The 68,334-nt window shown below is 37.6% G+C and overlaps 1 protein-coding gene across 2 annotated transcripts; it reads left to right on the forward strand.

Moving 5' to 3' along the window:
• The first annotated feature begins 19,481 nt into the window (after positions 1-19,481).
• Positions 19,482-60,510, forward strand: LOC126820415 (uncharacterized). 2 transcript variants are annotated; one of them, XM_050548339.2, is made up of 2 exons: positions 19,482-19,636; positions 50,424-60,510. In XM_050548339.2, the coding sequence occupies exon 2, from the start codon at positions 50,436-50,438 to the stop codon at positions 54,957-54,959; it is 4,524 nt and encodes a 1,507-aa protein (XP_050404296.1). In that variant the 5' UTR covers positions 19,482-19,636; positions 50,424-50,435; the 3' UTR covers positions 54,960-60,510. The 2 variants fall into 2 exon arrangements, with proteins under 2 accessions (XP_050404296.1, XP_050404295.1); XM_050548338.2 differs by lacking the exon at positions 19,482-19,636 and adding an exon at positions 19,989-20,196.
• Positions 60,511-68,334: the final 7,824 nt, after the last annotated feature.

Raw genomic sequence — 68,334 nt, forward strand, 5'->3', positions numbered from 1 at the left:
AAAGACTTGAAGACAGAAAAATAGGGCTGAACATCACAAACTAGGTCATTTCAGGACTAACATGTGGCTCAATTTTATTTCAATAATTCGCTTGCGCGGGAGGGGGGGGGGGTATTTAGAAGTGGGAGGAAACCGGAGACCAAGAAAAAACACACGAGATTGAACAGGCGACCCTATTCCTTGTCACGTACAAGCTGAGATTTTAACGGTTTTTCACTCAGTGAAAGGTCTTGCGATCTAACGCGTACGTTTGACCCCATTCAGCCACCCAACTCACCACCAAAGACTAGAAGGAATTCAAGTATCAGATATCAAATGTTGATCAAGCAGAATATTCATGGTAGCGCCCTTGATTATTATTTACTAAAGCAACACCCTTTACACGACTGTATAGAAAATTCAAAGTTTTTTTTTATTTAGGGCTTGATTTGGACAGTAGCCCATTGTCAACTGGTGAATCACTAGATCTTTAAAACTAGTCACTAGACTTGATACAATTTACCAACAGGTCAATCACTTGAACTTTAGAGATACTCTCTAGACTGGATACAATTTACCAACAGGTCAATCACTTAAACTTTAAAACTACTTTCTAGACTGGATACAATTTATCAGCTGGTGAAACAATAGAACTTTAGAGATATTCACCAGAATGGATACTAGAGCTTTAGAAATAATCACTAGACTGGATACCAACTAGTAAATTACTAGAGCTTTAGGGATATCCACCAGATTGTATACCAGCTTGTAAATTACTAGAACCTTAGGGATATCCACCAATTTGTATACCAGTTTGTGAATTACTAGAGCCTTTAGAGATATACACCAGATTGTATACCAGCTAGTGAATTACTAGCGCTTTAGAGATATCCACCAGATTGGATACCAGCTGGTGAATTACAAGAGCTTTAGAAATAATCACTAGACTGGATACTAACTGGTGAATTACTAGAACTTTAAAGATATCGACCAGACTGGATACCAGCTGGTTAATTACTAGAACTTTAGAAATACCCACCAGATCGGGTAAAATTTAGCAGCTGGTGAATTACTGGGGTTTTAGTGATACTCACCAGACTGGATACAATTTACCAACTAGTGAAACATTAGAACTTAAAAAAAAACACTAGACCGGTATACCAGCTAGTGAATCACTAGAGCTTTATAAATGGGCATGTCATGTAGTGTGCTATGAAGGAAATTGTGCTGTTTGGACAGCTAGGTTTCCACCTACTTTTCGTCGAATTCCAGCGGTCTAGGATTCTTTTACGTGCACGTCAACGTGTACACGTGATACTGTTCCTTGCTAGGCTCTCCATCCTTGACCACTGACAAAGGAAAAACACACTGAAAATTACTAAGGAACTGTCTCGGCTAACTCCGTTATCGGACCCAATGCTAACCCATTTGAACAGAGACCACCATTCATTCCCCTCGTTAAGTTATCATAAATGTAGCGCCTTCTATATTCCCACATTTGTATGGCTATTTTTGTTGACCTTTTGGTGTAGATTAAAAGGACGGATTTGAATTTATTTTTTTGTGGCCGGTTTAGGTTAATATTTACGATTTTAAGGTTGGTTAAGTATAAGATATTAACCTACTCGAGGTTGATATGATAGAGAACACGCGGGCGAAGCCGATCTAAATATGCCGATAAGTACGCCGTCTGTCGGACTCACATAAAACGAAAATATCACAAATATATCACACAAATTTTCAACAGTCTTTTAATTATTCACCCGAGTCAGAAACGTTGCCAGACCGAGTCCGAAAAGTCGTCAAGTAAGTCCGAACCGTTGTTAAACTGAGTCCGAAAGGTCGTCTGTGTTGGGTCCGAAATGACGCGAGACCGAAATGACGTGCTATACCTCTATTTCGGTGCTGAATGCTACAAACGGTCGATAAAAAAATTAATTGTCAAAAGAATAAAGATTTATTTCTTTGTGTTATTTCGATCATCAACGTCATCAGCGGTTGATATGAAGCGAATATATCAACCTGTGATGACGTCATGACAGGTTGATATGAGATATAACTGCTATGCACATCAAAGAAAAAAAGTTGTATATGTTGAAATGCACGGCGGGTATATAATTACTAGCATTTTAATTCCAGTTTGAATTTCATAATATAGGGCCTACGTTTTCGGCAAGTCAAAGAAAATTTGGGGGAAAGTTTGTGTATATCAAGATTTCAATGATGAACTTCATACATGTTTTTCGGCAAAACATTGATACATGTTGCTCCGAATGTGGTGAGAAAGGTTAAAGCCGACCAAAGATGTCAAAGAAAATAAAATAAAATGAAATTGGCTTTAACATCCTACTTTTCTGCTCCGAAATGGGCTAATGAAGGCGGGCATACGACATACAGTGTGCTATGAGAGAAGTTTTACCCGGTCAGCGGGACTGCGGCCTACTCTTATATCGAATTCCAACTGTCAAGGGATCTTTTACGTGCATGCCAATATATACACGGGACCTCGGTTTTTCTTACCATCTGACCGACTAGACAGCTGTCCTTGTCAGGCCCTCTGCTCTGTATCACTGACAACGGGGAACCACGCTGGAAATAGATGTCAAAGGATTAACTTTAAAAGTCAATGGGGGAATATATAGTGCTCCGTGGCTGTTTCGCATGTTTGGTGGACTTTCGTAATCTATTCTAAATAAATTTTATGGCTGATTAAAGCGTGACATTATGATAGTCACTAAAATCTTTACCAAGTTTCCTCGGCGAGTTATTGTCGGCTTTATCGCTTCTATGAAAGCGGACGTTCAATAAATCTATTGAACACATACTCATCAGCGTGTCCTATCTGTACCAGTCAAACAGGTAACTGGGTTGTTTCTCGTTTATCTTGTAGGTAGGTACGTTAAAATATTGACTGAACGATAAAATCCTAATATGGAAATCAAAAGACGGGATTGGTCGTCTGAACTGTCCAGAAGTAGACCACAGCTGGAGGGGTTATTTTTCTCCAATATAAATTGTCTATTTATATACGAACGTATATTGAAAGTAACCTATAAATATATACGTTATCGGTATTTACGGTGGTCTTGCAAATTGGGTTATTGGAAGTATTCATAAATATGCGTTATCGTTTTTTTTTTTTGCGGTAGTCTGCAGTTTGGGTTATTAGGTGTTACTTATAAATATAATGTCTAGGTGTTTGCTGTAGTCATACAGTTTGAAAACCTCGACTCGTTACTAGAATTAATTTACTAGATTCGTGTCCTCGTACCAACAATGACACTCAGATTTTTTAAGCAAGGGAACTAACGTGGTGCTAGGCTGACATGTCTAACTGTTCTGAAAGGATAATTGGTTATCCATGGCAGGTACAATTTAAGGATCGGAATACGGAAATCAAATCTTGCCCCGACACACACGCCCACTCTGCCCCGCGCATTACACACACAGATATGTTATTATATTTCATTCTCCGAAATGACCGATGAGTCGCTTTGGTTTAGTGGGCAAGGCACTGGTTAGCTAACCAGGAGGTCTCAGGTCCGTTCTTCGGAATTTTCTTGCGTGTATTCCCTTTGTCAGACGCGCAGGACCGAGGGCCCGGTAAGAAAAGTGTCTAGTGGTTCAGTTTGGACGAACACCCGAGAGCCCGTGTACACATTGGCGTGCAATTAAAAGAGCCCCTGACATTGGAACTCCAAATTAGAGTACGTCGTGGCGCAGCTGTCAGGGCAAATTCCCCCTCATAGCATACTGCATGACGTATGTCGGTCTTTACTAGCCCAGTCAGTACATAAAGGTAGGACGTTACACCCCATTTTATTCCATTCATTCATCCCAAAAAAGACCGAAGTATTACTGTGTTGACGCTAAATTTAAAACGATATGATTTTTATGACTTCCCTGTAGCTCGTGATTTATAACTTTTACGAAAAGAAGAAAGAAGAACATTCTGAGATTTCAAACTTGGTTTTCGCCTGTCAGGTGACATATGCCCAAGGCAAGTATAAACCGCTGCCGTCTGGAAACCATTGAAGGTTATAAGTCGAATATAAAACCATTATGTCGGCTTCAGACCTATCTCTTTGCTTAAATTGATTTATGTTCGAGTTTACATCGACTGGTTGTTTCTTCTCCACGTCAACCTTTCTTGTGAACAGAGACACAAAGGGTTATTCTCTCCTTCTGGAACATTAGGTAAGACGTCATTGTTCACGTGAAATATGAGTGGCGATTGAATCGTGTTCGATCGCTGCGTTTGCTGCAAGACTATCGGAATTTCCGGCGTTATTCCACCTTGTCAGTGGTGCAGGAACCGAAAAGGTTATTCACTCATTTTGGAACATTGGGTAAGACGTCATTGGTCACGTGAAATATTAGTGGCGATTTAATCGTCTTCGATCGTTGTGTTTGTTGCACGACTTATTGGTTTTTCCGGCATAATATAGTCGTTCGGATGGGACAAAAACCGAGGTCCTGTGCAAACATTGCCGTGTACGTAAAACATATGGTTCAATTTTATTTCAAAAATTCGCTTGCACGTAGGGATTTATAGTTGTAGGGGAAGGCAACCGTATATAGAATGTACCTCATTCATATGTTGTAATGTACAAGAGAGAGAGAGAGAGAGAGAGAGAGAGAGAGAGAGAGATGTGGTGCTTAATGTCCACTCGACACATTTCGGAACTAACACATAGATCGGTTTTATTTCAAAAATTCTCTTGCACGTAGGGGTCTTTCGCAATGGGAGGAAGCCGGAATACCTGGGAAAAAACCACGAGGTTGGACAGGCGGCCCTACTCTTTGTCACGCACAATGGCAGAACTTGTAATTTCATTCGCACGCGTTAAATCACTAGACCATCAAACTCTGGAAATAAGATGCCTGTTTCAGACGATCACAAATTCATGCTATGTCAGGTAAGGGTCTTTAGCCGTGGGAAGAAACCGGAAGACCTAGAGAAAAATCACGAGGTTGGACAGGCGACCCTACTCCTTGTGACGCACAAGCGGGGAATCGAAATCATGCCACTTGACTCAATGGCAGACCTTGTGATTTTGTTCGCACGCGTTAAACCACTAGACCATCCAATCCTGGAAATAAGATGCCTGTTACAGACGATCACAAATTCAGACTATGTCAGACACAATATAAACATGTATGTCAGGTGTCAGTCAATTTGTCTGTCATAACATTTGTCTCTCATACATTATTTGTCATTTAGGGAATCACGTGGCTAGCCTGGAGGTCGGGTGTTCGATCCCTGCATTGGCCGAGAAAGTTCATCCAGATTTTCCGGCGTGGTTTCACCTTGTCAGTGCTGCAGGACGGGGGGCCTGAAAAGGAAAGCTGTCTAGTCGTTCGGATGGGACGAAAAACCGAGGTCCCTTGTACACGTTGGCGTGCACGTAAAAGATCCCTTGGCAGTTGGAATTCGATATAAGAGTAGGCCGTAGCGCCGCTGTCCGGGCAAAATTTCCCTCATAACACACTGTATGGCGTATGCCCGTCTTCATTAGCCCAGTTTAGGAGCAGAACAGTAGGACGTTAAACCCCATTTCATTTCACATTTGTCATTTCTTAGTGTCTTTGATGATATTATTTATTGATACATGCCCTGCACGCAATGTCAGTTACTAGTTCATTGTAGTGCCTGATATAATGTCAGGGACCGTAACGTTTCCTTGAAGGGATAACCAAGTTTGGGGTATGGCGAACTTGGCATCTCTGCCACTAGTAATGAATTCCTGGCTGATCACGAGCCACCGGTAAACAGAACTTCGGAAGGATGTGTAAGGACCAGCCGAGAAGTGGCCATTAACGGTGTTTTGCTAACAATTAACAAGTAATGAAATATAGTCGGTAACATCCTGGGTGTTGACTATTCAGTGACAACTAAAGATCGTACTTCCAGTCCAGCAGGCAGTACCATGGGCTCACACATTTTCTCTTACGTCAAATATTGAAACTGAATTTAAAAATTTATTGGAAAAGAACATCTCCATTTGTTATGTTAATTGAGCGATAATATGACGTGATATATTTATCAACCATTTTCAGACATTTATAGAACCAATTATCATTTGTTTAACATTTTTACGATAATAAAGATATCACGAAGACGCATAATAGGCAAACATACAAACGAGACACCACAAAAAAAAGGAACCTACACGTACATAAAGTGTTATGACCCAGCTTCTGGCTCCATCTATACATGTACATGTAATTTATGTAAATACAACGTGCAGCAAAAATATATAAATTTAATAAAATATATACATAAACCATTATGAAGACACATAAAAGTCAAAATATATACTCATATTCCATGTAAACTTTATCATTTACTATTAAAAGTAAGCTCACATCACAGGCAATGTCAATCAAAATATATCTTATTTTACAGAAAATCGAAAATTTCATTCATAAATCTCTCAAACTATAAAAAAATAACCCATAAAAATATCACATGAAGGTTTATAAGACAGCTTTGGAAATAAATGAAACAAATTAAATGAATTTAACTGCACGAAGAATTGCGGCGAATCAATGAGTAAGGCAATGGAACGCTGCCCTGTACGTCCCGGGATTGGTTCAATGGTTTTGGTATTGGTCGAGAAAGCTTCTCCGGATTTTCTGACACGAGGGCAGATTGACCGGTTTGGCAGCTGGCAACGAACAGCGTCATTCAGAATCACCGGACAAACAAATCGTTGGTATATGTATGTAATGAAATGAAACGAAATGGGGTTTAACGTCTTACTGTTCTGCTCCGACCTGGGCTAATAAAGATGGGCATACGCCATACAGTGTGCGATGAGAGAAATTTTACGTGCACGCCAATGTGTACACGGGACCTCGGTTTTTCGTCCCACCCGAAGACTAGACAGCTGTTCTTGTCAGGCCCTCTGTCCTGCATCACTGAAAAGGGAGAACCACGCCGGAAAATCTGGATGAATTTTCTCGACCAGTGCAGGGATCGAACACCCGACCTCCAGGCTCGCGAGCCAGCGTCTTACCCACTTAGCCACCGTGATCCCCTGTATGTATTTATAACCCTTAAGAGTTGGAATCCAAAATAAGAGTAGTGCCGGTGTCCGGATACAATTTACCTTATATAGCAAATTGCATGGCATATACCCGCCTTATTAGATTGGTTGGTGCAAAAGAGTATGGAGTTAATAAACCCCATTTATTTATGAACGCGTAACAGTTTAAAAAAAAGAAAAAAAACCCCAACACATTAGTAGTTACAGTATCATGTGCTGATTGGTCTGAAAACTGACCGTGATTTATCGCTACGTCATCTTACATAGAAGTAATTTTATATCAACAATAAAACAAATAAGGGTGGATGGCCGAATGGTTAGAGCGTGCGCGTTGTATTATTAGGTTTGTCATTGAGTCAATTGGTGTGGTTTGGATTCCCCGGTTGTACGTGACAAGGAGTAGGATCACCTGTCCAATCTCGTGTACACGTAAAATCGCAAGGTCTGTCATTAGAGACTTTTGGCAAACTTAAATCCCTGGTCCGTATCGCGTATCCGTATTGATTTTGTGTGTGACGTCATCAATGCGTGTGTATTTCTCATACGTGATACGACCCACGGATACGGCAGCACGTATCGAACATCTTTCATACGGAAAAGGTCCGTATAACATCGTCGTCTTTTTTGCTACTTTTAGACGCTGAAATGTTGTGCCGTAGCGTTTTTATGAATCTATGTGTATCCTAGAACACGAATGTGTATATTTGGTGTGATTTTAACCATGGCAAAGACTGGAATTTAATCATTACTTTTGATGAGCTTTTCGCGGAATTTTCATATTTTTCCTGTCTGTCTGCATCCTTGTTGATCTACGTGCTAAATTTAGGGCGGTGGGACCTTGCAAATCTGTAAAAGGGGTATAAACTTTTTGAAATCATACATTAGAGAAAACAAAAATTGCTGTCGAGTTGAAGTCGAAGATTTTTTTTAATAAGATTCGACACCAAATGTTTTTTAAATTTTAAATAACTCAGCGACTGTCGAACGACTTTACTCCTTTCAGGAATTTGTAGGCTAGTCACTAACTGCCATCATGTTGTAATTGACCTCAGATCAGCTAGCCATACGTACGCGACGCGAAAATTCTGCCAAAACTCTAAAAACTACATTGACGCAACGTATCACGTGATGATACGGATACATGATACGGACGGGAAAAATTCCACTTGCCAAAAGTCTCTATTGATTCAAGTGGATCTGTTTCGATTCATTACTTGTACGTGACAAGGATTAGGGTCATCTGTCCAACCTTGTGGGTTTTCTCCGGGTCCTCCAGTTTCTTCCCACTGCTAAAGACCCCGACGCGCAAGAGAATTATTGAACCGTATGTTAGTCTCGAAATTACCTAGTTTGTGTCGAATGGACGTTACCCCCCTCTCTCTCTCTCTCTCTCTCTCTCTCTCTCTCTCTATCTCCCTCCCTCTCTCTCTCTCAAACAAATGGCACGGTTTATTGCTATGATCTCAGTTATTTCATGTTAACCTTAAAAGATCACATGTCGCATGCTTTGTTTATCATCAGATGGTGGGACAGGATGGGCATTCAAAGCGCGAGATAATGATATAGACATATTTGATATTACAATTAATGCCTTTATTTGCATCAAAGAAATTTAATCCCAATGTGATCCTATTAATCCTATTAATAACACAAATTGACGTCATACGGGATGTTGGATTTCACTCTTTAAAAAGCTTCCTGTGTATGTATGCCTACGTAATTGTGAGACGATGATAGCATTATGCATTGTCAACTGTCAAATTTCCTTAACAGGAACCTGACAAACTCCTCATGCAAAAATTCCTGGATCCGCCCCTGATGATTTATGGTGCAAGTTGTTAGATCATGCTACTAAATAAAAATCTAACTTATGGGAGCATGGACCAAGAAGCATTAATAAAACTTCTTGGCATGGACTCTTAGATTCCGGACAAAGGGATCGTCGCAAGAGGTTAAGCGAATGAAATAAACAGAAAATATGAGTTAACGTCCTACTTGCCTGTACCAAACCAGGAAAATGAAAAGTGACATCAGCTATCGGGGAAATTTTACCCGGACATCGGTGTTTCCGCATAGTCTTCACCGAATTCCAACCGCAAGGGTTATTTTACGTTCACCACAACCAGTGCATAGGCGAACCTCGGTTTCCGCCTACTCTTCGTCAAATTTAGACTGTCGCGTTATTTATGACGTGTGCACGCCAATGAGTAAACGGGTGAACATCGGTGTTGCGTTCCATCCGAACGACTAGACCCCTTTTCTTACCATGCATTCAGTTAAGGGCCACTGGCAAGAGGAAACCAGACTGGAAAATACCAGCCAAAACCGGGATCGAACCTGTAATCTCTTGGTTAATGAGTCAGCGCCATGATGGATGAAGCACCGATTGTAATTGGAATCCCTGCTATCTCTTCAATAAGATGTATCATGAGATTAAATCATGTATAGGAAATAATATATTATTGTATTGATTGATTAAAAGTCGTTGTTCTACGTCAACAATCTCAAGGTCGTATCGTTTTGTTCAGCAGATGTCATGTTAAAGATACATTATGTAAGAGCTAAATCTGCCTATTGCAGATCTTTTTTTTTCTTTTTTTTTTTTGGCCTCAGATGTTATATAAATTATTAAACAGGCATTACGTAAAGTCTAAATCTGCGAATTGCAGGTCTATCTTTGGACCTTAAATTTTAATGTTATATAAATTATTAATTAGACAATTAGACCATAATCAACTATCGATGTTCACTAGATTAAAACGGTTCGGTCATTTAATGATTTAATTTAAAAATGGAGAAGCGAAGCTAAGACTCGAATGACCAATAAGTTTAATGCACAAATCTTGTCAAAACTACAACCATCGATAATTTCGCTCAAAGTAAAGTAATTTGAATAAAAAAATTTATATATTCATTTTGCATTATCAATTTTTGAAATATTATAGCGAGAACGGCCAGCTCTTTATCTAAATCTTACACCTTTCCCCTTTAAGTAGATATTTATTCACATCTCAGACCCACAGCCAACTCTCTATACCGTTGGGTGCTCTTGGTTGTAATGCCCTGAAACGCCATGGCCATTTAATAATATAATTTAAAAAGGGATAATCGAGACTTGTTTATTATGTTTATTATCGTAACAATGGTAGCAATAAAAATCGAAACTACGCTCATTCCTTCGCTCAGAATAGGGTAATGTGGAAGATATTTTCTATATATTCATTGGGTTTTAACGTCCAACTGGTCTGCAACGACTGTGCTAATAGAGACGGGCATACGCCATAGCGTGTGCTATGAGAAAATAAATTGCCCGGCCTACTCTTATTCCTTGGGTTTTAACGTCTAACTGTTCTGCACCGACTGTGCTAATGGAAATGGGCATACGCCAAACAGTGTTTGCTATGAGAGAAAATTTGCCCGGCCTACTCTAATTTCTAATGTATTTTTAAACTAGTGTAGCAAGATCGGTATTATTATTTTTTTATCTAAATCTTACATAATGCATCTTTAATGACATTGCTTACAAGAAAGAACGGAAGATGGATCGTGTTTTCTATTATACTCAGCTAGAGACTGATTATTCTTAGTTTACTTCCTGATTCCATTCCGTAAATGTCACCCCACCAATACGTCGTGGTGTCATTAAAACAATTTTGGTATACTTACATGGAATGTAGGTCATTAAGAATTATAGACATACAAAACATGGGATGAACTCGAAAATTAAAATAAATTTTGAGTAATTAAAATCTCTGATCTGATACATATATTCGTGTTAAGATTCGGTCATTACAAGATTGCAACTTTGGGTATACTTTTCATTACAAGATTGCAACTTGGGGTATACTTTTCATTACAAGATTGCAACTTGGGGTATACTTTTCATTACAAGATGACATCTTGGGGTATACTTTTCATAACAAGATTACAACTTGGGATATACTTTTCATTACAAGATGACATCTTGGCGTATACTTTTCATTATAAGATTACAATTTGGGGTGCACTTTTCATTAAAAGCTGAAGGATTAAATATGCCTCCTTTAAAACGAATAATAAAATTTTATGATTAAAACGAATAATAAAATTTTATGATTAAATAAAATCCCTGATAAAAAGATTGTTATGCGAGATCGCACAAGTGACAGCCAGAATCATATAAATAAATTACATACGAAACTTACGCTGTCTACAATTAGTTCCGCTTGAGAACATACCCGAAGCTAATTGACTGACATGTTAATTCCTAAATCGACGATTTTAGTCGAAAACATTAAAGGGACAATAACACTCTTGCTGACTTGACAGCTCCAGTAAATAAATATTAGCCTTATTCTAAGTATTAGATGTTTAAGTGTCCTACATGTTGTGTAAATTATCCATTACATCCTATTTTACTTGTCCAGAGGGTTCGAAAATATTTTTAAATCCAAGTCACATTTGAAAAGGTTTACGTTAGGCTTTTCAAATCATTTAGTTGAATTTTTCCAGTTTTTTTAAATAAGGTGTGTTAAGATGAAATTTGTATCATCAATTAATTGGAATATTGTAAAATAGTACAATTTGTTGAACAGAATAAATATTGGGACATATTATTCAGTTACAACAAGAGTGGTATTGAGCCTTTAAGTATATATTCTGCTTCAATTTAATAAACAGAAATATACTATTCAAAAAAAGTAGGGGATATTTGATTTTTAAGTGTTATTAAAGTCACCTAATGAAACTGACGAAGAAACAAATGACAAAATGAAATGAAGTTCACATTCATCGATTTATTCCAAATGATCGTTAGACTAAGTAAGGCACAGACTGACCATTATAAGGGTAAAATGATACCCGGGGTCAAACAGCAAAGTTACCACAGCATCACAACCAAGTCAGTAACGGGTAAATCCTCCTCTGTTTGCCAAACAAGCATTGATCCGACGTGGCATACTCCTAATGAGACGTCTAAGGTCATTTTGGTCCAGATTGTCCCAGTCCTGTTGCAACGCAGCAGCAAGTTCTTGGACATTGGCATGACGTTGTTGACGTTGACGTAACCTCTGTCCAAGCATGTCCCAGACATGCTCGATGGGGGAGAGGTCGGGACTCAGTGCTGGCCAAGGTAATGTGGTGATGTTCTGTTGTTGGAGGTAACCTGTAACGATCCTGGCCCTGTGACATCTTGCGTTGTCATCCTGGAAGATGAAACGGCGGCCATGACGTCGTGCGAACGGCACAACATGGACTGCCAAGATGTTGTCCCGGTAGTACTGGCCTGTAACACGCCCTGCAACAACATGTAAAGCCGTTCTTCCAGCAACAGTGATGACTCCCCACACCATAACAGAACCACCCCCAAATCGATCATGTCTGATGACGTTAACGTCTTGGAAGCGCTCGTTTCGACGACGCCACACCCTCCTACGTCTGTCCAAAAAATCAACAGTGAACCTTGACTCATCTGAAAACATCACATTGCTCCAGCGTCGATTATCCCAGTGTTGACGATCCCTACACCAACGACGTCTTGCCTGAATGTGATGATCTCTCAAACAAGGGATCACGCGAGGACGTCGGGCGCGAAGGTGACCCCTATGCAGTCGATTCCGAATCGTCTGGCCACTCACTCTCACACCAGTGTCTGTTTGAAGACGAGCGCTGATCTGATTTGCTGTGATGACACGATTTCTCAAGGCCAAGGTACGGATAAATCGATCCTGGGCTTGAGTTGTCGCCCTTGGTCGACCTGAGCGTGGTCTGTCCTGTACAGATTGTGTATCACGGTATCTGGACCATAGCCTGCTTATGACAGACTGAGAAACATTCATCGTCCGCGCCACAACCGCCTGTGTTGTGCCGATCTGTAGCATGCCAAGGGCACGTAACCTTTCATTTTGGGTAAGCCGACGCATATCAAAATTTGTTTTCTGGTCACTAAAACAATTAACCTGATGTTTCCACCCTGGAATTCAATGCCACAATGACTGTAACATTCAAAGTCAGAGTCGTGCAAATCTTGGGTTGGACCCCCATGATGATCCCAAGCATCACCTGCATTCCATGCGGTAGCTATTGGTGCGTTTGGGCGTCACATGTAACTGGAAATGTTTCTTCTGTTAGGTTCTATAGTGACTTTTTTCGTAGTCATTTGCATATTTTAGTATTATCCCCCCAAAATCAAATATCCCCTACTTTTTATGAATAGTATATTTATTCTGCTTCCATTCAATAAAATCGAAAATATTTATTTAGTCTTTCTGTGTATGAAAGGTGTAAAACGAATTAGAACCACATTAAGAAATAGTATACTGACTTTTGAACATGACGGCCATTCAGGGCAGAGTTCTGTTCTTAAAGTAGGGAGTTCTCTGTACTCGTGCAAAATGGAATAGAGAACTGCTATGATTTATATGTCATAATTCTGATCCAGTTTTCTTGTCTCTCGGCAACTTTTAACCGCCTTCAACTTGACATGCAATATATAAAGCTCATTCATGCATAATACATGTAGTGTCATTGTGGATTCAAGGATATAGACACGGTGTTTCTTTTCAGCAACAAAGGTAAAAATTAATTATATTTTCTGGGCATATAAAGTGAATATATAGGGCACAATTCTGTAATGGAATACAATTATTGTTTATTATTGGGCGGCATTTCAACTAGGCGTCTCTACACGATTAAAATAATGAATTAGGCAGTTTACAAATATTTGGGCGGCAACTCCATTTCCAGTAGTGTAACTCTTCACGTTACATTCAAATGAGTGTTAAGGCCGTTTTCCATGTAGTCATTTCCATGTTTTTCGCCGGTTACATTAAAAACGATCTCATTATATTTGCATTAAATAGACCGATTTTTTTCGCCAGCGAAAACGCGAACATGGAATATGGGCATTACCCACATTCGCATAGCGGTAACTTAGTTGTCATTTCCAGTAGTAACGTACTACTCGCCGTTATTAGTGATTACTGCACTACCGGCTGGAGGTTCTTTTACGTGCACGCCAATATATACACGGGACCTCAATTGTTCGTCCCATCCGACCGACTAGACATAAAACACTGTACAAAGAGATATTATTATTCACGATAGGAATTTCTCTATTGAGTTCACGATCTGGTACGCGCAGAAACGTTCTGATGCGTTTCGATACGATCAACACAATATATGATAAGACCTGATAGGGTTACCACGATTATTCCACGATTAAAACCACGATTTCGTAGCGCGAATCCTGATAGTGGGAACCAGCATTAATGTGCAGGCATTGTAAATTGGTATATAAAAAAGCAAAAGTGCAGTAAGTCACTTATTATTAGTACCGTATGTTAATCTGGGATATTTGTGCATGAATCGTTTATGATACCACGATAGTTCCGTATCTGTTTGGTTCCCTGTTTCAAAAGCATCCGAGAATTTGATAGGGTTTTTTCATCGTCGTCATGACACAATCTGCTACGGAACTGCTGAACAACAGAAATGTTTATTTTAGAGGCAGGATACAGGATATGCGGTTTAAAGGATGTGTGTGTGTGTGGGGGGGGGGGGGTGAGTGTGTGTGTGTGTGTAGGGGGGGGGGGGGGTCCTGCTTCGTGAAAGTTAAAGAATTCGGTGTGACAATGTTGGTTTGTAGTGCATATCTGGATCTAAATTCCATCTTTCATCAGCTACACACCCCCAGCCCACTCCACACCACCCCACCCTTGGATTAGCCACTGATTGTTTGGCGGATTAAATTTTTGATTTGTTGTTCGTTTCTTTTTGAATATATATTTATTTGTATTAGTTACATTTTAGGTCTATTTAGATCTATCGAGTACTGTATTGTATGTATGGTTACATAACTGAATCAATACATAAAAAATATAAGACGCGCTAAACTTGGTACCGCAGCATTTAACCACGACTTGGAGAATCATGGGGGGTTACAGTTTCTAAGTGGGTAAGAAGCTGGCTCGCTAGCCTGGAGGTCGGGTGTTCGATCCCTGCATTGACCGAAAAAATTCATCCCGATTTTCCGGCGTGGTTCCCCCTAGTCAGTGATGTAGGGCGGAGGGCCTGACAAGGACATCTGTCTAGTCGTTCGGATGGGACGAATAACCGAGGTCCCGTGTACACATTGGCGTGCACGTAAAAGATCCCTTGACAGTTGGAATTCGATATAAGAGTAGGTCGTAGTACTGCTGTCCGGGCAAAAGTTCCCTCATAGCACACTGTATGGCGTATGCCCGTCTTCATTAGCCCAGTTCGGAGCAGAACTGTAGGACATTAAACCGCATTTCATTTCATTTTCATTTCTTTTTGGAAGAATCATCCAGAGACTCTTACATCCGAAGAATACTCTATGCATGTAATAATACAACTCGTTCTTGATTCATTCGTGACCTTCACCTTGAAGGTTTAAGGAGTTAAGCTGGCGCCCCTTGACATAAATATTATATAACGGTCGTTAAAAATAAAACTAGAGCACATAAACTTAAGATATATTACGCATAGATTTAAAAACTAGGCCGCATATAATAAAAGGCACAATATTAAAGTTAATCAGCTATAAAGGCTGTGGAGATACAGTTAAACCCAATCCATGGCCTAAGGCCGAAAATGGAAAGATTGCAAAATCATGTTCTAAAAACAGGAAGCAGCTTCGGCTCTCCTATTTCTTGTCTGCGATATCACTTATGTGGAAGCAGACGTTAAACACCAGGATACTACTACTACTAGTTAAACCCATATAATAGAACTGCAGCAGGTCTTGGAAGAAACATCAAACAGGTACGGTTTGCCTTGCAGAATTCTGCCCTTTGAATGGGCTAAATCTATTTGTTAAGGCCAGATCAATTTTTGTCAAGGTCGTTGAGGTGTATATAAGGTGAGGGCGCGTGATTGTAGGTTAGGGTTAGGATAAGCATTGGGGCTAGGACCAGGGTTAGGGTTGGTATTAGCGCTAGCCCTGTTTACATCTCATGACATATGACGAAAAATTGAGCTGGCCTTATCATTTAGCACTAACCCGTCAGAATGCGAAGACGATCCACTGGCTTCCGGTCACCCACAATTACTTGCAACTGGTTGTACTCAGTCGCAGAGACTACGCTACCCTTAAAATCGAATTTCTATTAGTCTTACTAATTCAATTTCTTAAGTACCAAAATGTTCCACGTCCTCTCTGAAGAAAATCAACACCGGATGTTGACACGGGTTATCTATTTTTGAGAATGTACTTAAAATTGATGAGTGTGATGTGATTGATGGATTGAACCTACGGCGTTCACGTCAGTGCACCTGACCCACTTGCAGTGTAATTTGTTATTTTTATTAAAACGAGATATGTGTAGTCGTGATTAACACAGTTGGATATTCGCCCATTTTTCTTTTACTTAGACGAGACTATTTGTAAGATAACTGTGAAAATTGATTAAACATACACCTCTTTCTGATGACTTTGAACTTTTATTATCTGTGCGACCTCGGAACATATTCTAGCTGGATATCGTCGTGTGGTATATTGTGTACACACATAAGAAAAGGTGATATTTTATTTTAATATACTCGCAAAATATAAAATACCCAGATTTAAAAGTGCCCATTAAAGTACATCATGTACCCGGAATGTAATGAAATGCCCATTTATTTATAAAACACATTTCCTGTAGTGTGTGTGTGTGGGGGGGGGGGGGCTTTACGTGGCTTAGAAGTCGCTGACTCGCTAATCAGAATTACTCAGGTTCGCTCCCGGTGCATGGCCGAGAAAGTTCCTCGGGGTTTCAGGAGTGGTTTCCCCTTGTCAATGGTGTAGAACGGACGGCCTGACAAAGAACAGTGTGTATTAACTAGTTGTTCGGATGGGACAAAAAACCGAGGTACCATGTACACGATGGCGTGTACGGAAACGAACTCTTGCAAGTTGGAATTCCCTCATTCGCCTCGTTAGGGCAGACAGAAAAGTATAACGTTAAACTCTTTATTTCATTGACTTCCCTTCGGGTACAAATATCTGAAGTGAAGCATAACTCCCCATTCAACAATGAGACTACGTGTGTGGTTCTATCCAAGCTCAAATTATATACAAGCTGAAATTATAAAGCTTTAAGGCTGAAATAAACTTCCCGTAGTTATCTTCAGCCACGAAGTTATTTTTCAAAATGTCAAAATTTTGACATCTAGATATTTTCTCAATTACGGCAACTCCCGGTGGTTTTACGAATCAGTCTGTTATTACCCCCCCCCCCCCTTCCTTTCGAAATTACCGAGAATAGTATCCAATCTTCGTTCAAATTACATGGTTATCAGATCAGAGCCGGATTTACCCACTTATGGGACTTAGAACAATCTGTTTAGTGCCCCCCCCCCCACGTAATTTTAGGGTTTTGAACATGCATTATAATGAAATACCGTTATACGCTGGTGATACGTCGCAGCGACATATTTCCACACATCCCCACCACCATCACAAATGTCTAACTGGGAACGTACATGCAGACATTTTCCCACCTTGTATTAAAAGTAGATTCCCACGATTTTTTTTTACCGGGAAGTTAATTCTAAAATACTGGATTCCCTGCAAAACACCCACAATACAAAATAGGAAGGTATCCTCAGGAATTTACGTATGTTTCGATATTTATAGTAAATGAACAGCTACTAACGACAAATACCGGCTGAAAATGGATTCACCCTCAACGAGTCACGTGATAAACAAGGTTGATACACAAACAGATTCTTGCGACATGTGGTAGTTTTCTGCTGATTGAAATGCTTTAGAGCAAAGTTTTTCATATATTAATTAATTTGAATATGTTTTAGTCCAGATATATCATCAAATCACACAGTCTGTACGCAAGAAGGGATCTTTGATATAGGCCTATGTTTGAGTTGAATAAAGCGATACGCTATAGACCACATGATGTTTTAATCTTGATGCTATTTTTTTTTTAGAAATGGGGTGTAACGTCCACTCGACACAAACTAGGTCATTTCGGGACTTACACATGGTTCAATTTTATTTCAATAATTCGCTTGTGCGTAGGGGTCTTTAACAGTTGGAGGAAACCGGAGGACCCGGAGAAAACCCACGAGGTTGGACAGGCGACCCAACTCCTTGTCACGTACAACCGAGGATTTGAAACCGCGCCAGATAACTCAATGACAGACCTTATGATAGAGCGCGCACGTGCTAACCATTAGGCCATCCAACCCCCAAATCTTGAGGCTAACGACAATGGTTTTGTGCCGGTCTCCCAATGACCGTCAACCCTCGAGTTTTTCAGATCCCCTGTCTTCCTTATCCCAGCAGAACAGTAGGACGTCAAACCCCATTTCATTTCATTTCTTTCAGATCCTCTTGACCTAGTTTACGGTGATAAGTGTGTGTGGTTTTACCGGAAGCACTTCGCACAAGCCATCAAGTGCAATACACCCGACATTCTTAATTGTATGTACAGCGTGATAAACACATCAACGCCTACGATTCCTCATTTTCCGCGCAATGCTTTTTTTCTACATTTCGTAGAAAACGGACTTGCTGGGACCGGACAAACTGACAGTTTAATAGCCAACGGTAACATCCTGATGTTTGTGACAAGTACGTTTGTCTACGCATCGTGTTGTCTTCCTGAGTCGAGACGGTACAGAACAGTACAGAGATAGAGGGTGGGGTGTGTGTATGTGGGGGGGGGGGGCTCCACTCGACACATACACATACACACTAGGAGTCTCTAGCAGGGTGGCTGAAATCACATGAGGGTTAGTGCTAAATGATCAGGCCGGCTCAGTGTGCCATGGTCTACTTTTATATCGAATTCCAACTGCCAAGGGTTTTCTCCGGGTCCTCCGGTGTCCTGCCACTTCTAAAGACTCCTATACAGAAATGATTTAATAAAATAAAATTAAACCATGTTAGTCCTGAAATGACCTAGTTTGTGTCGAGTGGACGTTACCCCCCCCCCCCTTTCTATCTCTCTATCTGTACTTATCTTTACCTCATCTTTGTATTGCGAAAATTTTACACTAGGCCTAATACAATGGGATAACATCTTTGCTAATGGGTTTTAATGTAACCCTATTGTGTGTATTATAAAGTAGGGCCTAATTAAAACAGTACGCCTAATCCTGAACATTAATCAATAACCAAATGAAGTATAAAAGCAATCTAACTAAAATTCTGTTTGAGGCTAAAACTGCAACGACCATACACGGCGATAATATATGTTTCGTGTGCACTTTTGTTAACGTTGAAACTTGAACTATTATATAGGCAATCATTTCCAGACAGCAATCGCTCGTTATTAATAAAGAACGGTAACTAAAATAGTATAATTATTAGATAGCTTTTCTTTATAACCCGCTTCATTATCAGCTACTGTATTGAGCAGCCAATTAAATAACTTCATTCAGATAGCGAAACCGACTAACTCAGGTGAACACCCCTCGTGAGTAAATAGACTCGTCTGCCTGGTAGTTATTCACAAACCGTGTTGGTCTTATTCATGGCGGATGTATTTTATTATGGGGAGGCTGTTTTGTTTAATGAAAGAATTTGAAACATATACGCTATGTAAACCGACTCGTACGTGAGGATATGATATTAAAGGCGTCTAATTTTCTATCTACATAAGGTAAGTGAATATTTTAAGACACCGTACCTTCTGTTCGGACATACGACATCTTGGTCTGCTCTCTAGGAAATCGAGTGTGTTTGAGTGTGTCAGAATGGTTAACGCCAATAACGGTAGACTGCAGTGAGCCTTGTTCATGAATGTAAAACACACAAATCGGCTGAGCGATAATGGACATGGCCGCCACGGAAACCTGATATCATTTGATGCAACCCGTTTGCATATATTTAGACTTTTATTTTCTTGTGAACAATATTTTATATTATTTCTTGCAATTGCTTGGTAATTGTTCTATGACTATAACCTAGGCACGTGTCTCCATTTTAAAATAGTTCAATGGCGTTTTTATAAATTATGCATAGCCTAGTTGTTGGTGAGTTCCGAGGGGTTGTCGTACTTTTAATAATGGCGAATGTTCGACCTTAACCTTGAATATTCCTCGAGGGTGTTTGTACTGATGGGTCGACGTCTCACGGATTTTAGGTTTAGCAGTGTATCTTTAAATCGGGACGCTATTAATATTATTGAGTATATGCTATAGCCTATATCCGGAATTGATGGTAACCCTTGGGCGTCTTCATTTCGCCCCATTGACTTATCTTTTTATATAATATTTCCGCCATTAGGCTGCATGTGGGTCAGCCATTACCACCAATCTATGGCCATTACGCAAAGAAGCAAAGCATTATCGTAATGCTTGACACGGTCATGGCTTCACGCGGGTATTATTAACGTCCTTCACCTTGCGTCTAAAATCTAAATATAACTACATTAATAAATTATTCGTGATAGTGATAGAGACTGATAGTCGACAGTGAATATTTTAACGGATACGGTACCTGTACATGTATAGACTATTTAATACATATTTCAACATTTAGATTCTCAATAAAGAAATTGATTTGTTGTTGATGAGGGATTCATATTTTTATTTTTTTTTTATTTTTATACACATTCAGTTTAATGAAAATAAAGGAATTTAGGAAACCAGTTGTGTTCATGTAGATAGTTGAGGCTACTTATATTGTGTAATTTCTGTAAAACATTTAGTTCAAACATGACGTATGCACAGTTGTGAAATTTTGAGTTTTATTCTAAGCTTAACATATCATTTGCACTGAAAAGTACCGTAGGTGTGGGATTGATGGGGCAGTTGTTTCTAATGACAACCAGTAAGAAATAGTGAATGAATTCTCATTGCGCAATGATTTCTATGTCTAAATCTCTATTAAGATGACCGGTCCTTGAGTATAATACCAAATAAGGAATCATCTGATGATGTCGTTATTTTTTTACTCTGTTCAATAGAGATAAGAGAAATGAAATGGAATGGGGTTAAAGGTCATACATGTACTGATCTGCACTGACAGGTATACGCCATACAGTGGGCTATAAGGGGAATTTTGCTCAGACTGACATTAATATTAATAATACATTTTTTCGTCAGGATCTCCAATGCTGTCGTATCAGCTTATTTTCGCTACTGCATTTTCTGAAACTGGACGTACATGTAGTAGAAAAAATCCTAATTTCGATTGACTGATGATATTTATTCACGAACATTACTGACTTGAACTTCAAGTCTTATATATTAGCCTATTCAGAATACAACATTTTCCATAACAAATTACCAAGAATTGTTTTTGTTGAAGTCTGGTTATATTAAAGAAAATGGCAGCTTATAATTACCCTATTTCCCACCGGAAGCTCATTTACCCAATTCTGGCCGGTTGGTTTCAAAATGGATTAAAGTGTTCTTATCAGAAATGCTAAAAAAAAAGATTCAGCAGAGCTTTTTCTCAGGAGAGCGATTTACCCTTTTTCCAATTTCAGGAGAGATTTTTTTGACTTCAGGAATTTATTCAGGTGTGGCCAGAGAACTACGCCAGAAAAAAGTTCTAAAGCACAAGTTAAAAAACCGTAGATGGTTGGAATTCGATGAAAAATAATAAGAATTGCTGCAACATGTATCTGAGCAGAATTCTCCTCCTTCCTATCATTTCACACATTATAACCATTGGGATGGATAGAACTGGACTAAACTTGATCCATAACTTTTGATTACAGAATACAATGGAAGGGAATAGTTAACAACGTAATAACTTTTGAATACATTGGGATAGATATAACTGGATTAAACTTTTGAATGCATCTGGATGGAGAGAACTGGATTAAACTTGACCTACATGTACTATAAATAACTTTTGGCCTAATTTAACTGCAATAACCAAGCACCAAAATAATAGGTCCTATGTTTTACTATATTTGTGTTGATTTCTGATGCATTTATTATTTTACTAGCAGGATACCCGGCTTCGCTCGGGGGTCATATAACTCCGAAACCGGAAGTGGTAGACTAATGCCACCTGGCCTATGTTACTTCCCGATCCGAGCTACCCATATACCCCAAATTTCAGACTCGGGGCAGACCTAGTGTAGCCGCCAACCCCGAACAGACAGACAGATACCCGGCTTCGCTTGGGGGTCATAACTCCGAAACCGGAAGTGGTAGACTAACGCCAACTGGCCTATGTTACTCCCCGGTCCGAGTTACCCCTATACCCCAAATTTCAGACTCGGGGCAGACCTAGAGTAGCCACCAACCCCGAACAGACAGACAAGACAGATACCCGGCTTCACTCGGGGGTCATAACTCCGAAACCAGAAGTGGTAGACTAACGCCACCTGGCCTATGTTATTCCCCGGTCCGACCTACCCCTAAACCCCAAATTTCAGACTCGGGGCAGACCTAGTGTAGCCGCCAACCCCGAACAGACAGACAGACAAACGACAGTCACAAATATATATATAGATAAATGATCATCGATCGATTCAATGGTTTTCTTCATATGGGCATTTTAGGTTGACATGAAATAACTAAGATTAAGATGGCATAAGATTGACAAGAATGAAATAACTTAAATGACATACATGTACAATGTACATTTAGCCATAAACCGGGCAATCTTTTTTAAGATTGACATGAATGAAATACATGTACTAAGATGGCATACATGTACAATGTACATTTAGCCATAAACCGGGCAATCTGTTTTAAGATTGACATGAATGAAATAACTAAAATGACATACATGTAGCAATAAACTGTGCAATGATAGACCTTATGATCCAAAACACAGGCGTTAACCATTATATAAAACCTCATGTGACATTAAATATGGTTTATTTTTATAGTTTGAGAGATTTATGAATGAAATTTTTGATTTTCTGTAAAATAAAATATATTTTGATTGACATCACCTGTGATGTGAGCTTACTTTTAATAGCAAATGATAAAGTTTACATGGAATATGAGTATATATTTTGACATTTATTTGTCTTCATAATGGTTTATGTATACATGTATGTTTTATTAAATTTATGTATGTTTACTGCACGTAGCATTTACATAAATTTACATGTACATAAATATGGACAGAGCCAGAAGCGGAGCATTACACTTTATGTACATTCCTTTTTTATTGTGTCTCGTTTGTATGTTTGCCTATTAAATGCGTCTTGATGATACCTTTATTATCGTAAAAAAATGTTAAACGAAAGATAATTGGTTCTATAAATGTCTGAAAATGGTTGATAAATATATCACATGCCATATTATCGTGCAATTAACACAACAAATGGAGATGTTCTTTTCCAATAACTTTTTTTAAAGCAGTTTAGATACATGTATTTGACATAAGAGAATATGTTTGACGCCATTGTACGACCTACTAGACTGGAAATATGATATTTAGTTTTCACTGACAATATATCATGCAGTCCAAATGAACTCATCTGGTAGCTGACATTTTGACTTTTGTGCAGGACATGAAGCATCAATAAATTATAAATAATATCATTTAAAACACTGATAAATGAAAAATCTATGAGACAGACAAAATGACGGACACCTGATGTAATGATGTATTGTGTCTGACAAGGCCTGAATTTATGGCTGTAACTGTCTGCATGAAAGGGAGAAAAAACAAAACAGTATTGACATCACAATGAATTTAATATGTCTGCAGAAATGTCAATATGTAACAAAGAAAAATTCTATTAAAATTATAGAATATTAATATTAAAAACCAATATCTTACAGATCACTGAATCATGGCTAGATTAATTACAAATGTTTTCAGTTTTATAAATATATTTCCCTGCGACAACATTCTTTTTATTCCATTGTCAGGAAAAATGGAAAGAAGTTTAGCATATCATTTTTTGTAAATCTGTCATTTTAGGACTAACATGCAGTTATTAAGTTATTACAGTGTGTACGTGTAGTTTTATGGTCATGCCATCCTCGGTTATTTATCTCACCAATTGAAATTATCTGCCCTTGATCTACAAACCAATCAAAAAATAGTTTACATACCAGTCTTGGCGCCATTGTTTACATGTACGTTCACCACAATTATCTTGGTTGCAATAACTTGAATGGTGGATAAAAATAACACAAGTACATGTATCAAGGGTGGATAATTTGCCTATTTGCACTGTAACCTGGGTATCATTTAATCTTGTGTATCTACATTTGTAGCACTAATTTCTTTCACATTCGTCAAATCTTTGTTTAAAATTCTTGTAAAATCACCCAAAATCTTCTAATTATCAAAGTTAATCAATCAGCTTTAAACTGGACACAAGAACAAATTAGATGATTTTCAGTGATTTTAAATGATTTTTACGAATATTGAATGAATGTGAAAGAAATTAGTGTTAAATACACACACAATTGAATGATACTCAGGTTCCCCCCCCCCCCCTCACACCCTTTACCCCAGTAATTTTTGTCGCCAGGTAATTCGTAAACACAGGTAATTTTAATTTGGCCTTAATGGGAAATCCTGATATTCTACCTGGGACTGGAACCAACTAAAATTAAATATTATTAAATTATCTGAGGATTCCTCTGTAAACTGGGGGCTCTGTGTGTAAGACGGTTCGCTAACTAAATGGTCCCTTGTTCGATCCAGTGTTGGTTAAAACAGTTCTTCTTGATTTTCCAGCGTTGTCACTCATTGGTCAGTGTTGTAGAAAGGAGGGACTGGCAATCCCGGATGTATAGTCTGTTGGATGGGACAAAAAAAACACCCAAGATCCCTTGTACACATTGGCGTGAGCGGTGAACGTAAAAGAACAGTTTAAATTTGATAAGAGTTGGTCGTAGTGCCGCAGTCCGGGCAAAATTTTCTGCATAGCACATTGAATTACGTAAGCTTGTTTTCATAAGCCCATTCAGTGCAGAAAAGTAGCGTGTTAAACCCCATTTCTTTTCATTTCCTGTGTAAATTATTAAGGTACATTTATTTGAGGGCATTGACACCTTTAATACTAAATAAGGAGAAATAAATTATCAGACAATTATGAAATCAATGATATTGTACGAGAGAGCATTGTGTAGATGAATTATTGATAAATTGTAGTTTTTATCTTTGCACGATGAAATTGTGTCAAGTAACAAGGAATATTTGATCAACGAGAAGTACTGTATCAATCAATAATGTCGTGGGTTATAGATTATTATCTTTCAAAATATTGGTTAACCCTCTAGCACGTAAATACTGTCTACCCCAATTCCTTGAACTTGAAGACGTGGTTCCCCCTTGTCAGTGATGCAGAACGGAGGGCCTGGCAAGGACAGCTGTCTAGTCATTCAGATGAGACGAAAAACCGAGGTCCCGTGTACACATTGGCATGCACGTAAAAGATCCCTTGACAGTTGAAATTCGATATAAGAGTAGGCTGTAGTGCTGCTGTCCGGGCAAAATTTCCCTCATAGCACACTGTATGGTGTATGCCCGTCTTCATTAGCCCAGTTTGGAGCAAAATAGTTGGATGTTAAACCCCATTTCATTTGAACTTGAAGAAAATAAGAGAAAAGTGATTGGTGGGCGGTATAACCGGTATACCGGTGTATTGCGATTCAAACTTGCCAATACATCGTATCGTGATACACGTCCAAGAACCGGTTCAGTCAATACGACTGATTACTTATTGTTGAAAGAAAGAAATAAACACATGGGTTTTGTGGATATCTTGTTCTTGTAGTTGACTAGTTGTACAATAGAGGAATTGCATGTTCAAAGATCTTGACATGAGTTTCAGTGTTGCTATGAGATACATTTAAGGCTGTACTTTTGCAATAAATCTGGTGTTAACACTTTCACAATATATTGCAGTATGTATTGCAATACGACAAATCGTATCGCAATATATCGCAATACGATTTTTTGGGCAATATCCACCCCTAGTGATTAATATCGGTACATCACTAAACAGTCAGAAGCAGATTACATGCCCTAGTTGGAACACTATGGGGGGGGGGGGGTGGATGGCCGAATGGTTAGCACGCGCGTGTTGTATCATACAGTCTGTCATTGAGTCAACTGGCGGGGTTTCGATTCCCCGGTTGTACGTGACAAGGAGTAGGGTCGCCTGTCCAACTTCGTGGGTTTTCTCAGGGTCCTCCGGTTTCCTCCCACTGCTAAAGACCCCTACACGCAAGCGAATTATTGAAATAAAATTGAACCATGTGTTAGTCCCGAAATAACCTAGTTTGCAGTGTCAAGGACGTTTAACCCCATTTCTCTCTCTCTGGAACACTATGTCTAAGTTCTCTAGATCACATTTATGACATAACTACGGCTTGGCAGTTTGTGTTAACGGTGTCAGGGGGTCACGGTGACTAAGTGGGTAAGACGCTGGCTGGTTAGCCTAGAGGTTGGGTGTTTGATCCCTGCTTTGGCCGAGAAAGTCCATCCAGATTTTCCGGAATGGTTCCCCGTTGTCAGTGATGCAGGATGGATGTAAAAGATCCCTTGACAGTTGGAATTTGATATAAGTGTAGGCCGTAGTGCCGCTGTCCTGGCAAAATTTCCCTCACAGCAAACTGTATGGCGTACATGTATGCTCGTCTTCATTATCCCAGTTTGGAGCAGAACAGTAGGACGTTAACTCCATTTCATTACATTTCATTTCATTAAAGGTGAAATATGATTGAAAGAATTTTAACTGGGCAGAGGTGAATAAAGGTCATTTTGAGTCTGACATGTTTTATTTCTTTCTTATAATTTTTGGGGTGTGGTGGGTCGTAAACTTTTACTTTTTAGTGTGGGCATCTTCAGTTTGTGCTAAAAAAAGAATTTTAACAGAGCAGAGGTGAATACATGTCCTTTTGAGCCTGACATGTTCTCTACTTTTCAGTGCCGGCATCTTCATTTGCCCAGTTGGCACTGAGTAGGACGTTAAACCAAATTTTATTTTCTTGATCTGTTTAAAGGGTCAATCCTGATAACATTTTGGAGAATAAAACTGCTTAATTTTTGTGTTAAAATCTCATAAAATCCTCTATCTTAGGGCCGAGCAGCTAACTCGTTATATGTGATACGTTTTCAAACAACTTAAACCTGTCAGTCTTCATCTGGAGATCTGGAGACCGGTCTCCCAAGCTGTATTATGCAGTGGCTGGATAAAACCAGACTTTTATTTTATAAAAGTAATGTCTAGATGAAACTTACCTTTCGTTATCAAGTACAGCACATGGGTCATTCATTGTATAGATCTGTAAAGGAACGGGAATCGATTATCAGGCCACCCAACGAAAAAACTGACCCGAAATCTTAAAAGGGTTACGTGTCCGGATAAGCAGTTTTGACGTTCACATCCAAACGACTCAATATTTAGAGCTGAAATTTTGAGACGCGTTAAATAAAAAATTCCTCTATATTTTGGCGCTTAAATTTCAAACGTACTCAGACTTTTATTTTTGAGACCCTGTTCAAATCGGGATAGTCCCTTTAAATTTAATAACTCCCTCAAGCTGGCAGGTTTAATTAATCTTTGTCTGACACCTGTTAATGTAGTGGCAGCCTACTCTTCATTTTTTGTCGGAACACCATGTTTTAGTTTTCTACCTCACATTTATGACATACATGTAATCCATGTTTCGACAACCAGAAAGATTGGTTTTGGGCAATTAAAAGTGATTACATGTTGAAATCGAAAGCTTGGACAAACATACCCCCATGTAAATCTACATATATGCTTGTTTTCATTGTGGCAGTTGAAGAAAAGTAAGTAGTAAATTTCATTTTGATTTCCAGTCGTCAGTCATCTGACCTGGTCAATTTTTAACTCGCGGACACCATAAACAAGTGGCAGACACAGGAATAATAGCGCACACCAATCAGAGGTTGTGACACCAACCCACTCAAATCAAACCTGGTAACCTCCACAAATACCTTGACATTGAACGCACCTTGAACTAACTCAATACTCAATTATCACAGGTATGCATTTTAGATGCAAAGCACGAGACTTGGTATTGACAATAATATTTTTTATTGAGGAGTCTGAGAGCTACGCTTCTGGGTCAGTAGCCAATCAAAATTAATGACTAAGCATGTAGGGTATTACGTGAAGGGCTTGATAAGATGTACAGAGTTAAAGGAGATCAAGCCTTTACATATGTGGTTGTTCAGAGAGAAGCCTACTCTTTGAATTTTAATATACATGTACCAGTTTTCATGAGTAATTGACTTTTTTTTTTAAACAAACAGAAAAATTCATTTGCATTGTGTGCATTGCACTTGAATAATAGGATTAACATATTAAATTACTTTCATCTGTTTTAATCCGATTGTCCCAACTAATACACGAGTGACGTAGATGTATGACGTGATAATATTTTTAAAGGCAGAACAAACCAGCTTGTTGACATACATGAAGCACATGTATCTCAAAAGTGAAAAAAAATAGGCCATTAATACTATTATACAGTGTAATTAGGTACAGTCTAGATGAGGAATGGACAAGATACCAACATTGTTATTACTTTATTTATCTAAAACAGATGACAGTGGGGGGTTACCTTACATGCTATTTCAAAAGTTTTCTTGTCAGACCTTTTTGCTGAAAATTAAGGGACATAACTCTTATCGGTATTGAAGCAGACGGATTCAAAAATCATATGTCAACAAAATATTCAAATTCATAGGTAATAAAAATAGGTTAAACCCCATTTCACTTTATTTGATACATGTACAATGTATCATATGAGCCTGGCCAAGACCTATATTTTGACAGCAGACATGAATACACCCATATGTTACTATTTGATATATAATATATGTAGGTTGAATATGTAATGGCCTAAATTTTAAAAGTTGGTTAGTCATGTATGGTATTTATATGATCTCTGCATCGAATGGCTGTTGTTATGGTGATTATCGATAACAAATTGATCATGTGGCCTATATTAAAAAACATGAGAATGCAGATGTTCTTGGTACACGCACGTGTCACTTTTTGTGCTCGAAAGGGACTCTGTGCTTGATGGCGTCTGAATGATAGATCCAATACTACTTCTAGTCAATATCAATCGTCATAAAACATTCTAATGAAATCGGGTTTAATTTTATACTTTTGTGCACACTTGCTTTATAATCTGTTGCGTGCACACAGGCCATCTTGTCAATAGGTGCTATACAATGTACAAGTATGTGTAAGAAACCAGGGATTGTATTCAATATGTTGGTGTATCTTTATTGTGCTGAAAGAGAGAAAGGATTTATCATCCCTAGGTAATTTTGGCACTAACATATGGTTCAATTTAATATCAAAGATTTGCTCGTGCGCAATGTAATGGTCTTTGACAGTAGGAGGAAACCGGTGGACAGGTGACCCTATTCCTTGTCAAATGAAATGAAATGAAATGGGGATATTGTCCTACTGTTCTGCTCCTTTACTGGGCTAATGAAGACGGGCATACGCCATACAGTGTGCTATGAGGAAAATTTTACCCGGGCAGCGGCACTATCGCCTACTCTTATATCGAATTCCAACTGCAAGGGGATCTTTTACGTGCATTCCAATATATACACGGGACCTCGGTTTTTCGTATCATCCGAAGGACAAGGGGGAACCACGACGTAATTAATATGAATAAATCTTTATCGAGCACCATACATATAATTTAGAGTGAACTTTTTGATAATACATCTAAGGCAAAAAAAACTGATATCAGTGCACTCCAGTCAACTTAACCAAAAAAAACATGGCTGACAAAAGGTCAACCATTATCGATCCAACATCAAAAAAAATGTCAATAGAGGGTAGCTATATTTAGCCTGGAAAATGCCAAAGTATTTAGTTCCTAGACGTGTGTATACTTGTATAGACAACCATCAGAATATGATAATAATATTTATATTTAGTCCTATAAACTAACAGGATACAAACAAGTGTGTAGTTAAAAGGAGGGGGGTAGGCAAAACTTTTTATGTTTTAGAAGTTGATATTTTTTTACAAAAAATTTGTTTTTTGTACTCTCTTTATTTTTTTGAGGGGGAAGGAGAAGGGCAAAAAGAGGAGGTAGGTCTACATTTCGTTTTAAAAGCTAATAGATTGTTTTTATCTTTTTATTTTACCCCTTTTATTTTTTGGCGGGTAGGGGATACTTTCTGATTGCAAAATGTGCCTGGGTTATCACGCACCTAGTTGTCATTAGCTGATGAAATTTAGGTCAACTGTAGTTTTAAACTTAAAAGTCGTGATGTGGCTTGTACCTGAGGCAGAGTATGCCTTAAAATGCCTTACAAAGGAAAGAAATCTTGCTTCTCCTTATTTACCAAATCCCTCACCATGTGGAAACTTAGTGAAACTTTTTTTAGAGAGTGAATTTTGACTTTAGTAAATTAATTAGAACTCTATCACTTGACTTAGCCCAGTTGGTTCAGAACAGTAGGATGTTAAACCCCATTTCATTATGTGGGGGGTTGGATGGCTGAATGGTTAGCACGTTCGTGCTGTATCATAAGGTCTGTCATTGAGTCAACTGGCGTGGTTTCGAATCCCTGGTTGTACATGTACGTGACAAGGAGTAGGATTGCCTGTCCAACCTCGTGGGTTTTCTCTGGGTCCTCTGGTTTCCCCCCACTGCTAAAGACCCGTACGTGCAGGCGAATTATTGAAATAAAATTGAACTATGTGTTAGTCCCGAAATGTCCTACATGTAGTTTGAGTTGTGGATGTTAAACTCTCTCTCTCTCTCTCTCTCTCTCTCTCTCTCTCTCTCTCTCTCTCTCTCCTTATATTATTCAATTCCATCATTTGACTGTTCAAACCAACATACAAACAAATCTTATGTTTTGTTTAGGAGGATTGGCTTGCCGATTGGTTTTAAAATGTGTACTTTAAAACCCAAAGTGGCGTGGTTTCAATTCGCTGTTTGTGCTTGACAAGGAGTAGGGTCTAGGTGCCATGTCATGGGTTTTCTCAGGGTCACTGGTCTCCTCCCACTGGCAAAGACCCTAACATGCCAGTTAATTATTGAAATAAATTTTTAGTCCCAAAATGACCTAGTTTGTGTCGAGTAGATTTTAAACCCCATTTCACTCTCTCTATACATGTATTATATATAGACAGATAAATCAAAGAGCTTTAAAATTTATGGGTGACAGATCACGTTTTAATCAACTTGTGTTATATCTCAAAAGGTGTGAATTACAGTCAGGTTTTAAATTAAATGTGTGATGACAAGCCTTTGTACAGCGAAAAACTTGATTCAATTGATTTATTGACGCAAAAAAGAAGCCTTTTCAACGGAAGGATAAAATCATTTATGTCAATCATTTTTTATAGTTCTTTCGTTCATTTGCTTCTTCAAACAGGGCATTGTGTTGTAAGAATTCTTTTTTTGCGGCTAGTGGAGGTATTTGTAGTTTTAACACAGTCTAACTACATGTACCTGTAATCAGGGTCTAGGTAACAGCCCAGTGACCTATATGTACACTGACCCATATCCTTGTGAAAATCAAATTATGACCTGTCTAATGGGTGACTGTTAAATGTGTCCTTGTGTCACCCCGTATTCAATAATGTTGTTGACAATACCTTGGTCAGGAGTTGCCAATAAATAACCACATTAATTGACTTTAGTGGGATAGTGGCCTTGACTTACAGTCTCGTACAATAGTTTTTGTGGTCTGCAGTGTTTGACAACACCTTTATATGTTTTATGGGCGGTCTTTAAATACCATTGGCTCTAGCTTAAGTCTATACAACAGAAACAACAAAGAAATTTGACCTTATGATGACCTTTTTGCACTGAATAATATCAAACATGGTTCCAAAAAAAAAAAAGGACTAAAAACTAATTTGTAATGAATGGTTCTTAGCTTCTGTTCTTTACTTTGTGTCACAACAAAATTCAAAGCATTCTGTCATGGCTGTTGTATTTTTGAAGTTCAACGAAAATCGATTGAACTTTAAAATGGAATGTGTGCAAGTGGTATATCACATTTTGTCGTACATGTATTTACAATTGAGATGAAATTTGTGCATAGTCTTACTATCGCATTGTGCAATACCTGTAAATTGATTAACAAGAGGTCTGGCATTGGTCTCGGTCACCCAAAGCCTCCTAGTCTTCAACGTATGGAGGGTCTGGGACCGTTGCCAATATTTAACGAAAAGTTCCATTGTCCATGCGTAACTGCCCTGGGAGTTTGGTTTTTTATATGGTTGATTATCCAGTACATTGTATCTTTGGCCAAGTCAAGTAAGAGTCGCACCCCTTCCCACAATAAATTCCATAATTTTTGCATTCATATAAACAAACATGAAGTAAGATGACGAATTAGGATTAATTAAAAAAAACATAGATATATGGCCCATGAAGAGAGAAATTTTACAATAAAAAAAGTTAAAGAGATTGAACTGGCAAACAATCAAATGGATTTTCTGAAATGGCATGCATAAATTAAATTTCATGGGCGTCAACATCTTGTTTTAGGACTAGTTACCTTCCATAGACTTTGTTTATGAAAGACCAGATAATTTAGTCAATGACCTATTTTTATCAAATGTTGACAACGCATCCAGACTAACCAGACTAATATTCGTAAACTATTTTTCTGGATGATAGAGACTAGTGTGGCATAGGCATTTTTGGGTGGTTTGGGTGGCCGAATGGTTACCATGTGTACATTGCATCATAAGGTCTGTCATTGAGTTAAGTGGCGTGGTGTCAATTCCCCGCTTGCATGTGACAAGGAGTAAGGTCATCTGTCCAACCTGGTAGGTTTTCTCTGGTTTCATTCCACTGCAAACATGCACACAAGTGAATTATTGAATAAAAATGGACCATATGGCAGTCACAAAATGACCTAGTTGGATTCAATTTGAAGTTAAACTCTCTCTCTCTCTCTCTCTCTCTCTCTCTCTCCAAACAACTGCTCTCTCTCTCTCTCTCTCTCTCTCTCTCCAAACAACTGCTGTGACCAAAATTTTATAGATTTTATCCAACAACTGAACATTAATTGAAATGACACATCAGAACAGCTCAATTAAACACAGAACAACAGATAAAATCAGTATAATTTATAGTTAGTTAATTTATTATATAAAAGGCAACTTCTGTCTCATAAATACTTCCTCTCTCTCTCTCTCTCCAATTCGTTTATAGTGAATAAAATATCACTTACAAAAGAAAATAAGGTAGCAATGCATAGACACTACTTTAAACTGTGTGCACTGGGCTTTATGCATGGTTGACTAAACTGTTGTTCTCCCTTTGCAATGCGTCTGCAACCTAGCTTGTTTTACACTGTTTTTTTATCGCTCGATTTAGTTGAATTAACTACGCAATATAATATTGTCTAGACATAGATATGTCTCATTCCAAATTTACTTAGGCTTTCAAATGGTGTTCGATAATGATTCATTGATAATGCGCATTTGGTTTAAAGTCTAACTGTCACCGATTATCCAGTATAGATCTTAATGGTAGGTTACCTCAATCTGGCCTGCAAGATTTATCGGGAATTTATGGAGTAATATCAAATGATTACAGATAGCCAATCTGTAGTTTGAGTGTGTCTGAATATTTTGATACTTATGCAATAAACTTTCGAACTAATTGATTAATACACAAAAACACATACTTATGGAAAAACAGCTACTTAATTTATTTGGGCGAAGTTTTGAAGAGTGTTCTCTCAACGTTATCAAGCTAAACGTTGCCCAAATAAATTAAGTAGCTGTTTTCCCATAAACATGTGTTTTTGCGAATTGCTCTATCCAGTTACTAAATGCTTCTGAAAGATTATTATTGATTAATGATATTTTTCATACACAGCTGTACTTATTAAAATTACAATTTTCAGTCGACAACACTACGGCTGTATCCAGATTGGACTGATCCCACAACCACCACCACTAAATCCAAGGCTGGACACAAGGCACCTGTCATGTCATGACATTGTCGACTACAAACTATCCCACAATATACATGTACATAGATGCCTGGACATAAATGTAAGGCACTAGTCAAGGACATATCAGACACAAATTATCTCACAACTTTTATTACAATACATGTATATACCATATGTGTGATAATTTTTTTTTGACAAAGTCTATGAGTGCCTTATGTCCAGGCTTGTCTTATATCTCGCACAGTTTGATATAGTTAAGAGGCTTTCTAACAAAATTAAATAAAACTTTACATATCCACCCAACAATTCAGATTTTTTATCTTTGAAGACCGACCACAGTATTATAATGGTGCGATAATCTACCAATTGCTAAGATAATTTATGTTTCTTAATTTAACCCCTTTAAGATCAACTGGCTAGTACATGTAAGTCGTTAACCTGTCATCACTTTCCAAGCTGTCATTTGGGTAACAACGCTTGTCCCATCTATCATTTTTGTTGATTTATTATATTTTTTAATTCTTTATGCATTGTTCATCTATCAATATGTCAGTTTTAATTACAACATTGACTTCATCTTATCATCTGATTTTCCTTAAATACAACAAATTTGTATATTGATGGCAGATCCCTAGTTAGGATATAGTGTACATGTACTGTATGACGATATGTATATTTATGTTCCGATATATTAAAGAATTGAATAATCATTCGAAGTCTGTTATATCCACAGAGAGAAAAATTTACACCTAAAGTATTTATTGTTAAACCGTATAGTGATGTTAAAGGCTCAATACCATTCTTGTTGTAACTGAATAATATGTCCCAATCATTATTCTGGTCAACAAATTGTACTATTTTAGAATATTTCAATTAATTGATGATACAAATTTCATCTTAACACACCTTATTTAAAAATTTTGAAAAATTCAACATAATGGTTTGAAACATCTAACATAAACATTTTCAAATGAAACTTCGATTTAAAAATATTTTCGAAACCCTCTGGACAAGTAAAATAGGATGTAATGGATAATTTACACAACAGGTAGGACACTTAAACTTCTAGTACTTAGATAGAGATATTATTTATTTTCTGGAGCTTTCAAGCCAGCAAGAGTGTTATTGTCCCTTTAAAAGGGGATAGGAAGTGTCCATGTAAAAGCCACTTTGTTTTGTTTATTTGACCAAATGATAATAAATATTAGGTGTTTTAAAACTTGTACTGTGTTTGACCGGTTTACCTGCAATATAGAATGAAGTTGTCAAACATGTGATGCACAGAACTATAGGTAATCCACTAGAAACATCAATGCTGATTGGTTAATCAAATGTCTGACGTCATAGACATTGCTGATTGCTTGTATGACCTCTGACACAACCTCCCAAAACAACTGGTTAGATCTTTATGTAGTGTAGGCCATCGAAAGTATAAAAAAGCGAAACGAAATATAGATCAGTATTTTAATCAGATTGTCGATGTATCACAATTCACCTTCTCACGATAAATTTATTGTATCGCGAGTTACTGAATCGATATATCGTGATTCTTTTTTTATGTATTTTTTGTCGCTTCAGTAACCAACCTGCCACTCTTAATTATCACACATTATCCATAGGTACACAAACACTCTTAAATTGTTTTGGTCCTTATTTTGATCCACATCAATATCCTCATATAAAACAGTTTTATTTCTTTGAGGTCGGCAGGAATAAAAGTATCAATTTAATTCATTTATCCTGTTGTTTTCTTGGTAAATATTGACCTGGATCACAAATCGTTTTGTAGCACAGAAATCTCAGTATGTATCGAGCAGTGGCAATACCCAGCATTAATGTGAAATCATGTTCCTAAAGCAACATCTGGACGTTGCTAGATTACTTTTCAATTTTCAATTCCCTAACTTATAGCTACATTTTCTCCCTTTACTGCAGACAAATGAACAGTAGCGTCCTATCAGAAGTTGTTGTAACACTTAGATACTCAAATCAAATATACATGTAGCGACCTTCACGGAAGCCTTAACATTGAACAAACGTTGAATTTGTAACTAGATTATCACTGATTAATTAATTTATAGAGATTCCTAATGATTCACACAAGTCACCAATGTGTTGTCATGATTCTTTAGTCTTCAGCATGTGTGTATGAATATAATGTACATTAACACTGAAGACCAAGATAAAACAGCTTGAATGTACTTGTAAATTATAAATGAGGCCATACTCAGATGATGCCGATCTAAATGTATGAATCACTATAAAGGGCACATATATATATTGTATTGCATGCCATCTTGATTGTACATCTGTTTTCAAACACCCCAACAGAGAGGAAAATTGAATATTTCTCACAAACCTTATCAAAAATTGCTGCTTTTTCTTGACACATTTGCATGTCATGTACATAAGAAAGAAAAACAATGGACTCCACATTCTCTCCTTGAGTAACTCAAAAGGGCTGTATTAAAAACATTATAGGTCACTGGGCAAAACAGTACACTGGGCCCCTACCTACACAACCACCAACAGGAATAAAAATGTCGATAAAATTAAACCTATTTATATCTTGGTACTTGTAACAAAATTGACTGAGAAAGTTCATCCAGATTTTTCCGACGTGGTTCTCCCCTTGTCAGTGATGTAGGACGAAGGACCTGACAAGGACAGCTGTCTAGTCGCTCGGATGGGATGAAAAACCGAGGTCCTGTGTACAATTTGGCGTACATGTAAAAGATCCCTTGAAATTTGGAATTCGATATAAGAGTAGGCCGTAGTGTGGCTGTCCAGGCAAAATTTCCCTCATATGCCTGTCTTCATTAGCCAGTTTGGAGCAGAACAGTAGGACGTTAAACCCCCAATTCATTTCATTTACATGTACTTGTAACAAAACCAGTGTTTAAACATTAAAAAAATAACATGCCACACAGTAAAGATTGATCAACTCAAACATTTTAAAAACATCAAGTCACAACTTACATGTACATAGATTAACGTGTGGTCCCTACAGTATATGTTCGTGACCATGTGTTAGGGCTTCTTCAATAGAAGGCCTGATCTCGCTTTAACTCCATACATCTTATCAAGCCCTTCCGCTAAACTGTCTTCCTGTTCTGATCGAGTTGCAAAGTTTAAGGTTTGTTCTATGTCAAGGTTTCCATTGAGCTCTCAATGTTTGATTTGAATGTGTTCATGTCACGGCCTCTGATTGGACAATGCTATTTTTTACATGTCTGTGGTAAAGGGAGATAACATACCTATAAATTCGAGAATTTCTGACTAATCTAGCAACAGCTAGATGTTATAAAACTTGCTATTGTTGCTTTAGGAACATTGGCGTTAGGGCGACCCATGACAAAAAGTATTAAAATTCTATAGATCTCTTTATGAAAACTTTTTGAATACAAATTTATTGCAACAGTACGTATGTATTGTAAATTATAATTTTTTGAAGCAGAATATAACATCTCTATCAGATATAGAAATTAAAGCAATTCAGACTAATTTATGTCTAAAATTTATTCTTGTCACATGTAAAACATTTATTCAGTGCAATTACATTTTATTTTCTTGCATTTTTGGTGATTTATAATGCAATTTTTAAACGTGCATTATGGAAGATCTATTGGAGGTCTTTCTTTATGCCTGAAATGTTATAAATTATTAATTAGTTAGACATTGGTTGGCTCTGATAATAGTAGATTTGAATACATTTAATTGTAGTTGATGAAATAACCAGGAGAATGGATAATCAAGACTTTGTTTACTATCGTAACAATGGTAGAAATGACAATCGAGGCTAGACAATAATTGTAACACCAATACATGTAGCTTGACTCAGAGTTAAGTAATATGACTGGAATTTTCAGTGTATTCTCTTTACATTATCTATTTTTTTAACTACATGTATTATAGCGAAAACTGTCAGCTCTTTATCCAATTTTACCTAATGTCCCTTTAACCCAAATTACATATACATGTAGCTGAGAAACCTTTCTACACCAAAAAAAATATGACCTACATGTACATGATGTGGTTATTAGTTTTACAAACTGTTAACTATGGGTCGATACTTTTTAGAGTTTCATATAAAAAGCTATTATAGCTCTTAACTGCTTTTGAAATATGAATATTGTGTTATGAGGGTGGCATCTGGTGCTCATTAATAGACAGTTTGTTCACTTATAGACATAATAATAACAATATTCCATTTGTTCTTTTTGTTCATCAACATGATTCTTCCCTTTATTGTTCTCTTGTACTGATGTTCAATCAATATATATGCATATATATACATGTATATATGAATAATTAACCTGTTAAAGTTGCAATTTCATATTTTTACGTTATATTTTTAAAATTTATTAAAATGAAGCCTTAAAATAGATGGTATCTATAAACAGTCCTACCTTGTTAAAGAATAATCCTATTAATCCTATAATTCACTATTGCCAGTTGAGAAATTGGCAAAAATATCATTTTCCTCTTCAAATTCAAACGTTTGAGGATAGCTATTCCATGGTGGAGAATATAAAACAAGCGAAGTAACTGGGAGGTAATTGTGTTATTATTTCCGGTGTAAATGAGTTTTAAGTGTGAGAATGACACCTATGATCGTGTAATAGTGAGTTGACAACCTATTGAGCAAAAGACATAGAAATAATTATGTTTTGACTTTCTTAGAAAATATGAAATTGTAACTTTAAGTGCGTAGGTCGCTATATAACGTCCTGGACAACTGCCACTCACTGTGTGTAGGTCGTAATATAACACCTTGGAGGTATTTTCCCCAACCTATTCTTAGAACATAGTACATAGTTCTTCGTCAAATTAATTACACAATAGGGGTTAGTTAACGTTTTAAAAACGTCACACTTAACGGGTTAAACTTGTGTACAATGTATGTAGGGTAAATTTAAGTGAATAAATGATATGAGACCCCATACATGTAAATTTCACCAAGGGTCATGGTGCCTATTCATTGTAGATTCACTGTAGCCTTTGGTACAGTATACTCACTTTTTCCTATGAGTTTAGAATTTCCTTTATGATAATAAATTATAGTCAGTTTGTCATAATTTTTTAGAATTCTTTTGTAGTCAATTTGTTATATTTATTTAGAAGTCTCTTTAGGCCTATATACATGAAGTCAATTTGTCCATATAGCCTACTTTATATAGTCAAATTTTCATAATTGTTTAGAATTTCCTTCATTGTCAGTTTGTCATATTCATTTAGAATTTCTTGTCAACTTATTTTCTCAGATTTATGTCGAATTTTCTTTATAATCCAAACACAATTATTTTTATTTAATCACACAATTTAGGGGTGGGGGTTAACGTGCCTGTATTTTTCTGTGTTGTGTACTGCCTTGGTGAAAAAGGTTGAATTATGAAAATTGATACATTGTAAATTTATTTTAAACAATATAACAATCTTTTTTATAAACAAAATTTAGGGACTGTAATAAGCAATTTAATGTTTTCCTACATCTGTATTTGAAAAAATATGCAAGTCTGAAATGAAGACGCTTGATTAAAAATCTTGAAAGGACTTAAATTCTTCTCCGTTTTAATTATGTTTCTCTATGATAGCTGGAGCTTTGCTTTATATTTTATTTCTAATATAATTTATTCTTCGTCATGGTGGGCCAGTCATCTGTATGAAATAAAATTATGCAGATTTTTATCTTTGTTCAGGTTCATATTATGATTGTACTATGTATCTTGTGGGGTCTATTTTACATGTACATGTATTAAAGGCCCAATTGTTTTGGTAAAGGGAGGTTGGATGGCCGAATGTTTAGCATTTGCGCGCTGTATCATAAAGTCTGTCATTGATGAGTCAACTGGCGTGGTTTCGAATCCCCGGTTGTATATGTACGTGACAAGGAGTAGGGTCGCCTGTCCAACTTCGTGGGTTTTCTCTGGGTCCTCCGGTTTCCTCCCACTGCTAAAGACCCCTACGCGCAAGCGAATTATGGAAAGAAAATTGAACCATGTGTTAGTCCCGAAATGACCTAGTTTGTGTCGAGTGGACGTTAAACCCCATTTCTCTCTCTCTCTTGGTAAATTTAATTTTTTTAAAATTATCAAAGGCCCTTTTATTGTATAACCATTCTAATAGTCATATTTATAACAATTTCGGGAAGTAAAAAATTTATTGGCAGTTTTAGAAACTTTTGCTGTGGTTTCGATTACCTGATTGTTCGTGGCAAAAAATAGTGTTGCTGTCTAATCTCGTGGGTTTTCTCTGGGTCCTTCGGTTTCCTCCCACTGTTAATTAAGACCCCTATGCGCAAGCGAGTTATTGTAATAAGATTGAACCATATGTTAGTCCTGAAATGACCTAGTTTGTGTCGAGTTGGTGTTAAACTCTCTCTCTCTCTCTCTCTCTCTCTTACATAAGGCATCTTTAAGTTTTACTTTAGTTTGTTTTTTGTGTAGATATCAAAAAAACATATTACAAACCAATTACAACCTATAACTATTCAGAAAACAAATATCACCACAACAGCTGCCACTCAATATTTTTATTTCTTTGACTATGTCCCTTTAAGAGCACTTAATTTTAAGTATTTTTAGTTCATCAGATATAAATATGTCAAAGTATATATATTTATGTAAACACGCAGTATGGTAGATTGATCTATATATATACCATATTTAATGTGGGAAAGTAGGCTCTGTACATGATATAATAAAAGCCAACAAGCTAAATTTGTATTGATAGGGTAATTTAGATTTTATGAGTTGATCGTACATGTACTTTTATCTCTGCTATTTTCCTTCAAAATGATATTATTAAAGATACATTATGTAAGATTTAGATAAAGAGCTAGCCATTCTTGCTATTATAGTTCGTAATAAGATAATGTAAAATTAATAATTTGAAAATTTCATTCAAATTACTATGTTGCGAGCGAAGATATTAGCCGTTGAAGGTTTGACAAGACGTGCAATAATTTCAACCACCATACTGGTTGTTCGAAGCTACATGTAATTCTCGCTCCTACATTTTTAGCTTAAATCAAAATTTGGCTGAACTGTTCTAATCTACATGTATTTAATATCGGAGAAAACCGATGCCATCAAGAGTTGATAATGGCTTGGATAACTTAATTAATGTCTAATTAATAATTTAGAAAACATTTCAGGCCTAAAGAAAGACTTGCAATAGGAAGATTTAGCTCTTGCATAATGTATGTTTAATTAACTGTTACTGTAACTTTATCGGTTAATTAGCTCTACTACTATAAGTAGAACATGAGGATAAGAAGAGAGGGAGAATTTAACGTTCATTCGGGACTAACATGGTTATATTTGATTTCAATCATTGGCTTGAGCGTAGAGATCTTTAGCAGTGGGAGGAAACCGCAGGACCCAGAGAAAACCCAAGAGGTTGCACAGGGGATCCCAGGAATTAAAACCATGCCACTTCCATGTAAACCATTCAGCCACCCAACCGCCACAACATAAGTGACATAGCACAGACCAATCTAAAGCACACATGTCAAACCATTCAACCACCCAACGCCCGAACATAAATGGTAGTTGAGATTGCATTATAAGATATGAAAATTTAGAACGCAATTTATTGGAGACTACAAGGGTGTTCATTGTAGCCATGTACGCATTACATATTTACGAATATAAATGATTAAGTAATTGTTCGCTTCACTTTTTGTCGACATCGTCCAAGAATTTAAAGTGATGTTCTCCAAATATTTGACTGGACATGATCCTAATCCATATTATATATGCATTGATCAAATTAATGGCAACATTTACGTGGTTACGACAGAGATCTACATGTACATGTATGCTATTCACATTTGGTGCAGTGTTCGCAAATTACTTTATAATGGTACATTTTATAGTGTAACAGATATTATTTATAAAGATTCCATTTTGAGGCATTGTCGTGAAGAGGTACATGTAACCTGCTTTTACTTTTTCTCTTTTTTTGTAGAGTAATTTCACATTTTGTTTTTGATTTGATTGTACAGTAGAGTAATTTCACATTTTGTTATTGATTTGATTGTACGGTATTCAAATCTGAGACTGAGTTTATGATTTGGTTCAAAAGTTTGTGTCATTGGTCAAATATACAAATACAAAATGTATTTTGAGTTTATAGTAAATATATAAATACAAAATGTATTTTGAGTTTATAGTAAATATACAAATACAAAATGTATTTTGAGTTTATAGTAAATATGTAGGCATATGGGCTATTTTCACAAAAACGTACAAATAACGGTAAAGACAAATTTTGAAAAGTAATTCTGAATTTTTATGGAAATTTTCACTGTATTCTTAAGGTTTATAACTCAAGAGGATGTATGCAATAGTCATGCAGGACTGTTAGAAATAACAAAAATGTAACAAAATCGAATTTGTAAGAATGTCTTTTCAGTTATTACCATGTAAAAGACCATGTAAACAGTAAAGACATAAATGTTTGAATACCATTAGAAAGAATTTAGAAAGTGATAACGGATTATAATTTGAACAAAATACCTTTTGTTTTGTCTATCTCAATGCAAGAAGTCTTTTCCGTTATCATTATTTATACCGGTAACGGAAAAGACATACTTTGACTGTCTGAACTCATTCACATTGCATAAACATGCATGATATTAACACAGTGCTTTGACTACCTTATGGTGGCTTTTAAAGGAGCCACAGTGGCTCAGTGAGTCATTAACCCAGTCGGAGCAGAATAGTTGGACGTTGAACCCCATTTCATTTCATTTAAAGGAGCTACATTTAAGAGAAGGCTTGAATTGGGTCGATCTTATTTGTAATTTTGAATAAATGTTTGTTTCGAATGACCAAGCTGCAGTTGTTTTATTTGCCGATTTTGTTTTCGTTTTGCTCAGTCTGTGTCCACAGTTGAACACACAATGAAATATATCTCTAGACTGGCTTGATGCCGTTTGATTTATAGAAATGAAATATTCAGCCAATAGAATGATGTTTAAAGTCATTTTGAGACTAACAATGGTAACTTTCAGTTCTATGGTTACATGCGCAGTTCTGCCCATAAACGCAATGATTGGAACCAGGGACTTTTTTCGTCTTACATACCGCTCGACTACTGTAGCCCCAATTTTTAACGAAGAAACCAACAATTTTATTTTTGAACCACAACAAGTGAAATTTTAATGGTGCATGGTCTTAGCAAGTAAATGAAATGAAATAGGGGTTTAACGTCCTATTCTGCTTTGACTTGGTTAATGAAGATGAGCATACACCATGCAGAGTGCTATGAGGGAAATTTTGCAGTGTTATGGCCTGCTCTTACTACAGGTACATGTATATCGAATTCCAATTGCCAAAGGTTATTTTACTTGCACACCAATGTGTTCACAGGACATTGGTTTTTCATCTCATACGAACGACTGTACATTTTCCATTGCCACTCCTTCTGTTTGACAAAAGATAAAAATAAGCGACAACCTTATTGACACCTCGGACGACTTAGCTGCTGTGGGTGTATGTTTCGTTGCCTGGCAACCTACATGTAACATATAATAGAAAAATTACATGTTCAATGCAAGCAGATCATGTTAATATCTTTCTATTTACGGAACGGTGACTTAATATCTACGTCTTACATATAATAGAAATATTATCCGAAAGGAAACAGACGTGTCTGTGAAATCGGGTTTCCGAGTGCAGCTTTACCTATTGAATAAAGTGAACTACTCTCAGTTTGGTCTTTTGTATACGCTGAAAAGAAAGAATTGCTCACGTCAACAATGACTCAAAAGACATATTGTTTGTTGCATGAAATGTCTTTGTTGCGAGTGTAGGTCGCAACTTGAATGGGGAAAAGTCACCAGAACATATTGATTTCAGCTCTATATAAATCATAAAGCCGATAGAACCTATTCAATGATTGTTGAATTCAGTTCAACGAGGCTTAGCTTTATTGAAAAGTCTGCAATGAGTTTTTGTGAAAGGGTTAATAGATAGAAGATAGTATATAAAAAAATAACTAGGACGTCCTTTGAAATGCTTTCATCAATAGACAAAAAATTTGAACTATATTTAAAATTCATGAAGCTTGCGTCGTCTCGTAGATGTTTATGTCAATTATTTTCTGTCACACTTAAATGATATCCAAGGCTTTTCCAGCCAAAGTAGGTAGTGAAGTATGTCGAGTTAATTTTAGGCATTACTGAAGTACATGTACACTAAGACATTTTCTTTAGTTTTTTGAGTGGGGGAACTGCTTTAGTACACTTGGTAATCCTCGTCTTGTAATTGGGATGAAGCTCTACAATTCACGCACAGCATTAAACTTGGCATGCTTGTTCTTTGGACAATTGCGCATCCATGGAAATGCAAAAAAAAAAAACACCGATGATTTTTCTTGGAAATTCTATTAGTACATGCTAAAAAGATATATCGATAGTTGCCCCTGTAGATCGAAGTAGAGCACTAGTTACAACCATTCAGACGTAAAAAGTAAATATTTACTCCAGTGCACTACTTCGCCGCTCTAAAAATCATTTTATACATTCAAAAATGGTAGTCAATGCCCCAGTGTAAAACTGCTTTGATTCTTTTCAGTGGTTGACGTGAATTGTGTGTATGACCTCAGAAATTATTCAAGAACTGATCTAGGTCAGGGAAACCTTCTTGTTTGCTATAAATAGTTTTCTATCTTTCGATTTGTACCTGGCGACTTGACCAAGACTCGGGCTTTGTGAAGACTTGGGACTCGACTCTTGACTCGAGGTCCTGCGACTTGTTCCCACCTCTGCTGGTGGGTAAGACGCTGGCTCGATATTCTGGAAGTTGCGGAAGCACTCCCTGTGTTGGCTGTGACAGTTCATCGGGATTTTCCGATGTGGTTTCCCCTTGTCAGTGGTGCAGGATGGAGGGCCTGACAAGGACAGTTGTCTAGTCGTTTGGATGGGATGAAAAACCGAGGCCCTGTGTACACTTTGGCGTGCACATAAAAGATCCCCTGGTAGTTGGAATTCAATATAAGAGTAGGCAAAGGTTCCCTCATAGCTCTCTGTATGGCGTATGCCCGTCTTCATTAGCCCAGTCAGAGCAGTTTGGTAGGACGTTAAACCCCATTTCATTTCATTTACCACCTTTGCTTTTATCAAATTCTTAATTTAGATATTGTAGAATAAATTCTACTTGGTTGTACTTTTAGGAATTAAACACCTGTGTTTTTTTTTCATCTAGGAGCGTTGGATGGCCGAATGGTTAGCACGTGCGTGCTGTATCATAAGGTCTGTCATTGAATCAACTGGCGTGGTTCGATTCTCCGGTTGTACGTGACAAGGAGTAGGGTCGCCTGTCCAACCTCGAAGGTTTTCTCCGGGTCCTCCGGTTTCCTCCAACTGCTAAAGACCCCTACGCGCAAGCGATTTATTGAAATAAAATTGAACCATGTGTTAGTCCCAAAATGACCTAGTTTGTGATGAGTGGAGGTTAAACTAACACTCTCTCTCCCTCTCTCTCGCTCTCTCGCTCTTTTCATCTATATTTTGTTTGGTCAGTGTAATTGACTGTTTTCATTTCTGTCTATATGATCAAGATAGTGCACTTGATCTCATTATCAAGGCAATATTGTACATGTATGTAAAAGTTCAAATCATGTTACAGCCATCTGCTATTTGACTGAATGAACCTACAGTTGTTTTATTTCCAATTACCATCACAGATGTCACCTCAATATTGTTCAGTCACAAAAATATATATACATGTACATGTAGGTATTTAAAAGTCCATAAATTTAAGGTTATTTGGTTCTGTATATAATAATATTGTACTATATGTAGATGTACGTTAGATTGGAAATTACCAAGTTTGTGTCGAGTTATATTTAAAAGTCCATAAATTTAACAGTTTATTTGGTTCTGTATATTAAACTGTACGAGGGGAAATTACCAAGCTGGTGTCGGCTATATTTAAAAGCCATAAATGTAGGAGTTTATTAGTTCTGTATATAGAAGAGTAGGCTTATATTGTAGAATACATGTACATGTACTTGACAGAATATATTACATTTCACCAGGATGAAATGTTTTTTTTTTCAAACATTGATCTTAGTGACTTATTACAAAAATTCTGTATGCAGGTACATGTACATGTACCGGTACACATGTACCGGTACTGTGCAATATACATTTTATATCTAGTCTCTATTCTGTTTAAAATTCAAATTATATTTCTAGAAAGTGTTAGGAAAACAGATTTGTAGACCGTTTGACTTCGCAGGTTATGCTGACAAAATCACTATGGAAATAATGACCTATAGTTTTCAATTCACTTTTCTTTTGTTTATGTGTTTTACCAGACTCGGTTTAACTATACATCTTTAAGGTTGGGTTGTCAATGTGTGCACTTTAGATCAGAAGGATTGTCATTGAGTCAAGTGGCGTGGTTTTGATTCCCAGCTTGTAAATGACTAGGAGTAGGCTCACCTGTCCAACCTCGTGGGTTTTCTCCTGTGTTGTCTGCTTTTCCCCCACTGCTAAAGTGAATTATTCAAATAAAATTGCCCGTCTTCATTAGCCCAGTTGTAGGGGCAGAACAGTAGGAAGTTAAGCCCCATTTCATTACCTCTTTCTATCCAATCCGATGGACTGAATGTTTTTCTTTGCCAGGACCTCTTTCTGGCAGTGGCACCATTACTGGGAAACCACATGGGAAAATCTTAAGAAATCTTCTCAAACAACACCAGGATCAAACCCAGGACATCCTGGTTCATGAACCAATGCCATGTATGTATGTACTCAATGAACCACCAATTACGATTACAACTCTTGCTATCTGTTCAATAGAATTTACCATGAATTTGACAGACCTGTTCAGGACTATATTTGATTGATCTTTATGAACAGAGTCAAGGATGCTTCATTTTATTGGACAGTTGTCTGGTAAAATGAAACTATTGATATTAATCATGTTTAAGTAATATCTAAGGATTTAAAAATTTTATGGTTTTGTTATGCTTTACTTACAACTACAATTGTAAGCAAAAGAAAGGTAACCGGTGAGGTAATTAAATTTAAAAGTGTAATGGTCCAAGTGTGTAGACTGTAGAGCTTAGAGTGCAGAGCTCTAGCTGGACGTGGTTCAGATCCCTGGTGTGATCGGCGTATGTGGCTTGGAGATAAAGGCACCTTCTCAACCTCGTGGGTTTACTCAGGGTACGTCACAGGAAAGAACCCCTTTGCATGCTCTGATCATGGTAAAATAAGACAACTTGTCTGTGATATATCACCCTCGATGGAAGCCGGTGTGGAACACTAATAGTAATAGAAGAAGTGCGTTCTCAAAAATAAAATTTTATAGTAAGTCCTGAAATGTGCTTAAAGAAGCCCTTCATCTTGGTAAAATTAACACGATTCTTGACACTAGGAACCGGGTATCATTCAGATTTGATGAAAAAAGGAAAGAACTGAGCTTACCATGTATAATCTAATACACATACATTTGTATTCAGTTAATAGATTGCCATGCAGAAAGTATTAAATACCATCAAGATTCATCAAATAACACCCAGTTTGTGCTACCGTTTAGTTTAAGAAACACCATTTAGTTTTGACATCGGTCATCTAGTTTATGACCATTTAGTTTAGTTTTGATATTGGTCATCCAGTTTATGACCATTTAGTTTCATAAACTAGACAACCGATGTCAAACTAAACGGTAGCACAAACTGGGTGGTTTTTGATGAATCTTGATGGTATTTAACACTTTCTGCATGACAATCTATTAACTGAATATGTGTATTAGATTATAGATGGTAAGTTCTGTTTCTTTCCTTTTTTCATCAAATCTGAATGATACCCGGCCCCTAGTGTGAGCTTAAACCTGATTGGTGTGAATACTAATTAATAGGTTTTGTCCATGCAAACAGCTACTGGTATCCTCATACATTTTGGGTTTTCGACTGATTCTGAAGGGGGGTTGGATGGCCAAATGGTTAGCGCGTGCGCGTTGTATCATAAAGTCTGTCATTGAGTCAACTTGAGTGGTTTCGATTCCCCGGTTGTACGTGACAAAGAGTAGGATTGCCTCTCCATCCTCGTGGGTTTTCTCAGGGTCCTTAGGGTCCTCCGGGATCCTCCAACTGCTAAAGTCCAGTACGCGCAAGTGAATTATTGAATTATTAAAATCATTTGCAGATTTTCAATAATTTGTGTTTCATTTTTTTTTTATCTTTGTAAATTTTTGGTAACCAAACATGTAAATCAACAGACATTGTGATCTAAAACACACGTCAAACAGCTTGCACCCAACACAGGTGAGCAAGCCACTAAAGTTTGAAATATATATATATATATATATATACATATATAAACACAACAGTTTGGCACTAACTGTCAGAAAACATGGAATCTGTTTTTATACGCCCACATTGAAATGTGGTCGTATATTGTCGTCGCCCCCGTCCGGCAATTGCTTGTGGATGCTCTAGAGGCTAAAGTTAATATCCGATTGACTTTAAATTTATATACAGTGTTTAAGGCCATGAGACGAAGAAGCCTATTGATTTTCAGCGATTTCCGATAATTACTGCCAGAGTTATGGCCCTTGATCACTTCAAAAAATCTTGTGGACGCTCTAGAGGCCAAAGTTAATATCCGATTGACTTTAAATTTATACACAGTGTTTAAGTTCATGAGACGAAGAAGCCTATTGATTTTCAGCGATTTCAGATAATTACTGCCAGAGTTATGGCCCTTGATCACTTCAAAAAATCTTGTGGAGGCTCTAGAGGCCAAAGTTAATATCCGATTGACTTTAAATTTATACACAGTGTTTAAGGTCATGAGGCGAAGAAGCCTATTGATTTTCAGCGATTTCCTATGATTACTGCCAGAGTTATGGCCCTTGATCACTTCAAAAAATCTTGTGGACGCTCTAGAGGCGAAAGTTAATATCCGATTGACTTTAAATTTATACAGTGTTTAAGGTCATGAGACAAAGAAGCCTATTGATTTTCAGCGATTTCTGATAATTACTGCCAGGGTTATGGCTCTTGATCACTTCAAAAAATCTTGTGGACGCTCTAGAGGCGGAAGTTAATATCCGATTGACTTTAAATTTATACAAAGTGTTTAAGGTCATGAGACGAAGAAGCCTATTCATTTTCAGTGATTTTCGATAATTACTGCCAAAGTTATGGCCCTTGATCACTTAAAAAAACCTTGTGGATGCTCTAAAGGCTAAAGTTAATATCTGATTGACTTTAAATTTATAAACAGTGTTTGAGGTCACGAGGCGAAGAATCCTATTGATTTTCAAAGATTTCTGATAATTACTGCCAAAGTTATAGCCCTTGATCACTTTGAAAAATCTTGTGGACGCTCTAGAGGCCAAAGTTAATATCCGATTGACTTTAGATTGATACACAGTGTTTATGATCTTGAGACGAACAAGTATATTGATTTGCAATGAATTTGGAACAGCTAAATCCATGATACAGTATTAAAAGTTTTGTATACAAAACATTAGCATGGGGCAGAACTTTATAAAAACCAAACAAATTCTAATGGTTTTCTGAGTTGTTGCTCTTAATCAGATTTTAGTGTATTATAAATGTTTCATTACCGAAAAAAGTAAAAATATGTGACAACTCTTGTTGACTGCCCGGACGATTTAGCTGCTGTGGGCGTATGTTTCCTTGCCTGGCAACCTATCTTTGACTTGCACATGATTAACACGATAATAATTAATTTAAAGCAGGTTCTCCTGAAAAACCAATAATCACAAGGGCAAGTGTAAAAAGCAACGTGGGTCAAACTGTCTCCATTTCTAATAAATATATTGTCAGGATACTTGTTGAAATACCTTGGCACAGCACAGAAATGTGGCATTTCAATTTTACATGCTTCATTGAGCTGGTTGTGATAATATGTAGCTACAAAAGTACAAGTCACTGTATACAGTATGTAGCTACAAAAATACAAGTCTGTGTATATGTAGCTACAAAAGTACAAGTCACTGTATACAGTATGTAGCTTCAAAAGTACAAGTCACAGTAAATGTAGCTACAAAAGTACAAATTACCGTATACAGTATGTAGCTACAAAAGTACAAGTCACTGTAAATGTAGCTACAAAAGTTACGGTATACAGTATGTAGCTCTACAAAAGTACAAGTTAAAGTAAATGTAGCTACATGTATAAAACATTTTATTACACATTTTTATATGATCCTAAAATAGTGATATTAGTAGAGAGAATAAAAAGCTGACCAATTGTGTAAAATCAAGTATGACAGCAAGTTGACTCGCCACATGAGAAAAATCTCCCAATGGAAAGTGGCTTTTAGGTTATTGTCTCGTATATATGACACTACAATCACGGTTGTGTTAAATGGAAAGCTAAATATGATAAAAGCGGAAACATTATAGATTTGACAAAAAGATCTGTAAGACAGCAGGTACAGACTTGTTATGGCGATCAACAATTTCATGACGGCGTTTGAAATACATTTTATTTATCTGCATGTACATGTGATTTGTTAATGTTTTGTTAATGTTTTAATTAATAAGAATCTTTTTTTGTCTACTTTCAGAACGTCCAAGTCATGGGACAACACCAGTCTTTGGCTGGCGTTGATGGAAGTGTAGGCGTCATTCCGACACCCCCCAACAACAGCATACCACAACAATGTAAAGATTTAGTTACCCCTGAACAGAACAGTGATAACGCAACAGATAAAGGTTCCACTCTATCCTTCAGAACTGCCATTGATAACTTCATAGAATCATGTTTAAGTAACCCAACTGGCAATAATGAAAATTCACAAGATGGTGTTGATACCCCAAAGGAACTGCCCAAAGATGAAGCGAAAGTAGATCGCCAGACTAGTGCTGTCCCCGGTGAACATAAAGCTAATGATACTAGTTCCGAAAAAGATGTTGAGATTTCAGATAAAAATCCTGAAGAGTCATTGGATAGAGCGAAAACTTTCAGCTCTTTCCTTCAAATGCGAATTAGAGACATGATTGTAAACTGTGAAAACGATGAGGAACTGTGTTCTAATGTCTCCACCATGTCTTCAAATACAGCTTCCTCTTCCTCCTCCTCCTCGATAGCCTCCATCCCCTCCCCAGTATCAAGCGTAACACACCAGTCTGTGGTTACGAGCCCTAATGTGCCTAAAACTACTGTAAGTTCTCAATTGACTTCTACACAGTGTTCTTCGTCGGTTACAACCAGCCGTCAAAACTCGTATACCGGTAAGTTGGATATTGACAGGTCAATGACAAGTGTTCCTCTTCAAACTTTAATAGACAAAGTCTTAGACAATTCATTAGGAGGTGACATACTTTCTCCTGAGAATAGGAGAACTGACAATAGTGTTTCCCAAGTTGAAAGTTCTGATCATAAACCTAAAAGCAGCGCTTCTTATGAAATAGCTGCTGAGCCTGCCAAGTTCGTAAGTGAAAAGGTTGCCCGTTGTGTTGAGCGGAATACAAATAATAGTGAGAATTCTTTAAGTTCTAAAACTGAAAGACCAGGAATTCTTCTAATGGATCACATCGAAAAGGTTTTGGAGGAAAATTTTGCGCAAATGACTAAAATCGAGGAGGAAGAAGCATTAAGGAATGAACCCCCACCATTAAAGGCCATGTCGGCCGTACATGTATCTTACAAACCAGATACAAGTAATAGAAGTTTAACCCCGGTGAAAGCAGATAAACCTCACGAGGCTAGTTATAATGCGTCATCTACTAACGCTGTGAAGCAGGCCCATAACCCAAATTTGAGTAAAATTGTGACAAACCCCGATGGAACTATTAGTGTACAAGATATTGTTGATCGTGTTATTAGCCAGACTGAGGTTATAAGCAATCTTTTAGCACCCGGGTATGCTCCAGCCTCTGCGAAACCTGTGCAAAAACAAGAAACCCCTAGTCGTTCCTCCTCTCATAGATCTTATGAACGAAATGTGCAAACAAACAGTGCCTCCAAATCGGACGCTTATACTGAACTTATAAGACAGCAGGAATTTTTACGGGCTGCTGCTGCTGCTGCTGAATCCCATAAGACTGCCAAAGCTTTCCATCCATATCATTCTAGAGAGGACTATAACAACCATAATATGACTGTATCAAGGGCTAACAGCGAGTACACAGAGAAACATTCTAGATACAATCAGATATTGGCGAATGAGAAAAATATTTACCACAAAAGTAACTTATATCCTTCATCTGAAATTCAGGAAATGCATCATATCGATCACATGCTCATTAATGAATCACAGAGACAAAAACTGATTCAGGAAAATATGCTTCTTCTTTCATCTCGTTATCCATATCCATTACATATGGCATCTAGTGTAGAACCGCGAATGGTGCCACCGCTAATGCGATATTGTCCCCCTGCTACTATTCATCCGCAAAGAATGCCCCCACCGTTATTAAGGGTTGAAGGCCCTATGGATCCCGGTGTTTCTGCTATCCCTCATCCTCATGCCTATAATAAAAACTGCTCATGTGTTACCTGTTGTTCGCATCGAAACCAATTTGAAGAAATGAAAAGACCCCCCAAGCAAATGAACCCTGCTCTTTTAGTACCTCCAAATGCTGTGAACTCTCCAAGAACTTCACCCCACTACAACCCCCGTTTATCACCAGCCTCTAAAGACATAATGCATGCCACATCCCATTCACCACTTCGGTATCATCCCTCTGCTTTCACCAGAACTAAGGATACGCATTTGCCAGAAAGGAATTTACCACAAAAGATTCACCACACATGTGCTGAGGTGGTACAGCATAAGAAAAGTAGAATAGAAAATGGAATTGATATGTTTTACAACGATAAAAGACGTCATCCCGATAGTGATGGTCCTCATATTCAAGAGGCTCCCTACTCCAAAAATAAACACCAGCCACACCAATATTCGACAAAATTACCAGAAGCCCATAGAGCCCATGAAGTACGAGCAGCACACATGCTAGACCTCACCATAGATACAATGGAGCCAAACGTAGCTGCTGATCAGCCGTTGGATCTAACAAAGAAGAAACCAAAAACTGCCGAAGTGCCTACTGAAAATTATTATAAATGGCCGGTATCAAGAGAAGAGTATGAGGAGAGGAACAACACACGCTGTCATATATCTTCAAATCCTTACGAACAAAGATTTATGAACCAGGAGCGAGTGAACTACACAACTGCCCCTGAACACTTTCGGGTGTCTGCTGAGAAAGACAATAAGGACTATAACAAATATGTGGAGAGATCACCTGGTGCCCCTTATGCTACCAAACCTGAACTATCTCGACTAAAAGAAACACCAGCTACGATGACTCCGGGGATGATGCCAGACCATTTGGGTTCACCAGGCGGTAGAAGACCTCAACTTCATCCACTTCCGTCTCCTAATTTATCCACATGTTATACCCAACCAAATGTTTCACCTCAATTTGCTCACAGTATATCTCCAACCAGTGCTTCTCCAGATGGAGAGCGAGGTCCAAACAATGAGTCTATAAACATTTCTCGCCCCTCTAGTCAGTGTAGTAGTTCCCCTATAGATCACGATAAAGAGAGACGCAGTTCTATATCACGACATGAACCTATTCAAAACATTATAGGGAGTCATCCTCCAAATGATATATTGTATCTAATCTGTCGGTTGTGTCGTCAGACGTACGGAAGTCCTTATGGATTTAGAAAGCATTTCAGAAATCAACACGGGTTTGAGCCAAGAGCCGAACATACCATTGTTCAAACTATATCTGCCACTAAATCAGCCATGCTGCATACACCAGGAATGGCAGATAGTCCAAACACCTTATCTCAAAACCATAACTTATTGCATGGGACACATCAACCTTTCCCAGATGGTCATGTGATGGATATTGTTGACATGCCCAAAGTTCGGGAAAGAGCTGCTAGTGACTCCCGATTATTAAAATCTGCTATGTATGCGGAGACTAAATCCAGTCGTCCAAATGGAAGTCGATCAGTGGAGAACAGGCGGCCTTCAGTGAAGGAGGAATCAGACGATACAAAATTCTTACAGTGCGAACAATGTAAACAAACATTTCAGCTCAATGACTTTGGCTCATATAAGAGACACTGTAGACAACACAATCAAGCTAGGCATCAAGGAGCGTTCCAATGTCAGGTTTGTCCTAGTGCATTCCAAGAACCTCAACACTTACAAGAGCACATGCTTAAGCATGACGTGGAAACAGCTGTGTGTAAGTACTGCAAAATCCCTTATGCTACAAAAGAGTATTTGGAGGATCATTTGCGAAAAGTCCATGGGGATGAAATACATCACACAACCAACTCCTGTACACATTGCCATCTCCAGTTTACAGATTATAGTGAATACCTTATACATCTTCAAAAAGTACACGGCGGGTTACTGGACACAGAAAAAGCTGGCGATAGCCGCAAATACACAGGAGACTGTGGTAGCAATGGCGCCCAACTACCAGTAAAGCCGTCAGTGCGGGTAGAAATTCATCCCGCGGATCAAATGACCACAGTAACTTGCCCAGACAGTAGTTCAGATAATTCAAATCTTGATAAAAACCGCTCTCAAGTGTCGGATTCTACAACCGGTGTCCTTCCGAAAAATTGCCCCGATTTCGGGATTCCAAAATCTTCTCCGGCTTCGAATGAACGTTGTTCATCAGCGGAAACGCGATCACATTCCAATGAAAATTCGCAGGATACTGTGTCCTCTTACGGAAATAGCGATATCGGAGAGGAGAACTTCTATAAACACAAAAAGTTCTTCGGACATCGGAAACGAAAGGAATCGTCTGATGTTTCCACAATTTCCCCCAAATGTGCTAAGACTGATGCTGATAACGTTGGTAGTCCGAAATGTGAGGAAGTTACGAGTAATGTGAACAGTACAGTGACCTGTACCAGCTCTTGTCAAATATCTGAAGGAGAAAAAGCCTGTGATAGCTCTTCCTTTCCGAATAATTCAGTTTACGAAAGCGAGACGTGTTCTGTTGACTCTGAAAAATTACAGAATAAACAGGAAGCAAGGCATCAAATGCCGTTTGTATGGGACAGAGTCACGCGAAGTCAGGCAGGGAAAAATATAAAGCCTCCTGATTATATGGCCTAGACATAAAATGTTTGGATTAGATAATACGAACCATATGATGGTGCTGTATAATTAAAGACTTGTAAAACTGTGTACAGATACCAGATATTTATATCAATGTGCCATGCTTAGAAAAAGTAATTATACAGTTAATGTATATATAAATTCACATATAGATTATGTATTAGAATATTAGTTAGAAGTAATTTATTATAATATATTCGATTGTTTTATTCGGTGGATTTATTATATTATTAGTTGGATGATAAATAGAACTGAGGGATTAGAATTGTTCATTTATGTTGAATCTTTCTACTCAAAAAAATGTGTATCTGGTTTAACTGAAAACAGTCTGTTGTGTGTACATGTGTCATTTGGTGCAGATACTTTCAAGGTAACATCCTAGGAGATTATTACTAATATAAAATGTTATAAACGAGATGTGTAAATGTCTTCGTGGTACCCTTGTTTGAATGTACTAATACATGTATGAGTAACTTTGTCTTGGTGCAATAGACAGAGAATTTTGTTGTAAATACATAGTATTTTCATTGTTTCTAATGATGGTGGTGTAGTAAGTGCACAGTGAGTACTGGAAGAATCAGAACTGTCGGTGTCGTGCACATCATGCCCCCTCTTTCTCTCTCTCTCTCGACCGAACAGTTCTCTTTCTTTTCTTAATGTTAAACAGGTATTTTGTCGTGCACTTGTTATTTCATGAACCAGAGTTTTATTTATAACGCTTGTTTGCTCAGTTCTTTTAAGGCTTGGATGAAATACAAAGACCATTTAATATTTGATAAATTTGTAATGCCCGGAGCGTCACTTTATTATAATGGAACAATCTCAGACAACGTGATATCAAGGGGGATGCTGTATTGAAATACTTTACTGTGTATTAATAATAATAATGTGCGTTTATAGGGCGTTTAATCCATTCAATATACACCTACTCGTAAATATCAATGGCAACAATTTTTTTTTGTACTTTGCCCCATTAAGCATGACTTTATAATTTGCAACTTTTAACAAGAAAGCCAATCTGATTTAAACACAGATTTCCCATTTGTTTCGTTTTTTATAGTTCAAAATTTTGTTTTACTTGTTTTCATAACACTAGGATCTGGAAGAGCTGTTATATAACGGGCGTTCTGCTTGATGTGAGGTATTAGCCAATGAAACGGTCTGTTACGGCGAGTTCTTGGCGTGCTAGTTGATTAATCAATGTCTGACGTCATAGGGTCAAAAGCCGCTCGTATGACCCCTGACGCGACCTCCCACTCCAATTGGTTAGATCTTCATGTACATACATGTACAATGTAGTAGAGGTCATCGAAAGTATAAAAAACGAAACGAAATGTAGATCTGTATTTTAATCAGATTGCAAGAAAGTAAACGTAATTAAATTCATAATCAGTAACCCTATACTCAGCTAAGTACTACATGTATCAAAAATCCAAGCACTGGCCTACTTAAGAGTTTCCGTCTCATTTCATAAAAAGAAACTTATATCTCGGTAGTGATGGGTTGCCAGATATTTCTCAAATTACATGTATGTGTAGGCTACAGTCTAATTTGAATATTCATTAACTAATCTCATCAGTAGAATACTATTCGGATACCGACCTTTGACAATTTCCAAAGCGCTAATGCCTTCATCTTTGCTGGACGTTGCTATTGCTGACTGGAGGTTAACGCCCGCTTCCAACTGTTACAATAACCGGTTAATAGACATTTTCACGCCCATACAAAACGAGCCATCACTTCAACACGGTTTAATACATTGAAAATAGCTGTGATTGACACATTCACATGTTCAGCCATACTAAATAGTTTGATGGTTGAGCTACATTGTTTTCAGACGTCTCATAAAACAAGTAAATTTGGAAATAAATTCAGGGTTTGAAATTAATATTACATAGATACTCATTATATTATTTCATTAATCGAATTTTATACACAAAAAAAAAGTTTTACATCAGGACAAAAAACTACACAAATTATGTGATATATTTTTGAAAATGTCTTTTGGTAATGTTTTATTGATTTATTCAATTAATATGGCGTCTTGTTTTTAGAAGACCAGAAAACATCGGAAATTACACAGGCATTAAACATGTCTATTGCAGGTCTTTCTTTAGGCCTGAAATGTTATGCGATATTTAGTGGATTCAAATACGTTTTGTGCTGGATAAGGTTACCGCAAAGATGGATAATCGAGAATTTGTTTATTATGGTAACAACGGTATTAATGATAATCGAGGCTAGCCTATAATTATATCGTCGATTCCTTGGCTCAGAGGGGAGTAATTTGACTGAAATTTTCAAAATATTCTCTTTTTCTTATCTATTTTTAACCATTATAGCGAGAACTGACAGCTCTTTATGTAATCTTACCTAATGCGGCTTTAAAAATTATTTAGAAATATTATTTTGTGGGATGAATTACAAAATAGGCGCCATTCTAGCAGTCCTATTAAATTCTAAATATATATGTACATGTATGTCAATTTCACTTAAGGCCACGAGTAATTCACAAGGAAACAGTTTGGTATACAATGTAAATCTTCAGCTAACGGTTCGTCCAATCTGGATATTGAAACAGCGTTGTTTTTACGTAACATTGCTTGCAAGGTAGCCTACATGGGTTCAAAATGCAGGACATTTGACAACAACCCTGTGTAATTTAAAACGTACGCAAGGCAGGTAATTAGATTACTAAGCATATGCCTAGGTTATTGGGTACATTTAATTTATCGTACCTATCATAGGGAATACTCGAATGAATTAAATTATTTTAGGCCAAAGTCATATTGCCAAATACGTTGGGAGGGGGATCTCGGGCTAGTCTATGGACCTCCTTTCTATTTTCTAAAGTAAACATCTGACTAAAGATGTATTGTGTAAGATATAGATGTGTCTATTCTTGATATAATAGTTGATTATTAATCAAAAATGAATATATTGAAGACTTCATTCAAATTACACTATTCTAAACGAAGTTATGGGCGTGTATGAAATGTTGATAATATGCTCTCGATTGTCAATTATCATTGCTACAATACAAAACAAAGTCTCGATTGTCCATTTTATAATTAAATCATTAAGTGCCGAATATGTTCAAATCCAGTTAATATCTAAACCGTCCAGTGGCCTAAACATTTGGTAATCGTCTTTGGATGTATACTAATGTCCAAAAGAAAGTATACCGACTAAAAGTATGACAAAGTTTTGTTTAAATCCAAAAAAAATGTGATAAAACTACACTGAACATGTCTCGTGCGTCCAAACTCAATATTTGTAAGCAAATAAAAGGCAAAACAAATGGACATTGTACCCAAATACCGCATACAATGGAAAACGACTTTGTTTGAAGCAGGACAAAATGCACAGTGTATACTTTCTTTTGGACATTAGTATAGATAAATGTTTAAATAATTTATACAATAGTTTAAGCTAGAAATAAGACCTGCGATAGGCAGATTTAGCTCTTATATAAGGCATCTTTAATCAATCGTCATGCAAATCATTGATACAAGTACGACGTTTGATCGCAATACTTACTGAAAAGGGGCTGTCATGAGGGTCGGATTAAAATCGTGGACTAGAATCTTGAATATGAGACGAGCGTGACTTTGATAATTGTCACATTAGTATAATATAGTGTTATACGGGTGAAGTTTCAACTAGTATAATAAACCACGCCTAAGTTATGTTACATTTGGAGTAAATGGGTCTTTTGGATCAAATATCAATTCATAAATACAGCTATTCCTCTGGTTGTCATATTAAGGCACATTTTGTTCAGCATTTTGATGTTCCAAACTCGTCACATAAAGTATTTCATTGTAGCCATTTCATTGTCTAATGTCTCGGCGATTACATTTGCCCATTTTAAAGGCAGACTGGATGAATTATACCCAAGCGATATCTTTTAAATCTACAGTTCATTGTCCATGTAAAATGGAATCCTCCGGTATCCGGTTAATTTTAGGAATATACAGTATCAAAATAGTATTGTATAGGTCTAGATGGGTGATATGTCTGCACAGATGAATGCTGTGTTTTTGTTTGTTTGTTCGAATTGATGGCTTTAGTTCTAGTTATTATAATATTACTTTATCTTTATTTGCCCTGTCACCCTTTCGCTAATTCACCACCCTTGGTTCAAAGTCGGTTGTTTTACGAATGAATTCATTATAACAATGATGTCGACCAAATCCGACATTCAGTTCCAATTCAAAATCAGTTGATTATAAATATAATATTTAGTTTAAGTTTGTTTCATTTAAAAGTTTATTAGGCGAGCTGAGTTGTTATAAAGAGTTCTGGTAGATATGCCTTTATTGGATTACGGTGAATGCGCGAGGCTCAATCTGATTTAAACACAGATCCTATTTCGTTTCGTTTTTATAGTTCAAAACTTCGTTTTACTTGTCTTTAGTGTAGGCCATCGAAAGTATAAAAAAACGAAACGAAATATAGATCTGTATTTTAATCAGATTGCGCGAGGCTATAAAAACTTATTATTTACAGTAGCCCAAAATGGAAATATCTTGGACTGTGATTTTTGTCAAGTGGTGCCTATAATGAATAGCCTATTCTAAGTTTTACTGGGGGGTTGGATGGCTGAATGGTTAGCACGTGCACGCTACCTATATCATAAAGTCTGTCATTGAGTGAACTGGCGTGGTTTCGATTCCCCCGGTTGTACGTGACAAGGAGTAGGGTCGCCTGTCCAACCTCGTGGGTTTTCTCCGGGCCCTCCGGTTTCCTCCCACTGCTAAATAAAATTAAATCATATGATAATCCCGAAATTACCTAGTTTGTGTCGAGTGGACGTTAAACCCCACCTCTCTCTCTCTCTCTCTCTCTCTCAATTTTACTACATTTCTTTGAGACTAGAATCTCGTCCATGTCACCCATGACACACTTGAGAAAAGCAGGTAAATAATTTGTAGGCTACATTTTATTCCAATGCTATTCTCACAATTCTGGTCAAATTCCCATTCACAATTGTGTTTTTCAGAAGTAGCAATGTATTATTGACATCGCTCAAACCTGCTTAGTAATGACAAAGTGCTCCAAACATGATCTATATGGCAACACTCGTGCATGGACAAACACCGTATGCAATTTAGCAATACAATAAAGTCACAATGACTTAAGATTTCTGTTTCGTAATCATAAATTAAGGAGGAGTGACCTCCCTTTCCAGGCTATCGGGAATGTCCAGTCGCTAAATGGCCCAAATTGAATGCGAGTGGTGTGTTATTAAGTCACGGATGTTTCCATTGCAAAAATATTCCAAGATACACGTTCAAAATATTAGGCTACTATATAGATAAACGCCTGCTGTTTTAAATTTAGAGGCCTTACTGTTCTTCCTCTAAATTGTGAAAACAGGAGGTGTTTATCTCTTTAAAACAATACAATGAAATTGTGCATTATTGAATCTTATTGTGTTATATTATATGAAAATATTAATAAATGGACCTAGAGTGGTTATGATTATTAATATATATGAAAATATCTTGTTAATTGTTGTCCTATTAATAAAATGACATTATGTCCTTTAGAATTGTTTTGTATGTTTTCTGTGCCATGTTTTCAATAATAATATTATGATCCTTCTGTCGTAGAAGATCATCCTGATAGTCCAGCAGCCAAAGAGCTTCAAAATTGCAATTCTTTCTCGAACAACACCAGGATGCTCGTCTTCATTTTTCCCGGTTCGTTCAGAAAAGTAGGACGCTAAACCCCATTTCATGCTGGTGTGTAAATTTGCAAGATTAAGACATTGTCATCTTTTCCCGGGGGGTTGGATGGCTGAATGGTAAGCGTGCGCGCGCTGTATCATAGGGTCTGTCATTGAGTCGACTGGCGTGGTTTCGAATCCCCGGTTGTACGTGACGAGGAGTAGGGTCGCCTGTCCAACCTCGTGGGTTTTCTCCGGGTCCTCCGGTTTCCTCCCACTGCTAAAGACCCCTATGCGCAAGCGAATTATTGAAATAAAATTAAACCATAGGTTAGTCCCGAAATGACCTAGTTTGTGTAGAGTGGACGTTAAACCCCATTTCTCTCTCTCTCTCTCTCTCTCTCTCTCTCTTTCTCTCTCTCTCTCTCTCGCTCTCCCTGTAGAGTGTTTATCACAACTTTTGACGACAATAACCTCACACACAGAATGTTAAAGAGTGTAAACAGTAATTTTAAATCGATTACAAGTCATTAAGTACTTTGTAGATCTACAAAATCAAATTAATCTCTCTCTCTCTCTCTCATCTTTTCCCCTTATCATTATTAGTTCAACTTGCTAATGGTAGTTGTTTTTCATAAAATAACAACACCGATATCCCCGAATTGACATTTTTTTAGTATATACGGCAGACCTCGGTATCTTTATTGCAGTTCGTGGTCCTTTCTGCTCGACAGGTATATATATATGCACGTATCAAATGTGCTTGTCCGGACAGTCCCCTGCTCGCGCAGAGCATTTTTCCCTCCCAAGTCCGGCGAACAAACGTACTAAGCATTGCCACCGTTTTGGCCTCACGCCACATACCATACTTAGGCTGTCTGTCTACACTTGCCCCGCTTGAGAACAGACACTAAGCTAGTTGACCGACATTTTAAACCAAAACACTAAGTATACTTCGAGAATTTTGTGGAGTATTTATTCTGCTTCCATTTAATAAAATTGAAAAAAGTTTATTTAGTCTTTCTATGTATGACTTGCGCATTACAAAACGGTATACTAATGTTTGGATATGGCGGCCATTTAGATCAGGGAGCTATTCTCGAAGAATAGAGAGATCTCTTCTGCACACACCACTCTAATCTTCTAAATGTATGCTTCTAAATGAAGGGGTGGATGGCCGAATAGTTAGCACGTGCGCTCTGTATCATAAGGCCTGTCATTGAGTCAGTTGGCGTGGTTTGGATTCCCCGGTTGTACGTGACAAGGAATAGGATCGCTTGTCACACCTCGTGGGTTTTCTCCGGGTCCTCCGGTTTCCTCCCACTGCTAAAGACCCCTACGCGCGAATAAACCGTGTGTTGGTCTCGAAATGACCTAGTTTGTGTCGAGTGGACGTTAAATCCCATTTCTCTTTTTTCTCTCGCATCTAAATGAATTGAAATCTTTTATCGAACAATCCCTCCCGATCTCACAACAAACTTGACGCGGTCTCTATCTTGGACTCTCCCCACTCAAGTTCCGGAACACGCCCCTGACTAGGGATTATAATTTATATAAAAACAAAATGTAAGCCCATTTATCATGACGTCATTTCAAAAGATTAAGCCTTCTGTGACGTCATTTCATCCACAGGGGATTTCATCTATCGTATTTACGGGATCTGTCTCGTTAATTTTGTAGCTAATTTGTGGTAGAATTACACAACACAGAAATAACTGATTTAACATTATTGTATGGTTATGGTAAAGATACGTGATTTGTATTTTTTGAAAAATATCACATTTCTTGCGACTTAATCTATGCTTATATGTACCCAGACAGATTATTTAACATTTAATTTAAAAAATAAAGAACTGTCGACAGTTTAACCTCAGAACAAAATTAGTGACAGTTAACAAAATGATATCTGCCAAATCTGTTTCAGCTCCTGTGCCACCATAAATTTATCCATCTTTAAGAATTGAATTGAAATGAAATGGGCTTTAACGTCCTATTGTTCTACCCAGGCTGGGCTAATAAAGACGGGAATACTCCATACGGTGTGATATGAGGGCAATTTTGCCCGGACAACGGTGCCACGGCCTACTACACTTAATGAATTCCAATTGCCAAGGGCTCTTTTATGTACACGCAAATGTCTACACGGGACATCGGTTTTCAGCCCCATCCGAATGACTATACATTGTCCCTTGCCAGACCCTATGACCTGCATCACTAAAACGGGGGGAACCAGATGAACTTTCTCAGCCAACACCTTGACCTCCAAGTTAGCGAGCCAGGGTCTTCCCCACTGAGTCACCGCGTGTCCCCCCGTCTTTAAGAAAGACGATTGGTTATGTTATTCTACAGTTAGCGGTACACTGTATATAACTGATAATGGTACTATAGCACCCTGACCTGACTTCCGCCTAATTTAAAAACTAATAATACGAATAACAGATCATAACAGCAAAAAATAGATTCACCCCATACATACAACCCAGAATAATTCATCAATTAACTTATAAATAATAGACAACTACTGTTCTGCGGGTTTCTAGGTTTTATAAATATTTTATAAGCTTCCTGGTTTTCAATCCATGCCATTGGCTCTCTGAGTAATTGGCTATTTATTTTTATACATCAGATAGTCTGTAACAGACGGTACTTTCAGTCGACTGCATTTAAAACAAAGGTTATTTATCTACTAGTAGTAGATGAATACAAGATTACTGACACAATTTTATTTCTCCTCGCCTTTCGTTTAACAGTTAAAACAACGTGTCCCGAAAGGGGGGTGGAGAGGGTGGGGTGCTGGAGGGGAGGTCGGGGAAGGTGGAAGGTGGGTGGTGGACGGGAGGGCGGGGGGGGGGGGCTCCCAATGAACCGATTCGGGTGGGAAATAAACCTGTACGCCGATTGGAACAAATACAAAATGGACGTTGTAAGACCTTTGTTTTTAAGTACTGTCCTTTTCCATTCGGGCTAATGAAGACGGACATATGCCATGTGGTGTGCTATGAGGGAAATTTTGCCTGGACAGTGGAAACCCAACTATCAAGGATTATTTTACGTGCACGCCAACGTGTGCACGTAACCTTGGTTTTTCGTCCAATCTGATCCAAACGCCTATTGACGCTATTCCTTGCCAGACCAGTGTTCACCTGGTTGAGGCTTGCGCTTCAAGTTGAAAAGTTAAAAGTTAAAAAAAGTAAGACAAATCCGAAAGCGACAAAACAACTTTATGCCTCCGTTTGGCTCTTCAGTCAATCCCCAGCAAGGAAAAGCTTAATTGATGGAGTTTGTTCATGTAAGTTCTTAAGTCGGCTACCAGCGGCCATATATAAATGTATCTATTGCAGAAGAATGGAGTTAAATGCTATCATATACCAGGAGTCGGGGGGGTATACATCAGCAGGACTGGTTGAGGTAATGAAACCAGTCAGTGTAGTAGAGAACACCTTTATTACATAACATCTGGGGCGGTATTTATAAAAATTCTAAGAGTTGGAACCAACTCTTAACTGTCAAAAATTACTCCTAACTTTGTAGATTTTCCTAAGACCTATTTATAAAACATTTTACTTTAAGAATTACTCCTAACTATGACACATATTTAGGAGTCCTCCTGTAGCACTCCTAACTTGTTAAAAGTACTCTTATCTTGGTTAACATGGCCGTCCGTGTACGCCGCCTATAAGAGTTTAAAACAAGAAGAGATTTCTTAGTGGAGTACAACAATGACGAGTTGATAAGGAGATATCGAATGGACATGGGTGGGATTCTTTTTGTGACAGATTTAGTTCGGCATCTACTTACGAGTCCTACTAAACGAAATTTCTCAATCGACGCTGAGATGAAGATCGCCATTACGCTTCGTTTCCTAGCTACTGGTAAAATGCAACTGAACTGTGTAGTGATGACGATTTCGGCGTCAGTCAACCTACAGTGAGTAGAGTGATTGCATGACATCAACACTGAGCTATAAATAACTTCAGGGAATCCCCGGATTTCCCATGGTTACATCGCTAAGAGTTTGGTTAGGACCCAAGTCTTACATTTAGTTAAAAGTAACTCTAAGGCCCTTTATAAATATTTCTAAAGAGTAACTTTTAACTAAATGTTGTTTTAGGAAGTCTTAGAATAAAAGTTATGAAAACTCTAAGAATTTTTATAAATACGGCCCCAGATGTACAAGTCATGTACTCAAGGATAAGTTACCAGAAATCATTTTTCTGGGCATGCGCGTACATGTTATGCAACTGAACCAATCAAGGCTTAACAATTATCTCGTCAACACAATACTTCGGTCATTCTGAGACTACCATACGTTATTTATTTTGCTGTGATGACGCGTGGAAACCTAAGGAAAAGTATTTTGTCCGACGAGTGGCGTTTCCGTCCTTTACATCCTTCCAATGTGTACATGAGTAGAACTCGGGGTTTTCGTCCCATCCGAACGACTACATATATATGAAAGATGATGTTCCTGGTAATACAACAGACTGACTTCCGTCTACTATTTCCGACATTTTGATTCTAACTAACATGTTTCTATGGTCACGTATGCAAACCTAGGACAGAGATTTTCCGGGACAGTGACGTTTCCGCCTTTTATGTTCAGCCCAATTTGTACATTCACACCACCGGGGGAGTTGGGTGGTCTAGCGGTTCAACGCGTGAGCGTGAAACTATAAGGTCTGCTATTGAGTGGAGTAGTTTTCATTCCCCACTTGTACGTGGCAAGGAGTATAGGGTCGCCTGCCTATCCTCGTGGGTTTTCTCCGGGTCCTCCGGTTTGCCCCCCCTGCTAAAGACCCCTACGCGCAAGTAAATTATTGAAATAAAATTTAGTCCCGAAATATGTCAAGTAGACGTTAAACACCATCTCTCTCTTCAAATTGAACCACCTGTTATCTCCGACATGACCTAATTTGTGTCGAGTGGACCTTAAACCCCATCCTTCTGTATCCTGGTGTGTGTGTGTTTGGATGTGTGTGCGCGTCTCTCTCTCTCTCTCTCTCTCTCTCTCTCTCTCTCTCTCCAAACAACTGCGCATGTAACGAAAAACATAATCGTTTAGATTTTATCCAACAACTGAACATTAATTGAAATAACACACCAGAACAACTCAATTCAACACAGAAAAACAGATAAAATCGGTATAATTTATAGTTAGTTTATTTATAAATAATATATTGTATAAGCTTCCTGGTTTTTAGTACATGCCATTGGCTCTCTGTCAGGTAATTTTTAGAACGATGACCCTTTAACTGTCAACATGTGGACAATGATTTACCAGATTGCAAGGTATTATTATGATCTTGTCACATTCAGACCTAGAATGGGGATCTCTGAAAAATTTTCTTGGGATGAAATGGGGTTTGAAATCTTCCTTTTTACCCCGTCTAGTCTAACGAAGACGGACATTTTGCCATGCACTGTGCTATGATCTATGAGGGAAATTATTTCCAATTTCGACTGTCAAAGGTTCTTTAACGTGCAGGCCAATGTGTTCACGACACCTCGGGTTTTCGTCCCATCCAAGCGACTAGACTCTATCTATATCGTACCAGGCCCTCTGTCGTAAATCAAATGACAAGGGTAACCTGAGAAACTTTCTCGGTCGACACCGGGATTGAACCCACTGCGGCTAACTATTTCCTTAGATATTTTTGTAGTGACCATATACAGTTTTATAACGATCGGGATACTTATAATGTCAGGTTTTTAATCCGAAAACATTTTTTTATTATTATTATTATTATTTTTTTGTTATTTATTTATTTTAAAGATAAAATAACAGTAGTTCACCTAATCGATGCCAGATCAAAATCAATGAATTCTTGATTCGAAAACATCTGTTTGATTTTTTTAATTTAATTTAAAAATAAAATAAATGTAGTGCAATTTTTTTAAAAATTTAGTTTAGAAATAAAATAAAAGTAGTTTAACGGTCGGATACCAGCTCAGGTTCAGTGAATATATGTGTTAAGTTCTTTATTCGAAAACGGCTTTTTATTATTTTTTTTAAAATTTAATTCATTTTAATTTAATTTAAAAATAAAGTAAAAGTAGTTTAACGGGATGTCAGTTCAAGTTGAGTGAGTTATATGTTTTAAGTTATGAAATGAGTTTATTGTTGTGATTTACGACAGACAAGTCCACTGTATAATTAATTGCATTCCAAATTGGTTAGTAATTTGACGGTTTAAATAGAGTTATATAAGGGAAATGAAATGAAATGGAGTTTAACGTCCTACATCTCTGCTCCGACTGAGATAATGAAGACAGGCGTTCGCCATACAGGGACATTTTTCTCGGACAGCCTCACCACGGCCTACTCTTATATCGCCTACTCTTATATCGAATTACAACTGTCAAGGGATCTTTACGTGCACGTCAATGTGTACACGTGACCTCGTTTTTTTTCATCTCATTCGAACGACTAGACAGTTGTCCATGTCAGGGCCTCCGTCCTGCACAAGGGGAAACCACGTCGGAAAATCCCGATGAACTCTCTCGGCTAACATGGGAGCGAACCCGAAATCTCCAAGCTAGTGAGCCAGCGTCTTACCCACCTAGCCATCGTGGCTCCCTGTAATTACTAATAAACAGTAATTTCATTTCCATAGACATTGACATTTCAAAAAATGTATGTCATAATTTGTTAATCTGTCCCGTTACTTTTAATATCTCTCAAAGATTATTCCATAGATTTGTTTCTTGTATGTTTTCGGGGGGGGGGGGGGCTAATGGTTAGCACGTGCGTGCGTGCATACAAGAAAAAAAAGCACGTGCGTGCTGTATCATAAAGCCTATCATTGAGTCAACTGGCGTGGTTTCGAATACCCGGTTGTACGTGACAAGGAGTAGGGTCGCCTGTCCAACCTCGTGGGTTTTCTCCGGTTTCCTCCCACTGCTAATGACCCCTACGCGCAAGCGAATTATTGAAATAAAATTAAAACCATATGTTAGTCCCAAAATGACCTAGTTTGTGTCGAGTGGACGTTAAACCCCATTTCTCTCCCTCTCTCTCTCTCTCTCTGTGTGGAGTGTTTATCACAACTTTTGACGACAATAACCTCACACACAGAGTGTTAAAGAGTGTAAACAGTAATTTTAAATCGATTATAAGTCATGAAGTACTTTGTAGATCTACAAAATCAAATTCATTTCGAACTATTGTGTGGCAGTCCATTTCCTGGACATAAAAATACTTGCTCGCTGGCGCTAATTACGATGAATGAAATGAAATTGGGTTCATCGCCATATTGTTCCGACATGGGCTAATGAAACGGGCATTTGCCGTACAGTGTAATATGGGAGAAATTTTGCTCGGACGGCGGCACTACGGCCTGCTCATTTTGAATTCTAACTGTCATGGGTTCTTTTACGGGCACGGGACCACTGTTTTTCCATACCATCCGAACGACTATACGTTTTCCTTGTCCGGCCCTATGTTCTGCACCACTGACAAGGGGAAAGCACGCCGGAAAATCCCAAGGAACTTTCTCGGCCACCGCAAGAGTGGACCCCGAACCTAACGTCTTATTCACTGAGCAAACGCACACATATTAACACACACAACATAACATGGGTGAAGTGGCAAAAGGGCGTGTATATCTAAGAATTTCTAAAGATTAAGAAATAGAACCTTTTGCATTTCAAAATTTCCACAAATCAAGATACAACATTTGGACACATGATACCCAGAAC

The sequence above is a fragment of the Patella vulgata genome, chromosome 5, assembly GCF_932274485.2.
Source record: "Patella vulgata chromosome 5, xgPatVulg1.2, whole genome shotgun sequence".
NCBI classification, from domain to species: domain Eukaryota; kingdom Metazoa; phylum Mollusca; class Gastropoda; family Patellidae; genus Patella; species Patella vulgata.